General features: G+C 37.5%; 2 long non-coding RNA genes and 1 pseudogene across 2 annotated transcripts; all 3 read right to left on the bottom strand.

The window, feature by feature from the left end:
- Window positions 1-2,067: 2,067 nt before the first annotated feature.
- LOC102903884 (large ribosomal subunit protein uL10 pseudogene) lies at window positions 2,068-3,011 on the bottom strand (annotated as a pseudogene).
- A 2,203-nt stretch (window positions 3,012-5,214) lies between these two features.
- Window positions 5,215-6,105, bottom strand: LOC121827560 (uncharacterized). Its single transcript, XR_006069862.2, has 2 exons — window positions 5,988-6,105; window positions 5,215-5,370 (listed from the first exon to the last, which is right to left on the bottom strand). It is a non-coding gene; the product is annotated as an uncharacterized LOC121827560 (long non-coding RNA).
- Window positions 6,106-19,250: 13,145 nt separating this feature from the next.
- On the bottom strand, window positions 19,251-33,726 carry LOC121827559 (uncharacterized). Its single transcript, XR_006069861.2, has 5 exons — window positions 33,587-33,726; window positions 27,566-29,293; window positions 23,555-23,631; window positions 20,970-21,247; window positions 19,251-19,295 (listed from the first exon to the last, which is right to left on the bottom strand). It is a non-coding gene; the product is annotated as an uncharacterized LOC121827559 (long non-coding RNA).
- Between the last annotated feature and the right edge of the window lie 38,363 nt (window positions 33,727-72,089).

Here is a 72,089-nt window from a genome sequence, read left to right as displayed (position 1 = left end):
GAACAGCAGCTGAAAGCTCATGCCTCTCAAAAGTAGACTGGCATTTAATAGAGGGATGTGGAGAAGAAGGGGATGCTGAGATGAAGCCATATATACACAGCCAAGAAGAATGGACAGCTGAATTAAAAAACTGTCAACAATTTCCAGAATTTAAAATCCTGAATCATGACAGGACACTAGTGGAATTCAGGTGTTTCTGGTACGTGGACTGCTCTCACCCAATGTGAGGTTGAACTGTTGACCTTGTGTACATCCTACTTCACAAATGAGTCTGTCAGATACACTAAGCCTATAGGCTGAAGATGATGCCCCAACACTGCGGAGAAACCTCAGGTGACTGCCCAGGCAGCTGGCTGTTTCTGTCAACTCACAAAATTTTTTGGAAGTTGCTTGCATGCACTTCCTGTTTTTATTTTTGTTAGCTACTATTATTCCCTTCTTGGGTCTCTGAGGGAGTTGAAGATTAGTTAGTTATGGTTGAAGATTAGTTAGTTATAGTTGAACATTAATTAGGATAGAAAGTACATTAGATACATCTTGGAATTACCAAAATAGGATAGATAATGGAATTATTTTCTCTGATTCGTCAAATACCTGTTTAGGTATTTATTACTTGTATATATTGTATATAGTTATTGTACTTTTGTATATAGTTTTTCTTTTGTTAGTCATAACCTTTTGCTTTTTTTCTTTTTATTAAAATAGAAAAGGGGAAATGTGGTGGTAATCTAATTGTATTGAAATATTATTTTGATTTGTACTGAAATATTAATTTGATTGTATGTTAATAAATAAAGTTGTCTGGGGGTCAGAGCTATTAGAGCCATAGCAAGAGTGTGGCGGTGGTGGCACACGCCTTTAATCCCATAGATATCTGTGTGTTCAGGGTCAGAGCTATTAGAGCCATAGCAAGAGTGTGGCGGTGGTGGCACACGCCTTTAATCCCATAAGATCTCTGTGTGTTCAGGGATACAGCCAGCATTGGAGACATATGCCTTTAAGACCTAGGGGGCTGTACATTCAGACAGTGACGAGGCAGTCATGTGTTTGGGTTTACAACCAATGAGAAGGCAGAACAACATACTTTAAAAATACGAACCGACAGGAGGTAGCTCTCTTTTCGCGAAGCTGGGACAGCAGGAGGAAGGGTGAGATTTTAGCTCTGAGCTCTGACCTCTCGGCTTTCTCTTTTACATTGTTTCTGTGTTTCTTATTTAATAAGACGGTTGGTTACATCTACACCCGAGTGCTGGGATTAAAGGCGTGTGCCACCACCGCCCGGCAGGAAATTCTTAATTGTGTTCACATGTTTAATAATTATCTCTTCAAAAGGTGTGTACCAAAATTATTCTCCTTAAAGAATGGGTTGGAATCTATGATTTGCTTCTATTTCAGCAGCTAGAATAGGAAGTGATGTATAGTGAGATCTATGACTCATTAATAGGTTATTGTGTTGTCCTCCTAACTGTATTAGTTAACCTACTCGGGGAAAGCGAGAAGCCATGTCATTTAAGATATAAGGAAATTCAAACCTCCATACATATTGGACTATGTGATAAGAAAATAGACTTCTGGGAAATGCTTGTGAGGAACCAAGGCCCTTGATAAAGCATATGAGCTTGGAGGGAGTTTTGCTGAGTCAGTCCAGTCCTTGATTGATTGCATCCCCAGCCAATGCCTTCATTCCAACTTCATAACAGACCCTCAGACAGAGCTGTTGATCCACAGAAATGGAAATGTTCTAAGGCATTACATTTTGAAGTCATTACACAGCCATTGGTAACTAATATAGCTTTGGAGCAGATCTATTTTATTTTACTTTGAATGGATAGGAAAATATAAAAATAGTGGCATGAATGAATGATATTGGAATAACCTACCACTATATGATTAGATTTAAGACCCATACAACATAATTTAACCCATACCTAGTTCCATTATCCAGAACAAAACCCTGTAATGAGAAGGTCTTAGCCCTTTGGGAAGAAACCACTTTTTAAAACACAAGTAAGTCATTATTTCCGTGTTTCACAAATTAGTCTAGCTGAGTTGCTTGCTTTGAGGGGATTAGTCAAAGAGACCAAATCCCTTATCCTGATCTGATTCTTTTGACCCCTCCTTGGCTTCAACCTTGGCTTGCAACAGAAGAAGGAGCAGCATTGGTGGCCGCACCATACCATCAGCAGCCACAAATGCAGATGGATCAGCCAAGACGGCCTTGACTCTTTCAGCAAGTGGGAAGGTGTGCTCAGTCTCCACAAACAAAGCCAGGACCTGCTTGTATCCATTGATGATATAATGTGGCACTGAGGCAACAGTCAGGTAACCAGTCTGACACAAACACTCGCAACTTTTGGACACCCTCTAGGAAGTGAGAGTGCAGAGTCAGCTCTGTTATGTCAAGCACTTCCAGGTTGTAAATGCTGTCACTGTTAATAACCTTCTGGATGACAGCCCAAAGGAGAACTGGGAGATATTCAGCTTGTTAAGCACTGCATTCACTCCTACATTGTCTCCAGTTTTTATCAGTTGCACATCACTCATAATTTCAATGGTACCTCTGGCGATTTAGTGGTGATGCCTAAAACATGGATGAAAGAGGTCTCAGGCTCCTGACCAGTGTTTTGGACGGGCACAGTGACATTATGTAGGGATATAATCAACATGGGCACAGCTGGCACCTCATTGGCCAGCAGCATGTCCCTAATCTTGGTGAGGTCTTCCTTCATGTGGTCCTCCTTAATGAACACCAAGCCCACATTCCACCTGAAATATCAAACCAGTTTCTCCTGAGCTGGGTTGCTTTCTAGATGCATCTGGATGGTCTTGCACATCATGGTGTTCATGCCCATCAGAACCACACTCTTTCCTTGCAGGGACATGTGGATCTACTTCATCTGCTTGGAGCCTACATTATCTGCTCCCACAATGAAGCATTTAGGGTAATCATCTAAAAGTTGAATGATCTTGAAGTAGTTGGACTTCCCGGTTGCCATGTCTTCTCGGGGCATTACAGAGGAAACAACTACTATTATTCTGCTAAAGAGACATAGTATTCAACAGACTCTTTGAGATTTTATCATTATACCAATAAATCAATGCAATTGTCAACCCACATCAGAGAATCACTTCTCTTTTTTGTAGTAGATGCTGATTAACATGGAGACCAGCAGCTGATTAAAGTGCAGAGAATAAATAATTATGGGGTGCTCAGCCCTACATGGGACATATATATCATACAAGCCTCCTCCCAAAGCTCAGGGATAACTTCGGAAGAGTATATAAGAGCCAGAGGGTGTGGATGACCACAGCAAAACAGTTATTTCTAGACCCAATAGGGCTGTTGAGCATATGAACTCACAGAAGTTGTGACAGCATGCACAAGAACTGTGGGAGCTCTTTTAAGCCAGGCAAAAATCCCTGAATAGAGGGAAAAGTAGTCACCTCTAGCGGAAGAGCTACTGAGAACAATAGCTGCTGAGAGAGGGAGAATTTGTTTCTTAAGGCTGTGTTCCCTGATAGTTGAACACGATCTAGCAGATGGCCACACACCCAAGAATATATAGTCAGACAGGTTAAAAAAAATGAGAACACAAGGTTGGGTAGGTATGAAATGAGGAGTGAATTGGGTTGGGGGTGGGGCTGGAGACGAGTGAATGTGATTAAAATTAAGTGTATAAAGTTCTCAAACTGGAATAAACTGTACGTGCATATAAGCATAGATCCAGATACATAGATCCAGCTCCCAGCTGTTTCACTACTGTCAGTTAACTGAAATAAAAAAGCCTATGTCAATTTTTAAAAAAAATACGGAGCTCTGAGTTGTGGTTAGGGGGCCTTACTCTCAACACTCAGGAGGCAGAGGGTGGCAGATCTCTGTGAGTTTGAAGTCACCTTGGTCTAGACAGTAAATTCCAGGCCAGGCCTACATAGTGATTCTCTGTCTCAAAAACAAGAAATAAACAAAGAAAACACTCAAAAATGGTCAGAAATAATTAAACGTGTTTCCTCTATATATTTAGCGCACACAAATTAATAACAAATATATGAAGTTACAATGGCATCTTTGGGCTCTCAAATATAAAATGCAGTTCAAAACTCTCCACCAGCATTAGCACCCATACCAGGTCATATTAAATATAATCTATGTTTTATCAATATCCCTTTAATACTATAACAGTATATTATGGGGCCTTTATATTGCAAATGTGTTTTTTAGCATGAAGTATTCCGTGTGAAAGTGTAAAAGCTTTACCTCTTTGTTCCTTTATTGTAAAATTAGCAGTGCATTCCAAGCTTTTTATGTACAGTGAATTATAATTTTACAAATGCTATATATGTTTGTTGTACATGAACTCATATAGAAAGGCTGTGTGAGAGTCAGTTTACAAAATGTATACTTAAGCTGAAATGCCACACTTTTTCTCCCATCATGTCTTCTTAAAATTTAGCTCAGCGATTATATTTATGGTATATTATGCCAGGTAGTGACAAAATCATTTCTTGAATATGAAATGCTTTTATAATTAGAACCATAGCTTTGTAAAGAGTGAGTGGAGCTATAAAATACAATGGACTCTTTAGTCAGCATGCTGTTTTATGTGTTTATTTATAGAAATGGGTATCAGTAGAATTCCAGTATTTCAAATATTCCTTGCCAAAGTAATAAACCAAAATAACTAAGCCCCTTTAAATGAAAGAATGCAAATAAAGAGGTTTAGTGTCCTTTTCACAGCCTATTAAAGAGTGCACTGATGGTTTTCTTTTCGTTCTTAGTTTAGACAATTGCGAATGTTCACCCTTGGCTTATGGAAATGTGATTCTAACCAATAATATTCAAAAGAGAAACCCATCAGCCTTATGGAGAAAGACAGCTTGTCATTCTCTGCTTTTCCTAGCTACACTAATCTGGCTTCATTTAACGTGGTTTTCTGCCATCTCGAGAAAGGGGGCTTAGCTTTCCTTTGCTTGTGAAGGAATTGTAAATATGTCCACATGACAAATAATAAAACCACAAGTTGCATACAGCAAGATGCTCTCAAATATGGGAAATCCACCCGGTGTGCTGCAGGGTGACTATATATGTTTGTTTTATTGTTGTTTATTTGCATATCTTCTGTATGTCCTTAAATTAGATGCAGGATTTTAATAATACCAATTGAAACTCATGACCATATTTTGCTGTGTGAGGAAGTTTCTGAATAAGACATCAAGTTTCCAGCCATCAGAGGATAATTTATTGATACTTGTCAAAAGGAAGCATCAGTCTAACAGAAATCAAGACAAAAGGAATGCCTGATGAATTTTCTTTGAAGTGCCTTTTATAAAAGTCCTTGGTAATACATATTGATGAACTCCAAATTGTCTTGCCTGGAGGGAAAAGAAAGTAGACTGCTTTACACTGTCTTATAAATATTCATCAAAAGAACAAGACTTATGTTTCCAGGCGTGAGGTGAATGATTACGCCTGTATGATTGCTTCTGAATCTGGATAATTAGTAAAACAGCCGTTGACAGAGAATTTTAAACTTGGTATCTTGCCTTCACTCCATTTGGAGTCAGAGATAAAGTTTTCTGTACCCCAAAGAAGCTACGTTAGGCAGTGATGTATGGATAGCCCACATTGTAACCATCAGTTGCTGCCATTGTCTATAAGCATTGGCTGATTGAAATTAAAACAAAGTGTTTTCTTTTGTATTTTTATTTATTTACTATTTGATGCTTCAGTTTGGTGTGATGAAGAACATCCACTCTTACTAAGGACGACTGTCGGGAATCTGTGTCTTAGTGGATTCATAAAGGCTGTAAGTGACAGAGTGGCACCATCCAAATTGCCAGGTTTATGCTTTATTGTCGTCCTTTTGTTTACTCATTTGGACATGGCAGGTAGCCATATGTGTCTTTTGTTCATTGAATCCACGCATAAAGATGTAATGTGACTAAATGGTTACAGAACATTCATATTAGAACATAGACATGATTCATACCAGCAGTCAGAAGTGATATTTGTTAGATGAGCTGTAAAAGTGTTACTGATTCAGGCTTCATGGGACATCCTCAACTTCTCATGAGAAAAAAAAAAAAGAAGAAAAAAGAAAAAATCCCAATCTCAGAAAACATTTTCCTTTACCAAATTTAACACTTAAACACAATTAAGCAAATAAAATGTCCTTTTTAAAAGAAATAGTTGTTGAGCCCAAATAAATGAAATTAATTACCCCTTCTGAGTGTAAGACATATTCAGCAAGTGTTTGAAGAGTGCTTTCTTCGTGTTGGACAAACATTAGTGTTACTTCTTCTAACAAAAGAACCTGCTATTTCCCCCACTAGTAGCTGATACTCATTTTGAATCCATACATAAGAGAGAATTAACTTTGATGTATGTCTAGGAGTAAAATGCAATTGTACAAAAGAAATGTAGATCTGTTCTTTCAGAAGAACCCAGTTCTATTACCAGCACTCAGAGCTGAAAGCTGAGACTCTCCTGTATTTCCAATTTCAGGGTTTATGACACCCTCTTCTGGCCTCTTTGGACACACACACACACACACACACACACACACACACACACACACACACAATGCGGTAAGGGAGGAAAGAAGAGAGGAAGAGGGAAGGAGGGAAAGAGGGAGGGAGGGAGGGAGAGAGAGAGAGAGAGAGCATTTTTAAAAGAAAAAGAATAAGACAAGCCAGATCAAAAGGAAGAATCACTTCTTCAAAGAATGTGAGTAGAAACACACTGCATTTTGACTTATGAAGCATCATGGCAGTACCTAGCACTGTACTTTATGAGGGACAGGGATGATAAGGGGGCAATAGCTTTCTTCAAAAAGTCATTGACTAGTTTGTTAAAGGCAGCTAAATTTTATCAAACATAAAGGAATAATCTTGTTCTTTTTTTTTCACTTTTTATATTTTGTTTACTGTGCTGTATAATTCATCTCATTTAGAATATCTGGGAAATAGTTTGGAAAAAGAATCACATAAAGCATATGGTGTTAGCAGTCTGGAACATTTAAATTAATTGCACAGAACACCTAAATGAATCCAATATGGAGTAGAAAGAACCAACAACAGCCTGCAGAGTGGTGTCTGTGTCCCCAAAGAGATCTATTCTCTTATTTTACTTCTGAGAAACCCTTCATGAGAAACTGCCCAAGTATCTGTGACAACATTCTAGACCATTTTTAAAGCTTCAAGGAGAAAGACCTCTACTTAAAATACAAATGGAGGACTTTAGGATGATGAGTAGCACAAATATGGGAAATGACAGTAAACTATTTAAAACGTCCATTGTTTAATCTACCAGGAGATGGTACTCATAATGGTAGTTCAGGGAACTAATATAGATATTCATACCTGGATTTGATTTTTTTAGTAAACTATACTTATCATTGTTATAACATAATAATATATCTTTCCTGACATTTTAAAATTAAGAAATAAAAATTTTAAAATGCTACATAATGTTACCTGAAAATAACTGAAAACTGTATTTACAATTACTGATGTACTAGCAATTCTATTAAGACTAATAAAGAAGTACATTCTATCCAGCTGTCCACATGAAATACCGACCAGAAGATGCCCCTTGTATTTTTCACCCACCCTGCCATTTCTTATTTATTTGAATAAAATCAACTTTCACAGCTCAGTTTTAATCATTTCAACCACTAGCCTGAAAAATAATGCTTGAAATTTTTATCACAAAGATCATTTTTTTTTTTTTGGTCAGTTGAGGCTCTTTGCTCTAGAACTTACTGTTCCTCACAGAATGTAGCAGCATCCTAGCCATGATATAATCCTTTATAAATAATGTCTCATTAATTCATTTTAAAAATGAGAGTACATAATTACTTCCCGATATTTATTTCACTCTAGACCTCTTCTGGTTGATGTGTGTGTGTGTGTTGCACTACAAAAGTGCATAGCCAGAAAATTCCGGGTCCTTGGTATAGTAAGGTATCTACTGAAACAGAATTAGGGCTATGAAAATTTTACCTTAAAAATAAATAAACCCAGAATACACTAAGACAGGAAATTTTCTTCTAAATGTCCCAAACAGGTTTTGTCACTCTGCACTTTGATGGCTTGTGATTTTCTCGTATGCATTACATATATTGAAAAGAAAAGTTCCCTTGATTGTGATGAGGACTGCAGTTACCTGTGAGTATAAGGACAAATGTTTGTAATTAATTGGGGATCATGATGATTTAGATACCTCTACAACCGAACTCCTGCTCAGGGACCACTGCAGAAGAGGGTCAGAAAGACCCTACAAGGCAGAATACCAGAGAGGTTGCTGTGAAATTGTGTCTCCTCCTGATGTCAGAAGCTACACCCATGAAGCCTCACCAGCATGGCTGCCCAACCATGAGCTGAACAAGCATGACACTAATAAACATGTGGAAGTGGATGGGAGAAAGCTCATGAGGCTTGAATCCTACCCCCCCCCCCAAAAAAAAAACCTATGGGCAAGTAAGGAATGCTTCTCCCCAGGGAAAAGCACACCAATTGGTTATCCAATAGTAAATATTTAAGCCCCAGAATCATAGTCATAAGTAACATTATTCAGAGGGAGCAGGTTATATTTAGAAATACACATATATACATATGTAACAACTATTAAAGAGAAAAGAGGTGACAAATTTGAAAGAGAGCAAGAGTGGGGTTCATGGAGGGTTTGGAAGGTGGAAAAGGAAGGAGGAACTGGTGTAATTATGTTATAATCTGGATTAGTCAGGGTTCTTTAAAGAAACAGAACTTAGAATGAATCCAAATATATTATAAAATAAAGAAAGAATATAACACACACACATATATAAAATTCATCCATCCATCCATCCATCCATACATACATACATACACACAGAACAGACAGACAGACAGACAGACAGACACACACACACACACACACACACACACACACACACACGATTTATTATGATGGCTTACAGACTGTAGTCTAGCTATTCCAACAAGACTGTCTATCAGTAATCCCGTAGTTGTTGTTCCATGAGGATGGATGTCGCAATTGGTCGTCAGTGTACACAAGACTCCCTGAGACATAGGCTTATAGACATAGACAAAGGTGTGGCCTTGCCAGTGAGTACAAGAACAAGCAGGCAAAGAGTGAGCATGTCCTTCTTTCATCTTTTATATATAGGCTTCTACGAGCAGATATGGCCCAGACTGAAGTTGGATCTCCCCACATCAAAAGATCTGGATTAAAAGTGGGTTTTCTCACTTCAAATGATTTAATTTAGAAAAACAATCCCTTTTAGGAGTACAAAGCCAATGGTTTTTACTTAATTACGAACACAGTCAAATTAACAATCAAGAATACCTGTCACATAATCCCATAAAATAAAAAATGAATAAAAATATTTTTATAAACAGATTTGATCACTAGAGTAGAGAACACTGAATTGTCAATCATCTTGTGATCAGCAGGTCATTTATCAGTTTGGATTGCTTTGTGTATGGCATAGTTCTGATTCTGTAAAAAAAATTGAAGTAATCTCCCCTTGTCACTTCAACTTATTCTCCCAAATACCAATACACATTTAAATATTTAAAAGGGATGCAGCTTTATTTACAGAGAATGAAACTGTAAATATATTTCAGATGTTAAATATAAAATTTCAGAACATGTATCATTAAAGGCTCTATTTCCAGAACCATTTAATGGCAGGTCAAGCAAAATAGCTTTCTTGATATTCAATGGTTTGGGTTATTTTCAGGATTTTTGATAACACTATATAAACATTTAGAAACTATTGGCTTTATGCCTGGATATTATGTAATTACATTAGTTAATAGTATAGAGTATGACTTCAATTACAAAAATTGTATATACACCCACATTCAAAACTCTGTGAAAGTTCATTTTTAGAAAAATGTAATATATTTTGTCTTCTCTATACCATGAGAAGGGAATGTGTCATTTTCTCAGAGGTCAGACATTGCAATCTGATTTGTTTCTCAGGAATTCAGTCAAGTGTCTTTATCAGAAAATGATAAGCGATCAAGCTTGCTTCTGGACAAATTCAGGTAGAAGGATGTAAAAGTACAAGCTACACCACAGGCAAAGCACACATCAACTAAACCACACTCTCCCCGCAGAGTGGGAGGACCGTGCATTTGCAGAACATTCTAATCTTCCTCATGAGTCTACCTGGATGTACTTTGTCAGCCAGCTGGGACCCGCCAGCCAGCAATGGCCAGCCCCACCCCTCCCTGGGTACCAGCATTGGAAGTCTTACTTCACAATCATGTTCTTGCTTTCTTCTACTCACTCAGCTTCACATACTTTTAGCCTCACAGAAACCAAAAATTTTCATAATTCACAAAATATGTGGAGGTTTTGTCATATGTCCTAAAAGGATGTGAAAATATAATAGCTTTGAAAGAATTACAAAGCTTTGATTCCATTAGTGAGACATCAGAACACATCCTACATCATGTTTTCGAAAGAGCCAGGGTAGGAGGGGAGCTGAATGGAGTTCAGATGCAAAAGTGCTAAAGCTCATATAAAAGTTTATACAAAGCATTGATATTTAAGTTTAGTGAGAAGTGAGTGAGTTTTTATAATTTTTAAATAATGTTATCTATTTCTAAAAAACTTTCATTTTACAGTTTTACTTCACGTTTCTTTATTTTTTTCGAGGGTAGGTGTCTATGGGATGGTCAACAAAACTGATTCATATGCAAGCAACTTCTACATTTAAGGCTGAGGAAACTTGAAGGAATTGGGGGCAAATACAGGAACACTGGACCGAAATCACTCCCCTGCTCTCCATCCCTGCCTACAACTACTCCTGTGATCTATGCCCTAACTGCTTTATTGAGTTTTCTTAACTATTACTGTTACACACACACACACACACACACACACACACACACACACACACACACACACACTGAATTTTATGGGTTTTCAAGCACCCTTATTATTACTATCTGTCCTTCCTCCCTCTTTCACTGTATTGCACTTCCTCCACCCTCCCCAGTTCAATCAACCCTTCATTTTCCCCATTTTTCCCTTTGTAGCCCTTGTCTCCTCCTTTTCACACCTTGGAGCTCCATTTTTTTTTTTCGCTTTTTAAGACAGGAGCTCCATTTAAAATGACTTTTTTAAAAAAATATTTCAATTTAATCACTCTAGTTGAAGATGACAAGAATTAAAATAAAAAATTTAATTTAAAATATTTTATTCAAAATTTCAAATCTAAAAATGTATAATAATTACACACCATTAAACTTTCAAATGAGATTTTCAAATAAGTTTGCACTGTTATAGTTTTGAATTTATTAAGGTGTAAAATTACACTAAGATGGTATACTTTAGTTCTGAAAATTCTTCATTAAAATAGAGTTATATAAAAACTTAAATATATGGAGCCAGAGTGATGGCTCTGCCCTTAAGAGATCTTCCAGAAGACCTGTGTTTGGTACCTAATTCAACACACAACTGTCTGTAACTCCAGCTTCAGGGTATAGAATGCCATGCATACCCATATACTACATACAATTAAAATGTAATAATAATACTTCTTTAAAAACATTCAAAAATAAAAATTTGGATATAGTATATTTTTTAATGTTCCTCTAACCTTTAAATTTTACAAAACAGTGATGCTTATGCTAATCATACAGACACAAGATGCCTCTAATTTCCAGGGAGGAGCCCTGGTTCACTAAGGAGCTTTATGAAACAGCATTCTGTAGATGCCACTCTACTTCTGCTTTTACAATCAAAATTGGGTAAGACCAATAAGAAATATGGCCTCAGTGTTTCCATCAGATGTCGTGTGTCTTTGACCCATGTTGTCCAGTCTGTGAATACCTGCTTGGACCAAAAGCATTAGAGAAGGCAGATCCTAAGCACTAGAAGCATGGATCTAGAGACCTTCTCTGACTTTTCCCTGCTGTGTTGCTTGCTCTCACCCCAAAGAGGAGTATGGGAAGATCATTCTGGGGGAGAAGGGGCAGCTGTGTCACTAGGTTGGCACTCAACAAAGAGAAGGTGGCTGATAAGTGTTCCCTTGAAAAGGAAAACCACTCTACTTGCTGGACTCTGCATGCACAAAGAGATTTACTGTAGCTCTGATCAAAAGTTACTATTATTTTTTTTACTCTTATATTTGAATTCTTTCCTGGACTATGTATAGTGTTTACTTTGAAAATGTTAGGTACCATGTCCAGTTCCCACAGATATTTCCCATAGTTAATGACCTTTTCTCAAGTTTTAGTAAGCTTGTATTCTCCTATGCTTATTCAATTTTTCAAACCCCACACTCTGCCACCCTTTATCTGTTTTTAGAGGAAAGAAGAAAAACAACCCTTACCTTTGGAAAAGAGTAAAATAGCCTTTTCCATAATAATTAAGACCTATAGATGATTGTCAGAAATATATTGACGAATGAGTGCTATAGATGATATGGATAAAACTAAAGCACAAGTATATGGTAGGTATAAAGGGTATGCTATTCACATGAAGAACTTACCTGGAAACATGTTTTGTTAATTCCCTATGGAGCATGTAAAACTTGCAAAACTCTATATAAATAACCTATGAGAAGTCTCAGAATGTTTATTTACATTAACTAGTTTTATTTTCTCCCAACTTCTGAATTCAACTGTGCTGTTAAATATACCTTTAAATATATACATTAGACTCTCGTAATATGGAGGATGGCAATCTGCCAGAGTTCTGGAACTGAACTAGAAATGTTGCATCTATGCAAATGGTACAACCATACATTTAAATGAGTCACTCCTGAAGCCACAGAGAAGGGCAAAAGGATTGTACACACCATAGCAGCAGACTTGTTTTGAGGATGTTGGTCTCTGCAGAATGTTATGTAGAAACTAGCAAAAAGCAAGAAAAATGAAGTAGGAGGTCACTAAGTGTCTAAAGAAGGAACATTAATCTGCTTCAAAGACTATTAACACAAATCTCTGTATCTAGATTTGAAGGTTTGAAGTGACATCACTCAGTTTTACATCATTTTCTTTACAGGTTCAATCTTGTAAGCTCTGTGACATTTTATATGGAGGAAGGGTACCATGGCATACTCTTCTGTGCTATGTAAGGGCTGGAAGTCCTGGTTAGGTCTATGAATCTTTTGCTTCTTCTCATGCCCTGGGCACAGAGATGTTTCCAAGAGACATTTCATTTTCAGAAATCTATAGATGAGATAGGTTCAATTAATGTTCATTGAATGTGTGAATGAAACACTTGTATGAAACTATCTTCCTCATAAACTGGTAGAAGAATTATTTTTTATCACTCCCAAGCCCTATTCAGAATAAATCATGTACATTGCCATCTGTTTTAAAGCCACAAAGATTTGAATCTAAGCATTGGCAATCTACTTCTCTGCTGCATGATTACTGACTTTGAGAAAATTAGACTACTATTCACCCCTGAACAACTAGCAGCTATTTGTTTTTTTACCTAAAATACTTATAGAATAATGTTTGCCACTAGCTGAATATAAACTGCTGCAAGAGAACTAGGTTGAGATTTATATCAGTTCTTGGCACATAGGGGCAAGGGTGTAACAGGAAATCAAAGGAGATCCAAGAATTAATTAATAGTGGGGACTTTTTTCTTTACATATTATGAGAAAGAAAATGATACGACAATTTTGGAGGATTGAGAAATTTGTTTCCTATGAAATGTATATCCATCTAATTGTCAAAATATCATGTGTATGTCTATTAGGTTCACAGATGTCTGGTAGAGTTCTGGAACTGGACTAGAAGTGATGTATCTAATAGAATGGTTTCGAATTACATTTAGTTAAAGCAGTATTGAAATCACAGAGAAAAGTGAAGGAAAGTGCTGTGGGATGGTCTGTATGTCAAATTACTCTGATTGGTCAATAAATAAAACACTGATTGGCCAGTGGCTAGGCAGGAAGTATAGGCGGGACTAACAGAGAGGAGAAAAGAAAGAACAGGAAGGCAGAAGGAGTCACTGCTAGCCGCCACCATGACAAGCAGCATGTGAAGATGCCGGTAAGCCACTAGCCACATGGCAAGGTATAGATTTATGGAAATGGATTAATTTAAGCTATAAGAACAGTTAGCAAGAAGCTTGTCACAGCCATACAGCTTATAAGCAATATAAGTCTCTGTGTTTACTTGGTTGGGTCTGAACAGCTGTGGGACTGGCGGGTGACAGAGATTTGTCCTGACTGTGGGCAAGGCAGGAAAACTCTAGCTACAGAATTGCACTCATATGTGAAGAATTGTTTGGAGTAGGTTGGTCTGTTTCTCCACAGAGTGTTTCATAGAAATTACTACAAAGAAGACAATCATAAAGTGGAATGTCTGCAAAGGCTAAAGAAGGAAGTTAATACGTTTCAAAGACTGATAATGTAAATCCCCAAATCATTTATTTGATGAGATAGTTGACATTCTAAGATAATTTTAAGTGAAAAGTTAATATGGCAAAAAAAGATACAATTAAATGGGAACAGAGAGCTGCAAAGGAGAATAAACATATATGTCATCCACAATGATGAGATCAAAACAGTATAGGCTATTGTCATTGCCCATGATTGCCCACCAAAACTTGATTGTAAGAATCTATTGCTAAAGACATCACAAACATTCATCACAGGACATGGAGATATCAAGGTGGTACTGACCAATAAGCCCTTGCTGCTGACTAGGTCACATGTTACAAGAAGGTGCTATGCAAGCTGCTAGAGGGAAGCGTTAGTTTATCAATGATCTCACCCATCAGTGAACCTTGTGAAGTGTAGGAATGATCAGTATAACAAGATATACTCATGGATGAAATGGTGGCACAAATATTATCAGTGTAGCCACCCACATCCTTACTGAATTTCAATCCTGTTTCACAAAGGAAACACATGCCTGATATTGCAAATATGGCTAAGGACCCATGATTAGGAAACTCACAGGACTCGGGGATGCATTTAATACTATTATTTTGACAAATGGGCATAGTATCAAATGCTCTCTAAATTCCTATCTATCTGTGTTTTAGTTCAGCCTCAGCCATCATTTCACAAAGACAATCATTCTTTGTGACATGAGTGGTGGTTAACACAGAAACTCACATCTTATCAAGGTTCAGAAAATAAGTAACTGAGAAGTGCTGAGTCACAAATGGAACATCTATATCACACTCCTCCCACAGGTTAAGGACCATGGTGGAAGAGATGGCTACATGATTGTAAGAACCAGAGACTAGAAAGGATTGGAGCAAACTAATGTCTTCTGGATATGACAGGATTACTGCACTCATAAACTAACAGCTGCTGTGGTTGCATGTATAATACCAAGCCAGTCAACATTCTAGCAGAGTGGGAAGAGATATGTATGTCCCCACATATAACTGAGAAGGTAGGAACAGTTGGTAGCTTTTGGAGGAGGAAGAGCCAGTTTCCTTTAAGGGTGCAACTTTTGGTAGGTCAACTACACTCTAGTGGATAAACCCATTTTAGGAAATATATGGATGACACAAATTGGAGTTGATGAGTTATTAAATAAAAGCAATAATAATGATAGGATGAAGGGAGGAAGGAGAGGATCTGAGAGGAATTACATGGAGAATTTGGGGATCAATATTACCAAAATGGATTATATAAAATTCCCAAGAATTAATAAAATAATTTTAAAAGGAAAAAGAATGAATGGAATTGTATAAGTAATCCAAATATGTTGTAGTCCTCTGCATCTTTTCTTTGAATAACTAAACAGCAAGTGGGCAGGGTGCCTCACATCTCCCATCCCAGCAACTGAGGGATGAACCAGGAGGGACAAACATTTGAGGCCTCAGCTAGGGCTATAAACAAAAGCCTTTCTCCAAAAACAAACAAGCAAAAGACACACAAAAGCAAGAACCACCATCAGCACCACCAACAAAATACAATAACTTAATGACATAAATTAAAAAGAAAAACGATGCAAGAAATTTGAAATATAATATTGACAAAAAGAAAAATGAACGGTTCAAAATTGCAACAACTTGAAAGAAAAGTAATAAACTTCTAAAAAGAAAGTAGTTATCCCTAAGGCAAAATGAGCAATTGTAACAATATCAAAACTAAAGCATATATTTAATTATTAAAATGCATATGTGCTTTAATTTAATGAAATGATACGCTAGAGTTTTACACCCAAGTCAGTAAAAGCTAAAGTATTTCAAAATATACTCTTCATAAACTCTGAAATTGAAATTATAAAAATAGACCTGAGCTTCCACTAGTAGGGAATAATCCAACCTACATAAGAGAAGGATATTAAAGGAATATGAGAGTGAGGGAAGAAAAGAGGAAAAAAGTGAGGGAGGGAACTCAGTGTAAATGGAGGGAGGGACAGAGGGACAGGAATGAGAATTTTCTGTAACACAAAATAACCGGGGACATGGGCTCCATTTTCACAAAGGCTTCTCTTAAATCAACTCTTTTTTTCTTCTTTCAACATCTCAGATCTGCACTCTTCAGGATCCTCATTCTAAATGATTTTTCTTATTATAAAACAAACTAGCTAAGTTCCACATTTTCCCATTTGCAGGAAAACATTATCACTACGTCAACTCTTCTTTTATAGTAAAACTGTGGGGACAGTTCTGTGTGTACCCCTTATTCTATTTATATGCTTAGTTAGGTTTCTATGGCTTTGATCAAACACCGTGACCAAAAGCAACTTAGGGAAGAAAGGGTTTGTTTCTTCCTAAAACTATCAGGTCAGGAGTTTTTAGTCACTTCTCCCTCTGTCCTATAGAATATTTGGAAGGCTTATTGGCTGAAGATGATGCCCCAATGTCACAGAGGAACTTTGGATGACTGTCCAGGGAGGCAGCTGTCTCTGCCATTTCCAGAATTTTTGGAAGCTGCTTACAATTCACTTCTTGCTTATTTAGGTAATATTATATCCTTCTGGTATCTTTGATATAGTTGAAGACCAAATAGTTATAGTTACAATTTTCCTTGGTTATGATAAAAGATAAATTAGATCTAAAACTTTGGACTAGCAAATATAGAATAGCTGATAGAAAGTTTTCTTTAATTTTGCCAAATAGAAATAGACTAGATATTATATCTGTAATTCTTGCTTGATAACTGTTTTGTTATATGTAATTTTACTACCTTAAAGTTAAAACTTTCCTTTTTGATTAGACAGAAAAGGGAAAGTGCTGTGGGGTGTCATTCTGTATGCTGTGAATATGTGTTGCTCTGATTGGTTGATAAATAAAATGCTGATTGGCCAGTAGCCAGATAGGAAGTATAGGTGGGACAAGCTGATGGGAATTCTGGGAAGAGGAAGGGTTGAGTCAGGGGTCACCAGCCAGACACAGAGGAAGCAAGATGTCAAGGCAGAACTGAGAAAAGGCACAAGCCACATGGCTAAACATAGATAAGAATTATGGGTTAATTTAAGTGTAACAGCTAGTCAGTAATAAGCCTGAGCTAATGGCCAAGCAGTAATAATAATAATAATAATAATAATAATAATAACAACAACAACAACTATCAGGTCAAACTCTATTGCTGAGGGAAGTCGCGACAGAAATGTAAGGCAGGAACCTGGAGGCAGAAGCTGAAGCAGAGGCCATGGATGAACACTGCTTACCAACTTGCTTCTCCTTGCTTCTTCAGTCTACTCTCTTATGTCATCTTGAACCACTAGCCCTGGGGTGGCAACTGACACAATGAGATAGGCCCTCCCACATCAATCATCCATCAAGAAAATGCCCCCACATGCTTGCCCACAGGCCAATCTGATGGGGATATTGTCTCAGTTGAGATTCCATTATGCTAGCTTGTATCAAGTTGACATCTTAAAGCCATTACTAAAGATTTTCACCCACTTCAATAAGTCCAGGAAAATGCCCTTAACTAATGGGATGCCACATCTCTACATCTGTACTTACTTCTCAAAACTTAATTAATTGCCAGACTCCATGAGAGAAATCATCAGCCTTCTGTCCTTGAAACATCTGAATCTCATTTTCCAGAGAAAGGTTGCAGCTTCCATTTATGGCTCTATCTTCTTTGTCCCCTCTACATTTTATCCATCTTCTTAACCTCTCAGAGAGGAGGATGTCATGCTATTTTATCTACAATTGATCTGCATTCACTTCAGGTGAATTCACTTGACTGTGTCCAATGGCCCCCAAACACAGATGAGGACTCTCCCATGAACAAATGCTTCACTTCCATAGCCCACCCAACATTGTTCTGCCTAAATCTCACTTGGATCACAAATAGTGTTCTAGGACTGAGTTTCTGCAATCCTCTTGCCCTTGTATCTGGACTGTCTGAAGTCTTCCACTATTTTTCAGTTGTTCATATTAAAGTAGTTGGAGTCATTTTTGGATTACTTATCTTGTGTTTATTCCAGCTTCTAGTCTGATGTCGTTGGTCTTTGATTCCTATCTAGAGCTGGAACACTCTATTTTCCCCATAGCACTGCCATCATTTCTTAATAAGTCACAGTCTCTTATTTCCTAGAAAACAGATGTGGCACACTAACTGGTTTTCGAGGTCCCACATTTGACGGGTTGTATTAGTCCCCAAACAATAAGTGATGTAATTATGGAAAATTTAGATTTCACAGCCATTGTGAACAACCCACAACCTGTTCTCCTCACGACTTAGAATCAAAACAAAACTCTTCCATGATCTATTAAGTTCAACATTTTATTGGCTCTTATAAATAGCTAACTGCTGAAATTTGTGACTCAACTTGTTGCCTGACCTGATACTACCATTTGAGTCTTCTCAGGCACCCCAGTCATAAGATTTATATCAGAGCCTCTGCTCTCATTATTCTCATTCTCTAGAAAAATATTTCCCCAAATATCTACAAACCAGCCCTGCGCTTCCCTCATATCTAACTCCAAAGTCATCTTCTCCATGATGACATCCCTAGTCGTCCTAGATAGACTCTCATGTTTATAAACACAGGTGGATGTATAGACAGATAAACAATTATTTTCCTTAAAGACTGACCTGTGAAATGAGAGGAGATCCCCCAATGACTGACACTTAGTGGTGTGCAAGAGCTGCTGTACTCTGTTAGTATGTGTTTTTGTTGTTGTTTGTTTTCTGTTCTTTGTGAGGTTTTTTTTTTTTTTTTTTTTTTTTTGCATAGCAACAATACCTGGCAGAGAAAAAATATATGGGAGATGAGGCTGCCCACTTCACAGTAGGACAAAAGCAGAGTGCAAGGTAGAAGAGATAAAATATGCATCAAATACTTACTCCCAATGATATCTCCATCCAGGTCTCACCTTCCACTGTCTCCTAATAATATCACCAAAAGATGTCATTAAATCAATGTATTTCATTAATTCAAAGGCTTCATAATCCAAACATCTCTTAATGCTTGGATCCTCAAGATAGGGATCAAGAGTTTAGCAAATAATCATTTAAGGGCCACCTCTTATTCTAACCATAACACCCACCCCCAACTCCCCCCCAACACACACAGGCTCACAAAATCCAAACGCAAAACTTTCTCCAGTTTTTGATTCAGCAAAGCATTATTTTAAAAAATAAATATTAAAAATTTACTGCTAATTAACTTAAAATTAAAAAAATCAAGTCTGAATCAATAATATTTTATGAATCTATGGATTTATACTATTATTTGTAAGTTTCTATGTCTGTTTTATCTTTATGGTGGAGGCACTATATATTAGAATGTCATTATTCAGAGTAATAGTGTTCCACAGAGTCAGATGGAAAATGAATTAATGAATATTTGAACCTGTGCTGCTAGAGGAAATACAAAGTTAGGTTTCTTAAAGTATTTAATCAATACCTTTTCATCAAGAGATCAATATCACTTCTTTTATGTGTGTTTCAGCTTAAATACATCCATTTAATATACATTGTTGATTCATTAACATTGAACTCATCGCCAATAACACCATAACTCATGCGTAACAGAAGCTTATCTAACACTTGTATAAAACACACTATAAATTTATTGTTCTGGGAACATTAGACAGCATTTTAGAATTATGCTTCAGAATCACTTCACTCAATGAACTTCCAACAAAAACATAATAATGCGAAAAAATAAAGCATAAATACACTATTAAAATGGCATTTGTTCCAGATGTGTGAATTAAAACAGGAGATCAGTGTTGTCTTCTTGAGCCTAGTTAAGTGTAGGAATGTTGGAAATCTCAAAATTTGCTATGTAATAGATATCCCTGAATGGTCATGGAAGGGCTATGAACATTGCTGTTGAAGCACCAAATATTCTCTTTGCTGAGTGGGGTGGTTCTAAAATAAGGGATCCATGAATAATGAAGATTAAGTGTACAATGATGAGCTATCAAACAATGTAAAATGCCTCCTGACTCTCCATTCACCAGTGGAATAATGATAGCTAGAATATGGTAACAGTGGAATAAACATAGCAGGCATCTAGGCAGGTAGTATAAATGAAAGCTTTGCCTTTTGTTTTTATTAATTTTATAGACTTAAGAAAGTAATAGAAGTGATTAACAATAAGGAACACAGTGTATTGTAGTTTTTTGTCATTGTACCACGAGTAACATCCAATTAGCAAATTGGCTAATATGTCATTAAGGAGTGAGGCTCCCACATAGTGCCTTTATTTGTAAATGAGGTGAGCACTCATAATGGATATATATTATTTACCCACTGCGATGGTAGGCTAACTAGGAATTTAAAAAATCAGAGATGGATAACAGTGAAAGAAAGAATGCTGGAGAATGTTGTTGTTTTTAAGATAGAACTTGCATTCTCTTTTTATTGGTTATTTGGAGGCCATGTCCTGCCCATCCTATTTATCAGTAGGTTGAATTTTAAGTATACATGTGAATAGGCATTTGTTTTTCCCTTAGAAGGCTGAATATTATACCCTATTTATCAGCAGAGCATTCCTGACAAGTCCTGTCAGTTTAGACAGCCTGTGCACAGCAGTCTTTTGAGATGACTCACCTTGTCAAAAAGTTCTCTGGGAGTCTCTTTTTAAAAATGAACCCACTGTCTCTATCCCATGTGGTCCACGCGTAGACCATGGATGTAGCAATTCCTGTTCTGCTTTCATTGCACTCTCTCCTTGAAGAAAGTGCCCAGGCTGATAGACCAGCTGCTACCCCATTGGATTCCTCAGGCCTCAGTCAGTCATGAGTTAAGTGTGCTTAGAATACATTGTGGACTATTCCACATCATTCACACATCGCTCAGGTGGATGGCTGGCCCCTTCCTCTCCTTTCCTATGGAATGGAAAGGAGAAAATGAATTTATCTGTGTTATAAAATAGCAAATACAGATAACACTGAGTTGATATAAACACAATGCAATTCTAAACAGAAGGAATAAATTCAATAGATTTTTTTTATTTAAAATTATAAAAGTAAGACTTGTTTCAGAGGCTGCACACAGCTTTAATCAGTAAATCATGACATAACTCACCATTGAAAATGGCTTTGGGGCTACAGTGTTTTACTTTTGAACTATTTCACCTTCAAAATAATTGCTGTGTTACAAATTTATACAGAGGATAGAAAATGATAGCAAATTGGTTGATGCTTTATTATACTCACAAAAGTTTAATATTAAACTTATGAAAACTCAAAAAGTTAAATTATAGGATGATGGCCCTAATGAATACAGGTGCAAAATCTCTAAAAAATATATCATACTAATTTAATAATTTAAATAAAATATGCCATATGAAATATTAGATAATTTCTTTAATAGTCTCATCAGGAACAAGTTTATTTTAGTATGATGACAGCTAAAATTTATTAAGTATTTAAAGTGAGTCATGTGTTATTTTAAGAATTTTCATACATCAAGTTATATAGTTACTTCTACTATTTTACAGGTGAAAGGATTGAGTCCCAGAGACATAGAATAAGCTGCCCAAACAGGCACCTTTAGTCAGTCTGAATTGGGGTTTGAATACTGGTTCCTAAGCCATTCTTTCCCACTAGATGAAAAGAAGAACATATAAGACAAACTAAGCCAACTCTTTTTTTTTTCTCGTTTTTCGAGACAGGGTTTCTCTGTGTAGCTTTGTGCCTGTCCTGGAACTCACTTGGTAGCCCAGGCTGGCCTCGAACTCACAGAGATATGCCTGGTTCTGCCTCCCGAGTGCTGGAAATAAAGGCGTGTGCCACCACCACCAGGCTAAGCCAACTCTTAATAAAAGTACATTTGTAAGTATCTCAACAGTACTTGAAAAGGCTTTGTGAGTCATAAATCTTAACATTACATAAACATAAACCTGCTTAGAATGACAAAATATTGCAGCATAAAAAGAAAATATTATGTAACAGGTTAAACTCAGGAAGAAACTCAAGACAGAGATGTTATCCCATTTCTGAAGTTCTCTTATAAGAAAGTGAATTATAAATATTTGAACAAAAGAATAAAATCCTATTGTTTAAAAAATTATGATTATATAGCTAGAAAACTTGGAATAACTCCCCTCGATAGATGTGTGAATGTAATCACTCTGAATTATCCATAGTAGCAGTGATACAATACTTCAATCACATGCACTTAACCTGAGTGTTTAACAGTAACAGCTCTTAGTAAAACTACCTGTAATCTGTGTAAAGAAAGCTGTGGTAATGTTTTTAATTGGGGTTAGAAAAAAGGGAGGGGGGTTTAAAGATACTTTAGGGTTCAAAGATAACACATGAGGATAGTTTGCTCCTGGTAAAAAAGCTTTGGATGGTGAAAACAGGCAGATTTCATGGAAATTGAGGAGAACAGACAATATGATATGAAGAGATGATCTCGGGTAATCAGTCAATATTGCAAACCCAAAGACAGGAAGCTTTAAAAAATACTATAGTTTTAGCTGCATGTGCTTCTCTGTGTACATATACATGAGTGTGAGTCTTCACAGAGGCTGGAAGATGGTGTCTGGTCCACTGACTACATGATGTAGTCAGCTGCATTATGTGGATACTTGGAACTGAACATAAGACCTCAAGAAGAACAATGTATGCTCTTTAAAACTGAGGCATCTCTCCAGTCCCCTAGCAAGAAGCTTTATAATGATGTTTCCAGGGTTTATAATTAGAGGAAAATATATTTGCAAATTGATGACAGTCATAAATATAGATTAAAATTATATATACAAAAAGACTAATGTAAAATGATCCTACTCCACCATTCACAGACTCTATCAGGCAAACCTACGATACTTCAGCTAATTCATAGAGGCACCATAATATATTTTAGGTTTAAAGAAAAATATACAAAAATCAGCACCAGCACACACCACTGTGTTTAGGAACACTTTCCTCTTGTGTTGAGCTAAAATGGTTTCATTTGCATCACATATTTTTTATCTCAATAATATCTTTGACAGAAACAAAGAGTGGAAAATCAAATTTGTGATAAGAAGAAAGAGTGTGGTGTCAGATTTGATGCTAACACTTAAGGCACAGTATGCAGGTATACCTAGTTGACATGGAAGTTATATAAAGACAAAATTACAAATGTTTTCAATGTGTGATGTCATTGACTGGCAACTAAATCTTTAGTAGGATGCACATACTTACTAATGTTTCGGGCCAAAATAATAACTGTTAGTAGGAGTTATTTCTTTTTGCCTTGATGTACCATGGAACACTACAAACTGAGAAAAGTTGAAAAATAATTAAAAAATAATGCAGATCATTTAAAGTTGATCTTTTTCCCCCCTCAATCTTACCACAAGGACACAAGCTCAGCTATGTTCATATCAGCATTGTTCATAATAGCAAGAACCTAGAAACAACCTAGATGCCCCTCAGCTGAAGAATGTATAAATAAAATGTGGCACATATACTCAATGGAGTACTACTCAGTAGTAAAAAACAATGATATCATGAAATTTGCAGGTAAATGGATGGAACTAGAAAATATCATCCTGAGTGAGGTAACCCAGATTCAGAGTGACAAACATGGTATGTACTCACTCATAAGTGGATACTAGATGTAGGGCAGTGGAGGGCCAGACTGCACCCCACAGCTCCAGAGAGGCTAGCTAACAGAGAGAGACCCTGGGAGGGACACAGGGATCACCCAGTGAAGTAGAAGTGGATGGGATCTTCATGAGTGGGCTGCGGGTGGGGTGGGGGTGGCGGAGGGCAAGGAATGGGGGCGTGAGAACATAGAGAAATGGGAGGGTCTAGCTGGAGCAGGGACAGAGTGGGAGAGCAGGGAAGGAGATACTGTGATAGATGAAGACATCATGGGAGTGGGAAGAGGCAGGGTGCAGAGGAAGCTCTGGGGATGACCCCACCTTGGACTGCTGGCAGTGATCAAGGGGATGCCTGGACTGTTCTGCTCTGGTGAACAGTCTAGTGAATACCCTAACTGTCATCATAGAGCCTTTATCCAGTGATTGATGGAGGCGGACGCAGGGATCTGCAGCCGGGAACCAGGCTAAGCTCTGGCAACCCAGTTGATGGGAAAGAGGAGGGATTCTGCAGGCCGGGGAGGGGAACGTGGAGATCATGATGGGAAGATGTGCAGAAATGACCGGCCACAGTGGTGGAGGCACATGAACTGTGGACTAGTGTCTGTGAAGCCCCCATGGGACTGGACTAGGCCCCTTGGCATGGGGAGTGGGGCAGAATCAGGATACATCCCTGGTGCATGGGCAGGCTTTTGGGAGCCTGTTGCCTGCAGTGTGGCACCTTGCGCACCAAGGTGGCAATGAGGGGCTTGGATCTGCTTTGGCTCGGTGTGCCAGGCTCTGCTGACTCCCCATGGAAGACCTAGATTTGGAGGATGTGGGGGATGGGGAGGTGGCTTAGGAGGGAGGGCTGAGGGGTGGGAGGAAGGAGGAGGTGGGATCTGTGGGTGGTATATAGGGTGAGTAGAAAATTTCTTAATGAAAAAAAGTTGATCTTTATGTAAGAAAAAAATCAAAAGCAACATAAACATCAACAATGACAACACTAATGATAAAAATAACATTTCTGAATTTATCACTTACTACTTAGGATTTTTCACTTAGTATAGAATATCCTAGGCACCTAGTCACCTAGTCTTTCTGTATAATCAATCTGTATACATCCAGTTCCATAATTTAAAACATTTTCTGGATTACTTATAATAGCAAATGAATGTGAATAGGTGCCGTACAGTTTTCATGTATCACTTATTGAATGAATGGGAAATAAAACTAGTGTACATGTTCAGTACAGGGGTTGTTCAAATATTTTCCATTCATGTCTGATTGAATATGCAAATGGCAAGTCCACAATTGAAAGGCAAATTTAATTAAGTTTCCCAAGCTAATGGCTTGATTTTGGTAGTTGTTAGAATAACTCAACTAGCAAAATTTAGTATAACTCTGTAGGTAGTGAATGTGACAATTGTTATGTCTTTATTTTATTGTTAGTGTTTGAATTAACTTTATTTTTAAAGATTTATTTATCTTTTCTCTCTTGTTGAAAATAGATTTTTTTCTCACATAACATTTCCTGATTATGTATTCTCATCCCTCTACTCTTCCCAGTTACCCCCTTCCCCCTCCCATCCAGATTCACTCCCTTCCAGACTCTCATTAAAAAACAAGCAGACTTCTAAGTGATAATTAAAATACAATATAATATAATAAAAACAAGCACATCAGAATTAGACAAAACAAACAAGAATAAGGAAAAGATCCCAAGAGAAGAGACAAGAAACAGAGACCTACTCATTTGCACACTCAGGAATCCATAAAAAGAGTGCATTGGAATCCATAATAAGCAAAGTACCTGGTGCAGACCTGTGCAGTTCCTGGACTTGCTGCCTAGTCTCTATTAGTTAAAATGAGCTTTGATCATGTATTTCTAGAGAGCTTTGTTTTCTTTGTGTCCCCCATCCCCTTTGGCTCCTACATTATTTTTGTCTTTTCTTCTGCAGGGTTCTATGAGCCCTGAGTGGAGGGATTTGATGGTGACATCCCATTTAGGGCTGAATGTTGAATGATCTCTAATTCTCTGCACAATGTCTAGCTGTGGGTCGCTGTATTTGTTCCAATTTGCTGCAAGAGGAAGCTTCTCTGATGATGGCTGAACAAGTCACTGATCTATGAGTATAGCAGAATGTCATTATGAGTCGTTTTATTGCTACATTTATTTTAGACCAGTATTACTTAGTTTTACCATAGATCTATGAAATATCTAGTCTCAGATTTTTGCTCATCTGAGCAGTATTGAGTACGGGTTCCATCTATAGAGTAGACCTTAACTCAAATCTGATATTGGTTGGTTATTCCAACAAGTTTTGTGCAACCATGCCCTTGCCTATCTTGCAGGAAGCATATCATTATAGATCAAAGGGTTTGTGGGTGGGTTGGTGTTTACGTTTTTCTTTTGGTAGCATGGAGAGTTATCTCCCTGTACCAAAGATGCTAGATGTAGAGGTGAAGGGTCTATGTTGACACCAGTAAAACATCTCTGTGTTCAATGAGTTGTGAAGTTGCTGTCTTTAGTACTAGGGCCTTGCCATCAGTGTGTAAAGAGCAACCTATAGCCTTGACAACAGCCTGGGTTGTTTAGGGATTTTCATGGACTCCTTTGGCAAACAACTCAGTTAGAAGTAACCTATTACCAGGAACAGGAGTTTTGATTGGTGACAAGAAATGCTTAATGAGGCTTTGTCTCCCCCATTATTTGGTGATTTTAGATCACCTCCACACACACACAAAACACACTTTTAAAGAAGACATATATAATGTAAACTTTATATATATATAATATATATATAATTTAAACTTTATACATATATAATTATATGTATAATTTTAGGAAGTTTCCAGTATTTTAGGTACTTATACTAATCCTGAAATGGCCCTTAATATTACACACACACACACACACACATATGTGTGTGTGTGTGTGTGTATTAGTATTAGTATTTTCAGTTGAAATTGAATATTGAAAAATAGTCATTGAAAAAATGGAGAGAAATCTATTACTAGAAAATGAACAAGTGAAATAATTTAAAACTGGAATATAAAAGATAAATCTTACTAGTAATAGAAAATTTGAATTAAACCGACTTCAATATCAGAAAAGTTTACCTCTGAAACTTCAGCCACTGCACAGCACACATCTTTATTTTATATCAGTCATAAATTGGTATTTTTAAAGCAAACATTCTACTTCTTTTGCTTATATATGCTTAAGTATGTACACCTCCAAAATATATGGGGTGAATATGAGTGTCCTATTAAGTTGGCCCTTAGACACAGCACAAAAAAGCACAGATTCAGCCTGGTCTCTGATGCAAATCAATACCTATGCATGTCTGCAGTGCATCTCTACGCTGAGAAAGGCATTCCTATGTACTTTAATGGGTGGGACTGCTATAGACACAGTTTTCTAGAAACACTTTGAGGCCACATCACTAAGGCCTTTGTATTGATTCACCTTCCTATGTCGCTTTTGAGACCATTTCCTAGAAAGAGAATCAAATGACAGTAAAATAATTGCTTTCAGAGGTTTTTACTTAAACATTAATTAGAAATTTATTAGAGGAAATTGTTGAAAGCATTATAGTTGAACAAATGTTGTGGCATTTTCTTTCACCTGTCATAAGGGCTAGGCTGACACTCCTAAAACAGGAGGCAGTTTCAGAAGGAGCATAGCACTTCTGCTGAATCAAAGTTTAGCATGGCAAATTCATGTGACTCAGGAGTATTCAGAAATGATGATCCAGGTCCAGAAAGACACCTTAACAATAAGGACACCTGCTGACAAATCTGACACTGTGAGTTCAATTCTTGGGTCTGACATGGTGAAACTGGGCTTATGTCATCCTCTGATCTCCACACACGCATTAGGGCATGCATGTGCACCCCTCCACACACACACACCATAGATGCATGTAATTCAAAAATTTAAAAGAAAAGTAAAGTTCTGTATCCTATGAAATCTCTTAATTGTTAACTGTTGTCAACTCTGGGAAGAAGGAAAACTACTTCAGTTTAGAACAGCACTGAAGAAAAATTGATAGGATACTAATTCTTAAGGTGATGTTTATTGTTTATTATTTTTAAATTATATGTGAACAATGCATGGATTAATCTTTTATGTAACTCACAATAAAAATTCTTTAAAACAAGAACTCAAAATCCTAAGACTAGAGGAGAACCATTTTTTACACGTAAGTTTGATGAAGAAGGATAGCTGTGTAGAAAGGTGACTGGAAAAATGATTTTGACACGTGGTATAGACTGAGCGGGGAAACCTACCAAGGTCTGTCTATTCAAATTCTCTGTACCATTCTTTCTCTTTGATCTGGAAGGATGGTGTCATGGCCAATTTTCAGACAAGTATATTAGTTACTTTTTTTTCATTGCTCCCACAAAATGCCCAACAAGAAGAAATTTAAACAAAGAAGACTTTATTCTGGCTCAGTCTGAGGGAGTCAGTCTATCACTGTGGAAAAAGTAGGGTAGCAGGAACATAGGCAGCTGGTCACATTGCATCTATAATCAGAAAGCATGGAGTGAATGAGAAGTGGGACCAGGCTATAAATCCTCAAGGCCTAACCCCGACAACCAAATTCTAGCAATGAACTTTCACCTTCTAAAGATTCTGCAACCTTTTCAAACAGTACCACTAGCCAGAGTTGAAGTGTTGAAGCACATCGGCCTATGGGAATCATTGAGACCTCAGTGTTCTGCCTTTGCTTAGGCTCATGGCCATCCCATGATGCAAAATGATTTAATTCCCACTTTAAAATTCCCTAACTCTTCAAAGATGCAAAGTTTCTTCTGAGACTCAAATCAACTTCTAAACAAGGTCCTTTGCCTATATAAAATGAAAAATAAAATGAATGACATGCTTCCAACATATACTGGATATCCTCATTTTAAAACCAAATGGGGGTAGAGACCATGGCAGGGGAAGAGCCTAAGGAGCAAGGCTTAAAGAGCTTCAAATTTTATAAAATTTTGAAATAACTTTGTAAAGTTAAAATACAAATATTTATGTAAATTTATTATTGTAAGGCAATATGTTAACCATTAACTAAATTAATTATAAAATAATTTAATGTTTTAATAAAATTAACTAGATAAACTAGCATTGTCTTTACATATTAATCATACTTAAATAAAAACAGCTGTAAAATAAAAATGTTAGTTGGTATCGCATTAGTGAGAATATGAAAAGTAAAATATATTATTCAGAAATACTCATCTTCTCTTTTCTCCAAGGAGTCAGAGATTCTCAATTGTAGGGGCAGAAAGTTATGACTGCATTTCTCCTTGTCCCAAGATGCATGGCCACCACAGCTATAACAAAGGCAGGCTGAAAGAGAAAAAGTATATTGCAGATGTAACCAACCGTCTTATTAAATAAGAAACACAGAACCAATGCAAAGAAGAAAGCTAAGAGGTCAGAGCTAAGAGCTAAAACCTTACCCTTCCTCCTGTGGAGGTCCTACCTCTCTGAACCAGAGCTACTTCCTGTGTTAAAGTCTTTATATAGAGTTTCTGTTCTGCCTTCTCATTGGTTGTAAACCCAACCACAAGACCGCCTCATCACGGCCTGTCTGTGTAGACCTCCAGGTTTTCTATAATTGGTATTGAGATTAAAGGCATGTGTATCCAATACTGGCTGTATCCCTGAACACACAGAGACTTACCTAGCTCTACCTACCAAGTGCTGGGATTACAAGCGTACGCCACCACTGCCCTGCTTTCCTATGGCTTGCTAATAGCTCTGACCCCTGCGCAACTTTATTTATTAACGGTATATAATACCCACTAATCAGAATTTACTGGGCATGGGATCCTCTACAAATCAAGGCCGGAAGCCACAGAAAAGTGTTTGGTGCTTAGGTGTAACGGAGCATAGCAGCCCCATTGACTGTGATTGACACCGAGGGTATGACCTAAGGATAACAGATCATGAGAGAGACAGTCATGGCCCATCAGTGGGGTTCTTCATGGTTCCCTCTGTGCGAAATTCCTTCCATCCCAACATGCTGTGGACTCCTTATGAAAGGAGGATCTCATTTTCTGCCATCAAATAAGATAGACCAAAAAATTTCCTTGTGGTCAGCTCTTCCACTGAGAGTTGATGGAAGTAAATGTAGTATTTTTGACTTTGCAGGACAGGGTACTAATATATGAGAGTCATCTCGGGGCATAGCAGTTCTTAGATTCTTGGGGAAAGAGAAGAAGAAGAGGAGAAAGGCCAGAAATAGGCCAGAAAGAGGCTGGTCTCTAACATCCCTCTGTTAAAGCTCTTAGCACTCCCAAGCATCACATTTTGGAGCTTTGTTTTCTAACCCCCTCCATAACCTCATTGATAAGATAATGGGAGTGCTTTGGGGAGGAAAGGGAAATAATGTAATTATAATTTAACTAGGAAAATTATCATAAAAAAGAATAGAGTGGGCTTCCCGATTAGTTTGTTCAGAAATAACCCTGTACGAGCAAGATTAAAGGTAATAAGATGGACAGTGACAACCAGCACCCAAGACAGTGCTCCTGGGAATAACGCATCATATCACAGAGGGAATGCTCTGAAGATAAAAGATGACATAAGGAATTCTCTGTCCTGAGTTGTAGCAGAGCGACTGGCAGACACATGGCAAGAATGCTCTGAGCATGGTTTCTGTGAACCCATGATGTGGGATGTCTTTCTGTAAACTGTGAATATCTGTTGCTCCCATTGATTAATAAATAAAGCTTATTTGGCCTATGGCAAGGCAGGATGAGTCAGGTGGGAAATCCAAGCAGAGATACAGGGAGAGGAAGGGTAAAGTCAGAGGTAGACAACATCCAGCCACCCAAGGAACAAGATGCTAGCAGACTGGTAATGCCATAGCCATGTGACAATGCTTAGATTAATAGAAATGGGTTAATTTAAAAGTAAGAGCTAGCTAGTACTAAGCTTAAGCCATAGGTCAAGCATTTATAAGTAATATTAAGCCTCTGACTGATTATTTTATAAACACCTGCAGAACTGGGCAAGACACAGAAAAACCTCTAACTACAGGCTCAGAAAATAGCTATAAGATCATAAGGCAGAGCATGGACCAACATTTATAAAAAGAGGATGAGTGGAGTAGCATGTACGTTAGGCTCAACAAAAACTAGTAGTAAACTGAGGTCAAAATCACACTTTCACGAATTTTCTCTCTGCAAAATGCAGCACCCACCACCTAAGTCATTTTGTTTGATATAGAATACAGGCCACTCATTGTCATTTTAGAATTTTGAAACACAAAACTAAAAACACTTTATTCTCTTTATTAAAAATTGATTTCTATACTATCTTCTGTATGAATTGTTACTTCAATATTTTCTTTTATATGTAATTTATCTAAAACAGAACCAACCCATCATCAACCCCCATCCTTCTCTTTTCTGCACTCCATAATTTTCCTTAAATATTAATAATTTGGATGAAAAATTATGAAAACTCTGTCAATTCATAAATAACATGGTGATACACAATAGTGAAAGTTCAGAGTGTATTTGATGCAAATGTGTCTATGAATAAAAATCAAAGGGAAAGTTGATAACTTAATAGAATGTCATCTTACATGTGTATTTGTAAACTGAGCAAGGCTGTATTTTAAAGGGAAAAAAAAGTCATGAATCAGGACAAATCTAGGCATGCAGCTATAGAACCTGGATCACTGTCACACTACTCAGAGATCATGGTTCTTTGTAAGAGATGAACTTGCCTGATTAATTGTGTCTCTGCTTTTCTGCAATACTTTCACTGTCAAGTTAGATTGTAAGAACTTTCTTGCTGGGTGGTGGTGGTGCATGCCTTTAATCCCAGCACTCAGGAGGCAGAGGCAGGCAGATCTCTGCGAGATCGAGGCCAGCCTGGTCTACAGAGTGAGTTCCAGGAAAGGCACAAAACTACACAGAAAAACCCTGTCTAAGAACTTTCTTTTACTTTCAGAATCATAACCTTCTGGAAATGATTTCCTTACTAACAAGAAAACACAGCAATCTCATACAATTCCCTGAAGCTCTTCACAATGGGTTCCTTTTTTTGGAAATTCTATTTCTTTTACTTATTACTTAAAAAAGAATAACATCATTTTAAGAATTCTTTTTGTCTTTTTTCTTTTCATTTCCCCTTTGTGTCTGGTGGTCTACTAAATAACCGATCTTTAAGTTGATGGTCTGTGTCTAAAATGTTTCCAATAAATTTTCTATGACTTAAACTCCAAAGAGTATCTTAAACAAACTCTATTTGACATAAGACCTGTTTTACAACAATGAATCCTGATTAGTCTATTTCTTGGTTCATTTTGTTATAGAAAAAAGCTGATTCTACCATTTTGTTTGCTTTTGTGGTTGTAGATATTTCTATAGACTTTTACTGACAACAAAATCCTCCCTGTTAGTAACCCAGACTGAAGAGGATGTTCCAAAAATAAAATTAACAACAAAATCAAAACACAGCAACACAAAAGAACAGTGATGGCACACACTTTACATATACTGAATTGTAAGTATGAGGACCATGATCTAGAACAGAGAGAATCACAAAGTTCTTAAAAACAGTACTGGTAAAAACAATGATTTGATTCTTATGACTTCCTAATTTTTTTTCCCCTAAATCTTTGAAAAGCACTCATCAGAATAGTGTTTTCACTAGGGAAAACTTTCAGTTATGTTCCCTCAGCTCTCTTATGCTTTCTGATATGAAAAGATAGGGATAAAATTAAAAACCTTCACAGTGAATAGAAATTACATATTCTATTATCTAATTTCTGGTTTAGAAGACTAGCCTCTATTTATTTTTATGAATATTAATAATCATAGGTGAAAATTAGGTTGAAAAATGGTACAGCCCCCTGCTATTACTGAGAAATTGAGACATTCATTTGTTAGATTTTATCATAGTAATACATAAGTCATTTTCTCAAAAATTATTTTCTGCTTTGCCAATTGTGTTATTGTTTAGATGACTGACTACAAGAATTATTCCTATCTAAAATAATTATGTCCCTAGAATTTAAAAAAAATTCTCTCAGAAGCCATGTAACATCTGATTAACTTATACATATTATTGAAATAAAACTGTCTTTTATACAAGAAGATTACACAGAAAAATTACAGTGTTGTATTTGAAAGATAAAACTGATGAAATACAATGTAAATAATGAAAATGACTGTATTTTTAGAAATAATGCGGAGTTTGAGATTCTAAAAAGAAAACCCCACAAATGTTTATGATGTTGACAGCATTTTTAAATCCTTACTGAATATATTTTAAATTCATCTATTGTCTTATTTCTAACTGCCTGGTCTGATTAACCCCCCTGTTTTAACCATGCATGTCCCTCACTGGGTCACAGTGCATGCTATCCTGTGTCTAGCCACTCCCACACTGCAACTGTGGTACAAATGCAGAGCAGCAAGGGTGAGACTCAATGATCCCTGGCCTTGGGTTGGAAGAAGTCATGTAGATTTCACTTTGGACTTTTAAAACACTTAGACTTGTGTAAACTGATTCTCATGTGTGGTGGTTAATCATGATTGGGATTTGGAGTCACCTAGGTCATAAACCTCTGGGTATGTCATGGTGTTTACAGGGAGATTTAAATGATATGAGCAGACCTACCTTGACTATGAGTGGCAAAATCAAAGGAGCTGGCGTCTGAGACTGCATGGGAAGGAGGAATCAAGCTGAGCATTAGCTTTCAGCTCTCTCTGCTTCCTCAGTCTGGATTTCAAGTGACCTGCCATGCTATGACTCTGGATTCTATGTGACCTGCCATGCTATGACTCTGGATTCTATGTGACCTGCCATGCTATGACTCTGGATTCTATGTGACCTGCCATGCTATGACTCTGGATTCTATGTGACCTGCCATGCTATGACTCTGGATTCTGTGTGTCCTGTCATGCTATGACTCTGGATTCTGTGTGACCTGTCATGCTATGTTCTTTTCATACCTTCACCTATGATTAATGGTGCCTTCAGACTGGGGGCCAAATAAATCCCTCCCCCTTTTTTTTTCTATATTGTTTCTTGTCAGATTGTCACAGCCGTGGGAAAATGAACAATACACTATGTGAGAAATCCAGTTACCCTGAGGCTGACATACTAAGAGTAGGCCCCAGCTAGCCAGGTTTGACAGGTCATGTAGGAAATGAGGGAGAGATAAAAAGGAGGATAAAGTAACTGGAACCTGAGGATGGGAGGAGGTAGAGAGCTGTGCATGTTGACCAAGCCCCCATATTTGCACAGTTTCACAGAAAACCCAAACACATGAGAGCTGTGCACATGGGTCAAGCCTTGAAGTTTAAACAATCTCACCAGAAAACAAACAAACAAACGTGTTTCCACCAAGCCCACAGGTGATTCAAGGCTCTGTCATCATCTCCCTCTTGCTAATTGAGAAGAGCCAAATCAACAGCATCTGACTTAGCCCTTTGCACCCATTAATCATTAAAGGTAAGAATTAATTACCTCCGTCATTGTTTGTGGTTTTGTGGTCACATAATTACAGTAACAGCAAGGAATAGCTTCTAATCATCTGCTATTAAAAGGGCACTTTAAAAAGATAACATTTTCTTTATTTAGACTTGCCCAAGATGAAGATGTAGTTGGTCAATGTACAACTGTTTGTTTCCTTCGTCACAATTCCTGTCTAGACAGTTCTAAGGAACAATTTTAATAGAGTTAATGTTTACAAACTACTTTCCAAATTTTGAAAATTTATATATGTAATAATTTTATTTTTAGAAAATATTCATTTTGATTTGCAGATGGTATTTCTACAACAAAGGTACAATATTATTATAACCCATGCTATTCTCATATCAGTGACAGATCATAGATAACTATCCATGCATATTTGTTTATGTATGGAAATACAGACCTTAATGTACTCATTTATCAGCAAAAACATTATCCTACATCCCTGAGAGATTGTAACTCAGATCAGAAAATTGGAATCAAGAGATTCAATTAAGTGCAGCCTCTTTGTGAGGAGGGAAACCAAGGTTTTACTTTAAAACAAAAAGAATATTGCATGTTATATCAGAACACAGAATTAAATTCATTTCTCTCAGAGGACAAGTTCAGATTTAATAAAAATAAATGTGGCTGCTCATTCATTCAGAGAAACACACTCATGTTCCTATAGATGCTTTAGTAAAGAGAACACTAACCTAATTATAATATTAAAAAATAAATTTTCTTAGTGTTTGGTAGAAAATAAAACAACCCAGCTGCAGGGTCTGCAGAGCCTCACTTATTAAAGAAGAACCATTTGATGGTTAAGGGAGGCAGAAAAAAATGAATGCTCTCACAAAGGTCTCCTGGATGGAGAAGAATTTCAAAAGGCCAGAGAGCAGTCACTGGGGGAAAATGTGTAACTTTGGCTTCCTTCCATTTGTAGAAATGATAGTGGGAAGGCTCTGAACATAGAGGAGAATACATGAAGGAAGAATATTTGTTTCCTCTAGAAAGGAAACACAAACATTCCTTTTTGGCACAGAACTTATATACTTACCACCTTTTGGGTGAAAGGACTTAGTCACTGTCACAACTCTGAAGAGATGCTTCCTAAGTCTGGCTTTTCCCCAAGAAGAGGTGTCTCTTTACCTGGTTCACCATTGTGGGATTATCAGGACAGTAACAACAAGGAAATTGTCTAAGGCTTCAGTTGAATTTTTGTTGGTTTGTTTGCTTTTTGTTTTAATTGATTTATGTTTTGTTGCTATGACACTGTGGTTTGAAAAAGAATGGACTCCACAGGTTCTTGTATTTGAGTGCCATAATAAATCCTTCCAACAAATAGTTTTGAATTCTACATAGTATGTAATATGAAGTAAAGAAACTAAGAAAAATGAAAATAAACTGCTGTTCCACTACAAGGATAACTGTGTTAAATGATGCTCTCAGATACTCCTTTAAATAATTTCTAGAGGGAGCATTTGCTGTACAGGTATCTATGGAAATTCAGTAGGGAGTCCATATTGTGCCTCACAGGAACCTGGGAAGAGATGTGCAATGTGTAGGTATATCAAACAAATTCAGTGACAGGCTCCAGGCTCAGCAGTAATTAGCTCACCCAAATAAGAGTCCATGACTTTAGCTTCCTTCCTTCCTTCCTTCCTTCCTTCCTTCCTTCCTTCCTTCCTTCCTTCCTTCCTTCCTTTTTTCCTTCCTTTCTTCCTCCCTCCCTCCCTCCCTCCCTCCCTCCCTCCCTCCCTCCCTCCCTCCCTCCCTCCCTCCCTCCCTCCCTTCTTTCTTTCTTTCTTTCTTTCTTTCTTTCTTTCTTTCTTTCTTTCTTTCTTTCTTTCTTCCTTTCCACTCTGTCTTTTCTTCCTTCAACAAAGAACATGAAGTTGGGTAGGGAGAGAATCTGGGAAGAATTGGAGGGCTGGAAAGAATATAATAAAAATATACAGCATTATATTGTCAAAAATAAAATAAAAGTAAGAAAGCAGGCAGAGCAAGCCATGGAGAGTCAGACAGTGGGCTCTGTTCTGCAATGGCCTATGTTTTAGTTCATGTCTCCAGGTTCCTTTCTTGAGTTCCTTCAGACTTCCTTCCCGTCATGATGTACTTTGAGCTATAAGCTGGCATTAACCCTTTCCTTCTCAAGTTACTTTTTATTAGGTCTTTGTTGCAATAATAGAAAGAAAATTAAAACACAAACCCTCATTTTGGCAATCCTTACATGACAAGACAGCTCTTACAATTAGTCCTAATAAACAGTCTTATATGCTGAGTTTTGCATAATAAAAAAGTTCTAGTTATGAAATACTTGACATTTGCTGTCAATTATGAAAGAATTTGAACAACATTTTGATTTAAGAATGATCTTGGAGTGAGGGTACACATCCATAGTCTCAAGAGAATGGGACAGGAGGATCATTGGAGCCCATGGATCCAAGACCAGTCTGGTAGCCGTAGTAAGACCCCATAATAAATAATAACAATAAAAGAGTATGCTATCAGAGACTGAACCATGCAACTTTGTAACCCCAGATGGATTACTTGACTTTAACTCTAGTGTTAGTGATACTTACAAACTGTATTCACCACTGAGTTTTAAAATTATCCAACATAGCAAAAGTAATTTATTTCTTCGAAATTCTGTATGTATGATCTCAACATTTTAATTGCGTCAGTAAAAGATGGAGAACATGTTTTGCCAAACGTGCACTAACAGAAGTATCACTCATTTCACTTTACAATGATGAAAATGTGAGTTGTGATTCTGTGGATTGAACTACAGATCTCCATGTCAGCTTGGAGCCCTAACCATTAGCCATTTTATTTGGAAGCAGTGGTTTTAAGGGGGTAGTATAGATTTCCTTGTGGTGTTTGGGACTGAATCCCAGCAAAGAATTTCTCTACCGCTCAATTAAGTCCCCAGCCTTGGAGTAAAAAGTGAGGTCATGTGACTTGGGCCCTGATCTAACAGAACTACAATATTTATACAAAGAAGCAGAGATGAAATATGAGGTTCTGTCTTCCTACTAGCTGGAGACACAGAAAGAAGGTGACCTTCCTCAAACTAGAGTGCAAGTGTTAGCCAGAGACTCAAAGTCTGCTGGCACCTTTAGGAATTGGGACTTCAGCCTCCAGAACTGGGAAAAAAGAAGATTCTGATACTTAAACTATTCAGTGTATTTCATGACAGTAGCCAAAGCTATTGTACCTGGAGCTATGATAAAATAAATAGTGAATTAGTGAATGAGTGAATATTGTTGATAAATATAGACTTAATCATTGCAAGTGAGATGTGGTATAAAAATTCCTACAATGCTACATCATAGATGTAATCTTATATTTTACCTTTTGTTAGGACAACTAAGAAATTTCATTTACCACCCGTTCTGAATGAAATCAGACTGATCTGAAGATCAAAAATCAGTAAAACAGCAGAAGGCATTGGTTGTGAGAACAATGTACCTTATGACCATCTCTCACACATTCTGAATTCTAGACACTTGGCAAGTCTATAAAAATGTCACTTATGAACTTTCTTCAATTGTCATATTTTACTGCCAGATATATTAATTTTCAATTGCATTTCAATGAAGGTATTAGTGATAACCAGTTAAATAAATCTGAGATCCTAATAGATATATACCACTGGTGTCTTCTGTATAGTTAAAGGTAATACTAAGTTTATGCACATTGTTCGGGAACTCAGTCATTTATTTTCTTACTTTATGGGTGCTGTGATGCCTCATAAAATTTCATATTAACAGTGTCTCCTGCTAGGAAAATAACATGGCAGTTAAGTTAATTTACATTTTTCTACTGCAGATATTTAGCTTTGCATATTTGTGTCACTATGTATATTTTTATCCGTTTTATAGAACATCCTCATGGACATTAATGAATTGGAGTGGAGAAGCAGGTTGTGACCTGATATTTAAATATGATTTGCATACTGTTTCAGAAAATGAAGGAAGTTTAGGGCTGTTTTAGAAGTATTAGAGACAGAGCTGTGTAGCAAGGCATGGCAATTACATGGAGGAACTTGTACTGCTGTTTTTCTTCCTCGCCTCCTTGACCAGAGCTACCAAGAAGCCTGAGGTCAGTGCTCAGGAGAGAGAATCTCGCTGACCTGATCCTACGCTTGCTTGAATCTGTAAGATTTATGAGAGAAGAGATCTTGTTGGTTTTGCTTACCACAGAGCCTGACACATACATTAGCAATTAAAAAAATACTTGTTAACTCATTAACTTGGATAAAATGCAATGCAATCCATTTCTACTGCTTTAGAACACAAAGAGAAAGGGAATAAATTGTTTTGTTGAGAATTTTGCCTTTCCTGTTTCAGTTCTGTTTGTACTTGGGAAAATCCTTGAGAAGGGTCACATACATGGCAGCCACCGTCAATGGTTTTGATACAAAAAAGAATGTGTGCATTAGTTGTCTTTATTTGTTTCCATAGTCTACTATTAGAAAAAGGGAAGGAGTCACAAAGGAAGAAAACCTGAGCAGAGCAATTTTTGTAAGTTCATGGTGACAGAAGGCTCTTCTGTCCAGACAGTGTGGAGTAAAGAATGGAGCTGAACTCTCTCTGTGAAACTTAGAATACCATGGTATTGGGTGACAAAGTGGGTGGGGGGCTGGAGAGGAAAGTTTTCATTCATGTGAAATCTAGACATTCTTCTGAGGGACCCAGTGAGGCAGAGGAGGCATAGAACTAGAGCTCAGACTGTGTCAGCCTGATGGGCCCAGCTTCAGGGAGATGAGAAATTACAGTAAAAGGGCAAATTTTGTGGCATGGTGAAGATGCTAATTGAAATGTCTTCATGTCACACATGTCATAATGGTGATAATAAGAATTCATATGCTACTGCTAGTAATTTTATGTTGGGAAGGTTTGAGGCACATCAATCTGAACACAAGGGGCTAACTTAAAACTCTGGAAAATAATAAACTAATAATAAAAATAACAATTAGTAATTAATAACAATAATAATAATTCTGGTTGCATTTTACTATGTGTGTTTTATGCCCATTAGTGTGTGGGTATACATTGTTCAGGCTTTCCCCTGATATAAAACTTTCCATCTTGTAGTGAAGCTTGTTAAATCACAGGATATTCTAAAGGGAGGTCAAACAGCCCATCCTGCTTGAAAGATCTTAAGTTCCTAAAGTAAACAACTCCAAGTCTTCAAGATGCCTCTGAAACTGACAAGATTCAGGATGCTTCTCACTCCTGAGGTGTATATAAGCTAGAAGGATACCTTAGAGACATGCACAGACAGGACAAGCCGTTAGATCATCTGAGATACCTAAAAGACTCTTACACCAGCCAAGCCCCCTGAAAACAGCAGGTCAGCAAAGCTGCCTGGAAGAAGCTCATACCAACTGACACCCTAGAACCTACATTGATTCATTCAGGTTGTATAGTGCCCTCCAGTTTTTCAGCTTCCGTGAGCTGTCACCCATGTTGGGAGAGAATTTTGGTACCACAGTTGTCTTTTAGTCATTTCTACTCCTGTAAGTAAACCCTTGCTCATACTTTTGTTAGTGACCCCAATGAAAATCATGGGTTCAGCTAGCTGGGTTCCAGTGATATTCTTAGTTTGGTCTGATGCTGGTTGCCTAGCTAGGATAAGGAAATGTTTATTCATATCTCCCCAAGAATACTGTCACACAACAATGTATATGACCACATGTGTGCATATGGAGGCCAGAGCAGAATGGCTGATATTTTCCCATCACTCTCCATGTTCTAGCCTTATGAGAGTCTCTTACTGAAACAGCAGTTTGCCATGTAGGCTAGTCTGGTTGGCCATCAAGCTCTGAGGAATGTGCCTCTCCTTGCCCATCAATACTATGGTCATAGGAACATACAGCTATGCCCCTCTTTTTTAGTGGGTGCTGGGGATATGAACTTTGTTCACAGAGCAAATACTTTTACCCACTGGGCCATCTCCCAAGCCCATCAATTAATTATATTTTGTAGATAAATTGCAACCTAACTTTATTGGGAAAATTCAGCTTCCACCTTGTTGGGAATATTACGTTATCTCTTTGCCATGGTTTGAGAAGGAGCTGCTGCTGTTCTTATAAGTCAAAATGATGACTCCATTTACACCAGGAGATTGATGCTGATTATAGAAAGGCTTGAGACTGGGAACAAGCTTTCTTTTCCTTCTCAATATACAGTGCCTTGTGCAGTGCTATGAAGCATTGCAAAGAACCCCAGCAGGTACAACTCCATTTTTCTGGTCTCACTGTCCTCCAAAGGTGAAGTAAATGCATCTCTGTTCTTTGTAAACTGCTTTCCACACTTTATGGTATCAAACTATAGAAGCACAGGATAGACCAAGATAGTATCACAAATGCAAGGGGAGATTATAAGAAAAATTACACACTTCTTCCTCAGGAATTGTTCACTGTGTACACTAAGCTATAATGCCAAGAAAATAATTTTCCATACCAAATGATCTCTTTGGATACTTTATAAATTGCATCTTGTTGATGGCCAGTCTGTATATATTTGTGGATTGCAATCACCCTCTCTGTCCTTAAAATATCCTGATCACTTCTTTTATCAGCATGTGTTAATAAAAGAATTTTCTCTTTTTAAATCTTTGTTTCTCTTCTCTGTTGTTGGATAATCTTTTTGTACATTTGAAGATGTGTCTCTCTTTTACCTCATCTACCTAAGGTGTCTTTTGACTGGTCTAATAAAGAGCTGAACAGCCAATAGCTAGACAGGAGAGGATAGGCAGACTTCCAGTGGGGAGAGGAGCTCAGGGGAACAATCCGAGACACTAGATTCACTAGCAAGATGCTGAGGAAGTCAGATGTACTGTACTGAGGAGAGGTAATGAGCCATGTGGCACAACATAGGTTAATATAAACTGATTAATTTTAGTTATAAGAGCTACTTGGGAACAAGCCTAAGCTAAGACCAAACTTTCATAATTAGTAAGTCTCTATGTCATAATTTGGGAGTTGGTGGTACAAAGAAAGACCCACTACACTTTTCTGACTCAAAACAAATGTATTTTAGGGGCTTTAAGCAAAAATCAATGTTAATATGTTTAGTGACATTTATTTTTACCTATGTTTATCCAGGCTGATGGAGATACAAATGCAGTTTGCAATCATCATTCTTATTGTCAGTTTCCATTATTCTAAAGTACTAATGTTATTGATTACATTTATCTCAACTTAACGTTTAAAATCTGAATTCCGGATTTGTACCAACATTTCTTAATAAACATTAATGATATTACCGGACCCTGATGTTTCATAATTCTAATATGTTCTACTATCTGATGAAATCAAGGGTATATCTTCGGTGGCCTGATCCTTTGTGCAGCTACTAAAATAGCAAATGGAAACATACCACTGTGTCTCACGTTGTGTTCTATTTTGGAGTGGTGACACTTTTAGATTCAGCAAGGGCAGGCTAAGTTTAGGAGAAAGAGAATGTTGTAATCAGAAGAGATGTATACATGAGAATGCACTGAATATTTATAGTGTTGTAGAGCATGATGCTACTGGAGTACATAGGGGAGTGATGGGACATGGTGAGACGCTGGAGGTCTGCATAACACAGAGTAAAGGAACCAGGGTTTTACTCTAAGGGAAGAGTAGTCATAATAAAGGAATTCTGTGAACATGTACATTGGTGAGGTCAGTCTCTGCAAGAAGAGAACCTGCATTGGTGGAGGAAAGCAAATCCTACAAGTAATCATAAAAAATGTCTGTCTAAGCAACAAATAAACTTAAGTGATGAACAGGAGTAGAGAGAAGGGAGATTTGAACACCCTTTTCTGACAGACAAAGAAAAGTCCCCGCTTCTGTGGCTGGGGAGATTAGCAGTAACATGTCATATTTAGAAAGCTGGAAATTCAAGAATAGAGTAACTGTCTGTCCAGCGTGAGCATGGAAAATTATGAGTTCAATGCCAGGTCAAGTTTATTGTACAAGTGGAGAACTCTATTGAAGAGATTATGTGTGGTCTAGAAATACTGGGATTAAATTAAAATAAGAAAGGGAATTTTAATATGCAAAACAGAGGAGGAATGGTAAAAATGGATTAAACATAAAAGGCATTAAAATTATATTTAGTAATACTAATTCCTAGTTAACTTCATAGAAATTCATTATTTTTATTATGCTCAAGAGTTACGGCTTCTAAATGTGTGTGTGTGTGTGTGTGTGTGTGTGTGTGTGTGTGTGTGTCCTAACCTTTAAACAGAGTGTAATTACATTTTAATATGTTGTAGAATATTTTTCTCTATTGGGTGGTTTACTGTAGATTACAGGTGAATGCTTTTGTCATCAATTTTATTATTTAAAGCACTGACCATTATGTACATATCAGTATATATTCCTTAAATTAAATTGGAATATCTGTGATGTACCCATGTTATCACCCATTTCTTCAGCAAGCATTTAATGAACATATAGGTATAGTACTGATGAAGATATAAAGATAAATATATTCAAATATTCACAGTATTGGTTGTATTATATATTTCTTTGTATAAAGGCAAAGAAAGATGTATAAGATGACACTTGGGAAGAAAAAAGGTAGCATAAGATAAAATGAAACCACAAAAGAGGAATATATTATCAACATGGAGTTTAGGATTGGAGTCCCACAGATGATGACTTTGCAAATCCAAAGTTTAAGCAGAGGCTAGGCAGGCAGCGAGGAACACTGCTGTAGTGGAGCTCAGCATCACTTTACAGGAGTAAGGCAGAAGTCTTTGAATGATTGGAGCTTTGGTGAGATGATGAAAATGGGAGGAGTATGGAAGGGGAGAACAGGTGGAACAATGTGACTATGCCATGCTTTGATATGTGAAGAGAAACACAGGAGGAAAAGAGTTTCAAGCAGCCTATGAATTCAACATGAGGTACATTGAGATGGAGATTCGTAATAGGATGTGTCAACTACTGTGACAAATAACCATTAAAGTTGCTTAACCAAATGAAAGTTTGTGTTTCCATTGACATCAGAGTACAATGATGAATATGTTGTGAAGATCTGTTTTTAATGCAGTCATTCAAGAGCTATAGGTCTATCGATCACTTGTTCCTTTTCTCTGGATCACTTTCAGAATTGTTTCCTTGGGAATGGTGGATAAGCAAAGAAAGGGAGGATAGATCTAAGAAATGTATCTAGTGAGAGGATTAAGGTACAGTGTGTTTCTGGGGCAGACCTGAAAGAACTCACCGCACCTCACTTCCTACCAGACACATGGCAGGCATGCAGGCACTCCTGACTATGAAGAGACTTGGAAATTTAGACTCCTTAAATGTTCTTCAAAGGAAAGGGCAAGTACAAATACAATGCAAAGGGCTATGTTTGTAATGTGTTGTGAATGCACACGTGGTGATGATTTAAATTATTGAAATGAAGGAAATTCTTAAGACAATGAAGAGACAATTCTGAACTGCAGAATTACAAGGCTACAGAAAAATAAGGTGGAGTGGGTGGCAGACACGGGCTTGAACAATCATTTAATAAAGATAGCCAGGGAAGAGGAAGACAAGAAAAGACTGTCATAGACAAGTAGGGTTAAAAGGGGAGAAAAGAAAGAACAGTCAAAGGTAGTATAGTCCAGGGTAATGAGTAAGAAAGAAATCACTGTCTGTATTCAAAGGCTTCAGATTGTTACTTGCTCTTCTAGCTGTGGTCGAGTAACCTGTGGCAAGGGATTGTGATTGTATCCAGAACAATAAAATGCCATGATTTAAGATACAGTGTTTATTTCAACTGGGTTTAAAATTTAATAGTATAAGATCTACATAACCCAACTGCTAGATTTCAAATTAACTTTATCAGAATTCCTATAATGTATAATGGAGTTACTTTGGTCTGATAAGTTTTGGCATAATATCTTACCCCATAGATTAAAAAAAATCAATAAAATCATTCTAATTCAGCTTGACGTTTATGTTTACAGTCTCTCTGTTAAATACATTATTCAGATAGCAGATCCCTTGTGTAATCCAGAATGCACTGTATAATATATTTGTATGTGTACTTTATATATGCTTAACTACATGACTCCTTGTGGAGTTGTATAATTAACATCAAAATAGTGACAATAAACACATCTTGTAAAAATGTTTTGGGGAATACCTCAAAACCATATTTTCTATAATGAAAATCATTATGTGCCACTATTTGAAAATTCTGTTGCTTAAAAAATGGAAAAGTATAGAAGGAAGAAGGATTCATTATATAATGTTGTAATATCAAGACATACTAAAAGTTTAGGTACAAACTGCTTGACATTAAAAATACTCGAAAGAATTAGTTCACAGGCATTTGTTAGTCATTGGTCTTTCTCAGGAAAAAGTGCTTTGTGGATAAAAAGATGAGGCCAAGAAACCCAAGTGTGTAAAGCCAAAAAGACTGAGAATTAGAAATGAAGGAACTGAAGAAATCCAAGACCTCACAAACAATGCAGCTGCTGTAGGTGGGTGCTTTATGCAACAGGCAGGCCCAAGCCTTGGAGAGAGCTTGAGAGAAAACCTCTGCCATCGGCCTGGGTAGCTATGTAAGAGTAAAACCACAGCCCAAGGGAAACAAAATAGACAAATGGTAAATCCTTGCAGCACAGTTCAGTGATATCTAACAGCAGTGAATTGACAGCATAGTTAAGGAAAGGACTTGTTTGCTACTTAAATACATGCAACATGCCAGTTACTCCAGCACTTGGGAGGTAGAGTCAGAAGGATGAGGAGATTAATGCTAGCCTGGGCTATATAGACAGTTCAAAGTCATCCTGGGCTACATAAAATCCTGTCTCAAACAAGACTAACACATAGTATAATAAAATTGCTCATCTTGAATTCAATTCTACTCCCATCTATTCATTCAAAATGCATTAGTTTCTGTGAGCTGGGGTCTCTGCTAGGCACTGATAATATAAAAACAAAAACAAAACATGCAAAATGTCTTACAGCAAGAAACTTTAATCTTCAAGAAGACCTTGGAGTACATGAAAGTAATGGAGGAGTAGGGCATGCTGAATTAGTCAGGGTTACCCAGAGGAACAGAATGGATAAAATGAATATGTATAAAGGGAATTTCTTAGAGTGGCTTACAGGTTGTCATCCAGCTAGTCCAAACAATGCCTGTCTACCAGTGGGAAGTCCAAGAATCCAGTGGTTGTTTAGCCCACAAGGCTGGATTCTCAGTTGGTCTTCAGTATATGCCCAAATCCTCAAGAAGTAGGCTCTAATGCCAGTGAAGGAATGACCTTGCTAGTGAGTGAGGGTAAGCAGGCATAGAGTAAAATCTTTCTTCTTCCACGTCCTTTATCTAGGCTGCCACCAGAATTTGTGGCTCAGGTTAAGGTGTATCCTACTACTTCAAAAGATCCAGATTAAAGGTGGTTATTCCCACTTCAAATGATTTGATTAAGGAAACAATTCTCACAGGTGTACCCAGATGCTTGGGTTTCACTTAGCTTCAGATGAAGTCAAGTTGACACCAAGACTAGCTAGCATAGATGGCATTTTAATACAGGGGTTCTCAACCCTCCTGAAGCTGTAACCCTTTAATACAGTTCTTCATGTTTTAGTGACCCCAAACCATAAAATTATCTTGTTGCTACTTCATATCTGTAATTTTGCTACTGTTATGAATTGTAATTTAAATATATTTGGAGCTAGAGATTTGCCAAAGGGATCATGGCAAACAGATTGAGAACAACTACCCTAATGCAACACTGAAATGGAATTTCTAGGCTTGATGGACAGGCCAAGAGCCTATGCCTGGCTGAGAGGATACTTTAACTAGCTTAGTGATATGCCATAAATGGCTACTTAGGCAGATTAAACTTCTACAATAGTCATATCAGAAATGACATCAAATTATCAAAGTAAACAGACCCAAAATTACATACACTGATTCGTCAGTATATGCAGGACACCTGTATTACATGGCTCGTTTAGTTTGTCATTGAATATGTACAAGCAGCCCTTGAATTCTAACCTTGACACCTTAATCATACTTTATATATAGGAAGGTTATTAAATCTGTTAGGCATCTTGTCCAGTTTAAAAATTGTTTTGGTAGCAAAGCAAGGATAGGGGTCTGGGAAACTGTTGTGCAGCAATTTCCTTCAGGATAAAGTACTAAATCCAACATGAAAGTTCCTTAAGCAATGGAAGTCAACAGCTCAAAAGCCTTTAGGAACACCCTGAAACCAACCAGATGTACTAGGCTCCTCCCTTCACAAGATTACATTAGTGGTAAGAACTGTTGAGTGACACTCTCAGCCAAACTGAGCTTCCTAGAAGAGGCTCAGACCAGCTGAGCCACCTGGAAAGGGCACTCCCCTGCCTGTTGAGCTGCCTGCTGTCTGTGTAGTGTACTTCAGCTTTCCAGAAGCGACACCCCACCCTTACTGCCTCCCAGAGCTAAGGTCAAAAAATAGTGTGACGTTCATGCTTTTTCCTAAATGAGAGATAACATGCTATATTAATTTTTTTCTCCATTATTTCGCCCTATTACCTCTCTTTAAATCTATTCTCTCACAGTCTCCCTGTAATTTAATGTCTCCTAGCTTTGAAAAAGTCAATAATAATATATAGAGGCTTTAAAAATAGTTTAAAATATCACAACTACATAAAGTAATAAAATTGGTATGTATTTATGCTCATTTATTTTTTGAGAATTTAATAAACATGTAATAAATTATGATTAAATAACTTCCCATTTTCCCCTCTAACTCCTCCCACAAAGCCCCAAAACTTCCCATTTCTAACTTCATGTGTTCTTTTCATCCTCCTCTGTCTCTTCTCTTCTCTTCTCTTCTCTTCTCTTCTCTTCTCTTCTCTTCTCTTCTCTTCTCTTCTCTTCTCTTCTCTTCTCTTCTCTTTTCTTCTTTCTTTTCATTTCTTTCTTTCTTCTTCCTTTCTCCCTCCCTCTCTCCCTCCCTCCCTCCCTCTCTCTCTTTCCTTCTTTCTTCTTTCCATTTTTCTTTATTTATTTATTTTCTTATTTCCTCCCTTCTTTCCTTCTTCTTCCTCTTCTTTTTTATTCTTCTTCTTCCTTCCTCCTCCTTTCCCTCTCCTCTCCTTCATCCTCCTCCTTCATATTCCTTGATAATTTACTAAGTCAAATTAATACTGCCTATATGTACATGAATGTATGCCTATCTACCGGAACATGTAAAATCTATCAGAAGGCACATCCTCAAAGAAGAATTTTCTTCCTTCCCCAGAGGTGTCAACTTCCAATAGTTCTTCAGTAAGAGTTCCTCTTCCCACTTATGCCCTTCCCCTCATAAGTAGTCTCCATTATTTTATGTACATATGTATAAATATAAATATATACATAATTTTCACATATGAGAGATAATTTGCAATATTAATCTTTCCTCCATTATCCTCTCTTATCTTTCCTTACCTCTTCTCGTTAAATCTGTTCTTCCCTCAAAGGTCTCCCTATATTTTAATGCCTCATAGTTTTTAAGTCAAGAATAATTTATAGTCTTTCAATGATATTTTCAATATGTTTTATACAAAATATGTTACATAAAATATATTATAATATCTTTTATAACATTATGTATGTGTAAATATATTTATAATATTAAATATATATTTTTATAGTCCTGATCCCCTGGTGATCATCTTTCCCATCTATGCTGGACTTTTATCTAGATTAGTTGTATAGGTCTTATTCAGATGTAACAGCCATGGCATGTCCAGAAGACAGCAGTTCTCAGCATTTCTCTCCAACTTCTGGCTCTTGCATCCTTTCTGCCTCCTCTTGGGAGATGTTTCCTATCTTGTATGCTAGCTAAAATACTAAAAATAAAAATAATTTAATTTGAAAAAAAAAACAAAGATAAAAGGAAAGAATATACACATCCTGGAATCTTAAAAATACATAAAAACAAAATCAGAAAATATTAGCAATGGTAAAATTTAGATTCAGATTGAGATGATGTATAAATTTATACTTTAAAACAATTATCAGTATGAAAGGAATTAATGCTGTTCTAGAAAAATAGGGATGGTCACTTTGTATCTGATACAGCCTCTACTCTAGGCTACTATAACTTCATACCTGCTGGCTCTCTTCACTATCCCTGACTCCCATGACTTTGTCTCCTTTATGCATTTTGTTCGCATTGAAGGATGTGTGACATCATTGTGCAGCAGCATCTCACCTCTCTTTATTACTTCTTTTTGGATTTTGTTGAGTATCATCCCTTTGAATGCAGTACTAAGGCTAACAATTCTCTATTTTATACATTCAATCAGAGTGAGCCCTAATTGTTGTGTCTAATTGCTCCCTTCTTATCTCAAATAAAATCTCTAATAAGGGTTGCACATATGCCATGCTGTGTTTCTTGTTTCCATTTTCTCAGACTACCAGCTAGCTCACTTTTATTTCAATAAAGGCCAGTTTTCATTGTAGTGACTCCAGACCAGCTCAAAAAAAATGACAAAATTTTGGAAATGTGTCCTCAAATTTTTCTATCTCTTTCACTACTCTAATAAGTCCCTTATTAAGTTATTCAATCTAGCTCCAAACTCGATAGTCTCAATACTTCTCAGCACCTCCACAGCCACCCCTCTTCCCCAAATCACCAACTTCTCTCATCTGAACTATTTCAGTCATCTTTAATGTATCCTCCAAATATCAAAGAATAATTATGCAAAAAACATAGTCAGACCATCTCTTTCTCCACAACACAGTATTTTATATATATATATATATGTACAATATATATACACATATATACATACATACAATATATATACATATATTGTATATATATATATATATATATATATATATATATATTTCCCTCAATGTTTCCTAACTTACTGCTCAAAGCATGGTGTGGGAGCTTGTGCCTAGCCAGAATCTGTTCTTTAGCAAAAGGCAGAGGTCACCTGGATTTTCAAGAACATTGCTGGGCAAGTACTCACACAGTTCCTCTCTCCCTCCATCATTCTGAATGCACCCAACTAGTGCATACATTTCTGGCCCTATTTAGAGTCTGAAGCATAGCAGCCATCCTCTGCTTCCTAATTCTTACTTTGCTCTTTCTTCAGCCTGGCAGCCCTTTCCTGGGCACAAGTTAGGTTCCTCCTGCACCCAATGGTTACTTTCTTTCTCAGTGTTTCCTGACTCTCCTCTTACTTCTCTTTTCCACTTCTTGATAACATGACTGTCTCATCACCATGGTATTAACTACCCCTTTCCACAGTACATATTTTATTCAGGTACCTTATATATTACCTATCTTTTATCACTAGATAGTCTATGTATACCTGGCCTCTCCCCAGCTTCTATTTCTGTTTTGTCTGTTTGTTTGTATATTTGTTTTGTTTTGTTTTTTAATATATTTTTTTTCAGCAATGAGTGGTTCTTAAAAACTGTATGTTGAATAAGAGCACATTGCTTTATTATCCCAAGTATCCCTAACGGCAGGTTCTTCACCCCCTGAAGCTTTCCAATATTCTAATTGTTGGCTCTATTCATTGGTGTTAGCATAGGCACACTTTCTCTTCTGTGGGAGAAATGACTGCAAGCCTGAAGCCTTGGACAGACTGCCTCCTCCAATGTCATGATGGTCAACACAGAGAACTGCTGGTGTTGCCTAATGCTCTTCAACAGCAGGCTGCTTGCAGAGAGGATCTGCCGGCCCAGAGCCCTCATTAGGCTGTATTCTGATGTCTTCAGTTTCCGACAAGGAATTCTGTAGTCACCCTGAAAAGCAGTTATGGAACAAAATCAGAATTAGAAATTTAAGAGTTTTTTAATTTCCTAAATAATATAAAATTTTAGTTTCTCTAGTTTGTACAGCAGCAATATGATGATGAAAAATTCATGTTATGAAATAAGTCTTTAAGAGCCATATTTCTTTGAGAAAGATATATTTAAAAAACAAATTCTTAGATGTACAGGATCAACACATTTCATTATTTTAAAGAATGTAGTAAAATTAATAACTATGTATAAAGTATGATTTAAATTAACCTTATGTCATTCATAAGTTAAGCTAAGAATATATTTTTAGCTTTAAATTTGTATTTTCTCTTTCTTATTAAATTTCTATAAAACTTTTTGTTTAAATACATGGATTCTACATAATTTATTAAACGATTCATTACTTTTCTATCAATATAAATATGGTTAAATGTCACTTTTAATGATAATGGCACTTAACCTACAGAAGCACATGCAGGTGATGAAGCTGACTATTTTAGTGATACAATTACTCTGTTACTATCAATGCAACTAACCAATTTGCAAGCTGAAAGTGAGTGAAATATTTCATGACCAGGATAGTTCTCCCTCCACCACAGAAAAGCCCCTTGAACCACCTCCAGCCACGTAAACAAAGCAGTAAAATAAGTGCACAAATCTAAAGAGTTCTGACTTGGTGCTTTTTCTAACTTTTTCTGTTAACCTCTCCCACAGCAACTAAGAAAAATGCTATTGGCACTCTGTGCATCTAAATCCTTAAAGTCTAAGACTGGAGAGATGGCTCAGTGGTTGAAAACACTGGTTGCTCTTCCAGAGGTCCGAGGTTTGATTTCCAGCACCCATATGGGGGCTAACAGCTATCGGTGACTAGAGTTCCAGGAGACCTGACATCCTCTTCTGACCTCCTCAGGCACTGCACACACATGGTACACATACATGCATGCATGCAAACCTTGAAACATAAAATAATAAAATATATTTTTAATAAGTAAAAATAAGTTCCTTAATGTCTGAAACCAGAGAGGATGTAAGAGTTCCTTCACATGTTTTCAAGATGACCAGGCCCAGGAACAGAGTCTTATTCTTTCTGTTGGAGTCATACATTGACTCCATTAAAAATAGTTACCATGAAAAAAGTCTCCAAGTGAACAGAGTTTTGAATGAAGAAGAGAAGAAATTCCTCTAGAATCATGTGGTTAATATTGAAGCAAGGGAACTTCTAGAATAAATTTGTGAAAATGTAGAGCCCATTTGGTGAATTGCTGCAGAGGACAGGCACTACAACAGATGTTTAAGTAATTCATTTTAGATTTTTCTGCTACCAACTGGAGACCATTGTCCTAGGAGCTTCATTGTTCTCTATTTCCTCATCACAGCAAAAGACATACATAATTTTAAGGTGATAAATAGAATAGTTTATACCTAGAAAGTAAACTTGGTTAAGTTCTTAGAGAATCTCATTTCTTGAAGTGACTTAATAGGATTATAAATCTATCTAAAGACCAGGAGGTTTGTGATAGTACATCCTAGCATGGAAATTAACATGCACATATTGCTGTCAAGATTTTCTCATTTGTTTAAAAAGCTTAAAAAAGTATAATAGCTGAAGGAAGAATTCTGCCATACAAAGTAATGTAATTAAACAGACAAGGCTAAAATGATGTTTCCAGTGAGCTATGTACTCTTTTTTCTCGACGACGAAGATATGAGAAGTGTTTATTTTTTTGACAATATTTTGTGAACTAGGTCTACAGAGCCTTTGAATGTCCAGGTGGGATTGTCCAGAAATAATGAATCAAATAACAAAAACAACAAATATAATTAAAAAAAAAACCCAGAAGGTTCTTGTTTGCTGACATAGTTTTGAAAACTGCATTGCCCCTCACACTTTTATCATGGATCTTTCTAATTATGTCATTAAAAATTAATTTTGTTCAAGGGAAGTGTTGAGTTATACAGGTGCTGCCACTGCCCTGTACGTTGTGGGAGAGACAGTTACCATGACACAGTAAGCTTCACAGCGGGAAGACTTTGGGTCTGTTCTGGTCACAGCTTCTCCTTGACACTCAGGCCAGAGCCTTATTCACAGATAAAGAAGAGTGGATATTTTTAAGTAAATTACCTAATTATTATTAAATTGTAATTATAGAACATTTTCTTTTGATATATATATATATATATATATATGACACACGTGTGTGTGTGTGTGTGCTATAACCTGTCTTTATAAATGTGAACGAGACCAAGTCACATAGGCAAGTGATAATAAAAATGAAAACTCAGGTATCTTATGATCTTACTTCCATGTAACATTTCTGAGAAATCATGATGCAAAAAAGCCACAGTGTGATTTAAACAAATGGAGAAAAATAGCAGATGATATAGGTAAAATCTCAGTCTTAATTTTTAGATTTGAATAACTAACAGAGGGGTTATTTCTCCCTTACAGAAACATTACATTAGAGCATCACGAAAGTGTGCTGATGTATTTCCCAAACAGGATAAGCCTCCACGTAGGAGAGAATGTTGTGAAGCAAGACATCACTGCACAGTATTTACAGGTCATCACAGAAAACTACTTTTGTCAATGGTTGCTGCTTCTTCTTGCAGTCCTGACAGTAAACTTATCTTCAGAGACTGCACAGCCAAATCACATGCATTTCAAATGCAGCCTGTCAAACACCCAGTAGACCCCAAGAGAAGACAGCACTCTTTTTCTTCTTGGTGTGTGTATTGTTTGCATCTGAGGAGAATTTGTATTCTGTGAGGCCATTTTGGAGTACAAAATAGATAGCACTATCTTTAAAATGGGCAGTTGTCTTTGCCAGAGAGAACTTTCATGGAAAGACAATCTTGGAGCACCTGTGAGGCTTGGCAGCACATCTGTTTGGCTGCTTTCTTGAAAGAAAATGTCCCATGTGTCATTATGACTCATTGCTTTGATGCAGGAGTACAATGTCAGAAGACACAGTGCCAGAAATTCTGAATGGAGCTTCGTCTACCAGCACAGAACCGGAATCTACCAGAGCCAAAGATGGAAATCACTTTTCAATATTGAAACAGAATATAGTCTTCTTTAGAAAACATCACACAGACAAAATCCAAGTGCTTGATAGCTTAATCTGAAAATGGTTTTATCTTTTCCCTTTCTTTTCTTTTTTTCTTCCCTTCCCTTTCTTTCCCTTCCCTTCTCTTTTCTAGTTCTATGCTTTGGAAGAAGGCAGGTAAATAAAAATCCCACAAAAGACTACTTGACAAGTTTGTAGGCTAAGGAAATTAAGTGATATAATTAAGACAAATCTTTGAATTGCAGACACTGCTAAAAACAAAACAAGCCACACATCCCTCAAACTGCCAGCACAGTAAGCCATAAGCACCAGAGCCAAGTTACCAGCAAAGTTAAGTTTGAACATTGACACCAAGTTACCAGCACAATAAATGATGAGCATCATAACCCAGTTACCAATACTATAAACCATGAGCATCACAGTCTAGTTACCAACACAATAAACCATGAGTACCACATAGCCCAGTTATCAGCAATGTAACCATGAGCATCACAACCAAGTTACCTACTCAATAAATCATATAAGCATTACAACCAAGTTACCATCACAATAAGCTATAAGCATCAACACCCAGATAGCAACACAATAAACCTTATACATCACAATCTAGTTACTAGAACAATAAACCATGAATACCACAATCAAGTTACCAGTTTTGAACCAATAATTGAAATCTGACACCTACTAGAAATATACAATGCTTCAAGAATCTTGCCTCCAAGTCTGTATTGAATGTGATAATCTTACCGAACTCCCTGTGGGGAGCAACCTACAAACCCCTGGAAAACAAGTTTTTCTGGACCTTACTTCTGATCATTTTAAATATGAAATCTGGATTTGTGGTAATTTTTCATTGCTATCACATAAAGCATCTGTGTGGGAGACTTTGGCCTAAATGAAATCAAGACAACAGTCTTTCTCTGGGGAGATCTCAAGGCAAAGTATTTCTAGAGACTCCACTTGACAAAGCATATGTACTTGTGTTACTTGACAGTGCTTATGTACCTGTGTGGGGGTTAGTCTTAGTTATAGCCTACAGAAAAAAAAAGCTACACACCCAGGAATGTGTTGTTCCTGTGGCTCTCCCTCTACCACTCTTTCCTGGAATCGGGACATCTTTTCCCTTTTGCCCTTGGACACCAGAACTCTAAACCTCTGGCCTTTGGTTCTGACTTCCATTTACTTTAGAGCTGAAATTTGAAGGTATAGCATCTGCTTCCCTGGTGCTGATGCTGTTAGATTTGGAGTCAGGCATGCCACCAGCATCCTTCGGTTTCCACCTTTTGCAGACACATCACTGACTGAATGCCTCACCTTTCATAATTACATAAGAGCCAAACCCCAAAATTCCATTTTTATTTATAAAATATCTACTCTTTCCATCATCTAGCAATCATTTACTTATCATTTTTCTATCTCCACTGCCAGGACATACTGTGCCTAAACTGTGAACTAAAATCAATTCTTTCTCTATTAAGTTGCTTTTGTCACAGTGTTTTATCATAGAAACAGTAAAACAAAACAACAGAAAAGTTATAATATCCCTAATTGGCTGATCACTCTAGAATGACTGCCACTCCAAGCCACTGGCTTCCTTCAGAAAACTAATTTTCAGTCTCCATAGAAATAAGCCAGATTCCTCCCCACATGTGATTTATAATTCCTCTGTACCTCTGTAAATCCCATATGGCCTTGACATCTCCTTTGCAGATGGAAGTTACCTTAAGTTCTACTACAAATCCATGAAGTAACATGTCTCTGTAGATCTAATCTTTCTCCTTTTTGTCCAGTGGATGGACAGTGAAAATGACAGAAGTCTCATGGAGGCAGTCCTACAAGTTCTTCTATACTAATGATAACACAAGGGGAGGTCATAGCACTCACACACCAGTGTTCTAGGAGCCTAAGAGTAGGTATGTCATGTTAGTGTCATCACACTGGGATGGATATAGGAATGAAAACTGAACACTTCCTTTTGTTCCAGGTGTTTAATGTAAGCATTTAGCAGGTGCCCTAATTAATCCACTGACCTTCTCTCAGTCTTTCTGAATAATTTCATCTATTGTGTAGCTTCAAAATTATGTCCAATACTATCAATTCCTGAACCTATCTCCACAACCCATAGCTGGGTAACTAAATGTTACGCTGAGAACTTGGGTAGGTCTCAGAAATGAAAATTTAATGAGCCCCAAACTTTATATCCTGTTACTCAAGCTCTTTCTTCTCTTCTGGCATGAACATGAATGAATGGAAGACATCTTTGAGTACCTCTCTATATTCAAGCAGAGGGTTATGGCTCTCCTACACCTAACTAAAAATCTCACAAATCCACCAGCATTTCTCTTTGGGGTTTATACCCAAATTCTAGGGCATTATCTCTGTTATCAGTCCATTCTGTGTTCCATTCTGCAGAGCAACAGGAGTGAGCTTCCCGGAACATATTTCGGAGGACTTAAATCTTCTAGTGTTCTTCAGCAGAACTGAGCTGTTTTTACACTGCTCTGCATGATGTCCCCCATGTGCTCCTTGCCAGTGTCAGCTGTTACTCTTCACATGCCACATTCTAACCCTTCTAAGATCTAATCTTCAGTTTTAAGGCATCTCTTTTTTGTAACCACATTTATAAATGATGCTTTCTTTAAAAAAAAGGATCCCTTTGTCAATCAGCAAATGTCTCCTCCTTGAGGTCTTAACATGGGAGCCATTTCTTTCAGGAATTCTTCATTACCTTTTGCAAGTGAGGGCTGGCTGTTCCTCTTATTTGAGACTAGGTCACATGATCATGGATGGCAATGTCCCTTGACTATTCTATCTCTCATTGGACAAGGGCATATTTTTTCTGGTTTGTCCTCATATGCCTTGTAATAAACACTTCAGTTTTTGTTATCATTACTACCACAGAGTAGGGATTCAGTAATGACATATAGTATAAATAAATGGTACAAACTATTTTCTTGAATTAGTTTTAATTCATTAGGTTTGGAAGTGCTCATAACATTCATTAATTAGCATAAACATCCTTGACTCCTCAAACATAGAATGATTTCTTTTCCCACATATCTGCACAAATTTTTCATTGTATTGCTTATACAGTCCACCTCAATAATGACTGGTAGTATACTTACCTCACCCTACTATCATTTTATGGACTGGTTTTGTAGTTAGGGGTGTAGAAATTATCAAGAAAAACACAAAGGTTTTCAAGTACCTATTGTAAAAGTAATTAATAAAAAATAAAAAGGGAGGATAGAAGATATCCAGGAAAATAAAAAATGATGATAATTTATCTTAAAGATTTACTAGTTTTAAATCCTTTTATTTTTCAATGGAAGTTATGAAAATACTAGAGTTTCATTTATCTAGCACTCAGTTTAGCATTTTACAAAACTAATGCAAGAAAATGAATTGCTTTTTATTAGTTTTCCTCACAGAAATTACTCATTTCTATAAATGAGTCTTATACATTCAGTATGTGAAACTGCCTAAATTCAATGCCTAGTTGAATTCTATTATTTAAAGAGCTGTTAATATTTGTCATAGAGTTTGTTAAGTATGTTAATTTCTTCAGACTATTCATTGGAGTAAATTGTTACCAGTTTGATAGATGGTGATACTGAGGCACCATAGATAAGCTGAACATTATACTAAAGACCACATAAGAATATCAGGGGCAGGCTTATGACAGCAGATTTCAATCACACCACTCAGATACTGGAATGCCTCCAAAAACGCCTTCCATCTCTGGAAGAGTTAAGAATTGATTGACTGTCTCCCAGGAATGAGATTAAATTGCTTGCATGCTTCCTTGCATTCTTTTAAAACCTATCATCTAAAATCAACTCCCTAGAGGAAGAGAGAGAGAAGTCAAGAAAGAAAGATGATTCTGTTTAACAAGCCTGAGTGGAAGGTCAGGAATATCAGGCTGAAAGAGCAGTAGAAGCTGAGGCATTTTTCGATGGTTCCTAATGGTCCCAAGTGGAGTCAAGAATGTGGTAGTATTCCGAAGGCCTAAAAAAGACGTCCAAATATTTTGCCAGGCAGTTCTAGATCCAGGAGGGATTCCAAACTTGTCAGCATGTGTTTAAGAATCATAATGCCTTCTAATCTCAGGATCCAGCCTCAAGACATTCTGTGAGCATTTAATAATCCATTTTTTTATTTTATTTTATAGGTCAATTGTAATTCTGATTAAATGGAAAATATAAACATTCTGGAGAGTTATGCTTTGCTGCAACATACAGCCATGTCTTAGTTTTTACATAGAATGATTTCACAGGAAGACTAACCAATGCTCCATTTGTCTACCACATTGCCTAAAAGTTAGATGATTTAGATTGAGCTGATATTTTTCTAAACCTAGTAATAACAATAACAATGTTTTTTTTTTTCTGTGAAAAAAAGAAAGAAACAAAATCTTGACATACTAACAACTCTTTTTTTTTGTAGTAGGATTCAAATTGTCAGAAAGTGAGACTGCCTCAAATATCTTCTCTACGGAGCAGTTTATGGCAAAGAGAAAGGCTTTGCTCCCTTTCTAGGATGGGGTATAAAGCACACAAGTCGTTTCTCTTTTGCTGTTTCCTGGCAAATGTCTTAATGACTCTTTCACCCATATTAATGAAAGGCTCTTCTGCACCCAACTCTGTGAAACATCCTCACTAAAGTTAAGAACCTCTGAGCGTTTGCAAAGCTGGAATGGCATTTAGAGAACAAAGCAGAGATGAGCCACAGGCATCCTTAATAAAGACATTGCTTGTATCTGCTGAATGGTTTTGCTTACACAGCTTTATAGACGGTCTTTGTCTTGAGGGTACTAAACCCATTCAAACGCTCTATTTTTCTTCTAATTGGTTTTCTGCCACTGGCTTATTAGCAGGTTTTACTCCCCCCCCCAACACACAACCCCCGCCTCCCTTTTAGTATTTACCTCTATCCCAGTATGTCCATCTGCCTCAGGATGTAGGAAAGTCAGGTTCCCTAAAAAAGCAGGCAGAAATGTGCTCATCGGTACCTCCTTGAAATATTTATAAGCTCTGTCGTTTCACCTTCTCTTTTCTTTGTGTTCTGTGATATTCAGCACTTTCTAAAAAGAATGTAATGGGGGACAGGGGCAAAGAAGATCAAAGGCGGTGCTTATCTCCAGCAACATGTCCAAACAGGCACTTGCCCCTCTCTAATATGTTCATCTAATTTGCTCCAAAGCCCAAGCCTGGAAGAAACGCATCTTGAGGAAGTTTCTTTCCGTGAGCTGAGCCATCTGCTAATGCAAGCCTGTACCAGCAATTTACAAGTAATGGTTTACAGCTGTGAACCTTGGCTTCTGCACTGTTTTGGTCATTTAGTAATTACAACAGTTTCATTAACATTTAAAGGGAATAGTCTGCTCAATATCAATTAGGGGCTATCTGCAACTGTGTAGCACCAATTTCATATTTGCATGTGACATTTAATATTCTGCACATAAATTCTTGGTCCTGGAAATGCATTGCCACAGAAGGTCAAAATTAATCCAGAGCCTATTTCAACCTAACTCTTGTAAGCTTTGGGAAATATTTCTGCAGAGAACAGGATCATAAAAGGTTATGTTGGGGACATTTCTATACATCTGAACATTTAAGGACTTTTTCTTACCACTAAAGTTAAGGTTAAAGAGTTCGCCCAGTGCTCTTGTGTTCTGTTCTATCTACTGTGTTCTGGGGCAATTCCAATTTCATCTCATTCAGATCTGCATACATTAAGTAGGAAGAGGACAGACATTACTTGCTAAACGTTATACACCCACTGTCAGACTTAAATACCCAAGAGTGAGAGAGGGCTGTGGGTTTCAACACTTAATAAATAGAAATAGAATATTAAAAAAAATATAAAACCACTTTGATCTGAAAGTAAGTCTCGTTCCTCACCTAAATGTTTAGGCAAAAGTTGGTTTCCTAGATATACCCAAAGTCTTGACTGATAACTCGAACATCTCAGGATCAGAATTTTTCAAGGATTTGGTGGGAAACTTTGGTAAAGAACAGAGTAAGGAAGGCAAACTGCTTTTTGAGTCAGTTAGGCTCTCATGATGGTAGGAATTCAGGAGCTCTTGTCGGGGGAGAGGACAGGCTCAAAAGGGCAAGATGCAGAAGATTCAACAGGAATGGGCTGAGAACAATGGTGAGTATGAAAAGAATGGGATTCCTTTTCATTGCTGACCCTCAGGAGTTGGCCTTGATAGGAGGTGTGTTAGATGCCACACACCTCTATCTTAAAGGCACAAAGAGGGAAAGGATCACCAAGAAAAGAAAGAGTGAAGAGAGCATTGAAAAGGATGTCGTAGGGCCAGTGCTACTGGATTCCATGAAGATGTGAAACACTGGCTTATCTGCTGTGGCAGAGTACACACACTGAGGGGCTTTAACAGGCATTCTGGCTGAAACCAGGCACAGCGGTGTGCAGATAAAAGCAGACGGTGACTTTATGTGTACAGATAATGTAAAAATTAGGTAAAAAAAACTTCTTCATGTCCTAAGGCCTTGATGTCTGGAAAGAAGATACATACACACATACACACACACAAATGACCACACATGCCCACACACTCAAGGTGGGGGAGAAAGGGAGGGAGAGAGGGAGAGCGCTAAGGGAGTAAGTAGCGGCATGGCATGTAAAAACTCTATTATTAGCTTTGCGAGAGCAGGTGTGGTGCACACTGTACATTTTGAAAGGGTGACTGTCCACAAATTAGCCCACGGAAGATGCAATGTCCAGTCCTTGAGCTATCCTGCCCCTACCCTACCTAAGTTACTCAATAGGGACATGTTCTAAGCAGATTATTTTTACTTTATTTGATAAGGTACACATCGTCTATCAAAAATGGCTGTACTGGCTCAGACATGGTGGAGCATACCTTTAATCCCAGACCTTAGGTGCTTCACTACCTACTTCCTCTAACTGGGCATTACTTCCTAACTTTTTCAGCATTTCCCATTAGCCCACTCAGTTCTTAATCCAATAATGGGTTAATCAATTGACAAGGTTTGGGCTCTCATAATCCTGTCACTTAAAAAGACCCCAGCTCTGAATAGTGCTTTCATAGGGACAAAGCCTTTGCCACATGAGCATTTGGTGACATTCAAGATCCAAACTGTAACACCTACCAAAGAAGAAAAGGGGAAAGAAAAAAAGAAAAGAATGATGATAAAGGTTCCTTGTGTAGTTTGCTTTCTACCATACAGGGTCTCTGATGAGCTATGCTGTGGCCTAATAGCCCATTCCCGGGATACCTAATAGTAACTTACCCCAGAGAAGGTTAGTGTTTTATTCTCCTCTGGAAAGTTAAAAATGGAGTACTTTGATGGGTATGAGAAGGGATTCATTTGTTTTTGGTTGCTGTTTTCATAAGACCTCAGAACGGGCAAGTTTTAAAGAAGGAGAATTGCTTGTGCTTTGTAGTTCTGGGTGTCAAGTTTGAGGTAGCCTGTGGTGATAGCATTCTTGCAGCTGGTGCAGGGCATTATCTGGCAAGAGGCACAGGGTATGCATGAGTCTTCTCTGCTCTTTTATGAGATCTAACTCAGATGTCTCACATTATATAGAATAATTTATTCTGAGGTTAATGCCCTCAATGACCTAAGAACCACTCAGTGGATTAAAGCTCTTAAAGATACACACAACCTTAAGACACTAGGTCCCAGCACATCAAACCTTAGGAGACAAACAACATCAAAATCTTAGCAAGGTATTTGTTGCTGTTGCTTTGTAAGGAATTAAGTTATTTTAAAAATGGAAAAATAAACAGTAATATATAATATTTGTGCTCTTAAAAATTGGTCAGGATGGGTTTGATTTAGTTGTGGTGATAATTCTGCCAATTTCAGGGGAATAAAAAAATAAAGGTTGCTGTGTGTGATCATCAAAGCCCTCTGTAAGTCCTAGGCAGCCATTTTCAATAGTTACTGGGGATTCATTAACCATTTGCTCCCTACATCTCAACTTAAGGCTCTTTCCATAGTCTACAACAAAGGAGAAGAAAGAGCCAGAGTTTCAACACTGACACCTAAATACTTTAGATCCAAGTGTTGTCTTTTGTTAATATAACAACCAAACAAATCCAGTGGCCAAGCTTGAGAGGTACCATATTCCCAGATGGACTGTTAACTTTTAAACTCACCTCCAGATTTGTAGAGCTCTGGAACTATTTCCAAGTAGCTGCAATGCTGACCGAAGCTTGCTGCCCATGTCTACTGTCAGACAGGTGGTAAAGTAAGACTTCACAACAAAGATGTCTATTCAAACTCGCACGTCCTTCTCTTACTAAAGCCTCAGAGTGCTCATGGAAATGGGAAGTTTTTATCTTACTTTTTTCAGCGTTAAAGAGGTAGGTTGATATGAAATGAACACTTGATCTAGTTCTCACAATATTGATGAGGGGGCTGATGGCTTCCTCGTGACTGTAAGAGTTAGCAGTCACTATTGTCTTGATGAAGATCAATTTTGATAACACTTGGAGCCAATTTTGCATTAAATAAAGTCAATAAGGATGATATAGGTCTACATAAAACAGAAAACAAAAATTGTTGAAAATTATGCTGAGTCTCACAATACTTAAGAGCAATATTTATGAAAAAGCAGATAATCGAAATGGCTAGAAATAGAAAAACTTACAAAAACACCTCAGGGGTTAAAGCTTTTCTTACCTTAATACTTCTGCTGCTAGTTCCTTGCTGTCCTTGGTCCCTACAGCCTTTGGCGACAGTGTCTTCTGATGATTTACCTAGTTTATCCCTGGCTTGTGCCTCAATTTTTTTTCCTTTTTAAATTTTTTGTAAATTAATTTAATTTTACATATCAGCCACGGATTCCTCTGTCCTCCCTCCTCCCGCTGTCCCCCTCCCCACCAATCCACCCCCCATTCCCACCTACTCCAGAGCAAGGACTCCCCTGGGGATTCAGCTCAGCCTGGTAGATACAGTTGAGGCAGATCAAGTCCCCTCCTCCCTTCTGTTAGATGAGCAGAACTCAACCAAAATATCTCTTGAAAATATGAGCATTGAGGTGCCAGTGTGATAACTTGGGTTCAAAAAGCCTGTAATAATCACAGATGGTGGGTATGCAACCCATGTGTAATGCGAGCAAGAAGAGGACATGGGTTAGGAGTGAGGAGAAAGAAGCAAACCCTGTGATTCAAGCAAGCTGCAACCATAGGCACAGTCCAATCACCCAAAGTATCTCCCTGAGGGTGGAGAAAAATTTCCTGCTCTTTGCTGGTAGAGCTATATTCAGTACCTCCTCCTGTGAGTAATTTGTGGTTAGACATATCCTTGTAGAAAGAGACATAAAAATAATCATGCTTAGGCATGCACTGGGCATAAGTGCAGTGAAAGGAGAGTTATCAAAAAAAGAGAAGAAAATAAAAAAAATCATATTTCCCATCGCTTGAATGATGATGCATAAATATACTTAAAATTATGGGCTGTATGGTTCTTTCATGCACAGATCATTCAAAGTTATCTATCATCACACTTACCAATTAGAGTAACAATCTACCTCATACCCATCCCTGGGGAATCAACTTGTTCTCCTTCATAAACTCAGGATTCTAGGGTCACATGCTGCCTCCTGCCTGCTCACACTCAGTTGAATTTACTCTGCATTTCTTTTACTTTTAATCAGTCCATACTTTTACTTCTGTTTTTCTGTCTTGTTCAGTCAGCCACCTAGAAATCATGTCAAAGAAGAATCCTGGCACCAGCTCTGGTAATTCATAAAGAAGAGAAAATAATAGAGACTGCAGTATAGAAAAGTGTTGGAATTTACTAAGCTGTAGAAATAAGCTCCATGGTGATTTTGGAGCTTTGATACTTGTGAGAATTAAAAAAAAAAAAACCCTTTTATTTAACTTCAAATTACAGGTTTCTGTTGTGATTGTTACTTGTTTTAGTTTATTTATTTTAAAAAGAATGTTACGTTAAATTCAAATTGAAGATCAGTTAGCATACAACATTTTATAGTAAATGTGCTAAAAGTCTGCTTCTAAAAAGCAACATTATAAATCATTTTACATTTGCACAATTTTGCGCATATATAATCACTCTGGGTGTGACTGTAGGGTACCACATACCTAATCACAACCGTATTAGTGATAATAGTCAAAAGTATATTGATCGATTGCTGTAAGAGTTTGAAATGTTATTTGAACTATCTCATTTCAGCTTTCCCAAAATTTGAGAAGCAGAAACTGTTCTCAGTTTCCTCTTTTATACTAGTTTTATACTAGCGTTCTCTTTGAACAATGCAATATGAGAAGCAGAAAATTTGAGAAGTAGAAACTGTTCTCAGTTTCCTCTTTTATCCCTAGTTTTATACTAGCTTTCTCTTTGAACAATGCAATATGGGTTGACTGAATACCACATAGTTTTATGAGGACAACCCAGAATTATGCCTATTATATAAAGAAAAAACAAACTGAATTGTCTAGCAACTATTTTAAACAATCAGTTACGAAGTAATTAATTCTTTTGTATATTATTCTAATGATATTTGAACTACTTTCCTATAAATGTTTACAGTGGGGTAGATTAAAACAAAATATGGGGAGTAAACCCTGTATCTTCCACTTAACACAATTTGCTGGTGATTTTGGCATTTGATTAGAGTCCTTTTCATAAAACAAAATCAGGGCGTCCCTCATGCCTACACTATCAATTCTTCCTGTTAGAAGCTGACTGCCCTAGTATGGACTCTAATAATTTTCTTTAAACAAATGTGTGGATGTCATAACTCCTGAGAATACTGTCAACTTAGCACTTAGAGAAAAGGAACTCCTTTAGAACTAAGATCAGGGTGGGTGCCAGGCTTGCATGCTTGTCTTCTGGGATAATTAGGTGGGGAAGTTATGAAAAATGGCAGAAGGAGGAAGAGGGAAGGGGTTGTAAGGAATTTCTATGATCCTTTTTATTTCTTTGATATTTTTGTTCTCAATAATTATGCCTGTATTATTGAGAGTGTGTTTTATTGGGATTAAAGCTTGGTGATTTAAAGATTCCCATCTGTAAAGAGAAGCTCCAATTAGACTCATTCTATTTGACCAGGTAGCTGTTTGTATGAATTAACTTCCCTTTACTATCTATCATGAAATATCTGAGGTGATTCCTCTATGAAGAAACAAAGTGATTATTGGCTCATAGTTTAGGACTTTCTAGTCCAAGATCATAGTCTCATTGTTATCCTCAGCTGGGCAGAGTGGAATCTCATGGTGGGAAGGTGTAACAAAACAATTGTTTCACCTTGTGCTAGGAAGCAAAGGGAGTAAGGGGAAGAGATGAGGCTTCATGATCTATATTAAGAGAATTCTCCAGCTGACTAAGGAATTGCTGTAATAACCCAATAGTTAAAGGCCCTCAGTGTCTCCAATAGTGTCACCTTCCCTATAAACTGTAGGACATTGTCTATTTTTAAATCAAAGCACTATGCCATCAGTTTTAAAGTCCATTCACATTTCTCAATGCAGAGTGCATTCATTCATTCATGTATTCATTCATTCACAAAATGTCTCCAAAATCTTTACTGTTTCAATTTTTCTCAAATGTCTAAGTCCAAGTCTCCTCAGACACTAATATGAAACCCATTCATAAAGCCATAAAAATTGAGAAAGAAGTAACATATTTCCAAAATACAATAGTGATGAAGGCATGAGGTATTCATTCCCACTCCAAAAAGGAGAAATGAGAAAATAGGAAATAAGTTAACCCCAAAGCAAGTCCAAAACTCTGCAACAACCGTGAGATCCTAAAGTTCCATGTAACATATGGGAGACACTGTGGTAGAAAGCAGGCTCCAATTGGCGTTGGGTAGCCTTGGCCTTGTAGTTTTGTGTGGCACACCACTGCCTGGGCTGTCTTTGTCCCTGCAATGTGTGACAGACCTTTGTATCTTCTTTGGAGCTATGCCTTCTTTCCTGCAGCTCTGGTGTGTGTAATACTCTGGATGCCAACTTGTACGGACTCAAGCCTCATAACATATGTCAATCTGAGTAGGTTTTTGTTTGTTTATTTGTTTTTGAAATCACAATAAATGGTGCGATGGACCTATAGTTTTTGTATTCCATGTGTCTATCAAACAAACATCACATGGAATCCAAGCTCTACCATTGATGCGATACACCTGAACTTGGCTTGAATCCCCTCTTCAGAAGTCTCTGAATGCCCTGTTGCTGAAAAGAAGGGAACAAAGTAACACTATCCTCAATACATGACATTTTTTCATGAAGCTGTTCATTTCCTGCAGAGTTTAGAAACTAATTTGCATTTCTCTAGCTTTGATCATGGAATGGGTGTTGGGTGGCTTTGCAGATATTCAAGACGCCCATGTGATATCTTTGCTATTTTCCCAGTGCAAAGCTTTTGTCTGCTTTGCTTTGGCAACTAACAGCCACATTTTCTGGCCAAGATGCAAATTTTCCAAATCATTTACTCCACTGTCCACCCAATTCTTACACACATTTTGCTAACAGCAGCCCATGGCACTGGTACTGCATCCTACGTGTTCAATAGCCTTTAAAGTCTCCTCTGTGAGATAAGCATCTACCCACAATGAGTATCAAGGCATTCTTAGCATGATTTGAAGAAGATGACCTTTTTTCCGTTCCCAATAGAATCCTCATTTCTATGTGAAACCTCATAGCATGACCTTTGCTGTCCCCATTTCTATCAACATGCTTGTCTTCTCTTCTCCCACCAGAGTGGCGTCTTAACCTTCCTTGTCACATTTTAGGCTATCTCCAGCTTGTTTCTCTAAACTCTGCAAGTCCTTCTGTAAACCAAATCTAAAGGCCCCTCCATATCCTCAGGTACAGTTCTACATAATGACCCACAACTGGTAGCAGTTTTCCCTATTAGATTTTAGTCCCTACAAAAACTACCTGAGATAGTTAACTTTTAAACAGAAAAGATTTTTTTTAGCTCCTTGCTCTGGAAATTTCAGTCTAAGATTGAGTGGTGCTTTCTGACTCTAAAGCACACATTCCCAGTGATGTAAGGATTTCCCAGAAGGCTCCATTCACCTCCTAAGGTCTACAGCCCTTATTAATAATACTAGTCTTGTTAGGAAACCTTTAATGCAAGGTTTTTGTGGGTTGCATGTCCACATTTAAACAACAGCACTGTGACGAATGAAGCTACTCTAATCATTTCCCCACTTGGATAAAAGGAGAACTGTAAAACTGGGTTGGAACAAATTAACTTCTGGACATGTTATTTGCTCTGAAAACCACAGGAGTTTCTGTGCAGTTTGAGAAACTGGAGAACACCTGGTCCTTTGTCCTTCCACCTTCCACAAATCATTATTGAATCAACCTCAGAAGTAAAATACTTTAGAGTCATCTGACCTGAGCACCAGATGAACACAAAGCCGTGGTTCTAGATTTAGAAGGATTCCATGGACTGTGGTGAGTTAGGAAACGATGCTAGTCTTGAATGTGTTAAGGATGGAGGAAGAATATTGACCCCCACTTACATAGAGGTGCCTGTACCATGTGTGGCTTCAGGATGTCCAAGGATGTTTCCTTGGAGTCAGACAATAAGAAGTGAGGGTGATCTGAAGACTCTGGAGACAACTGTTGTGTTACTGACTGAGGGTTAAGGACAATTAGATTGTAGGCAATAAGAAAAGAAACCCATTTAGGGGCAGCAGGGAATTTCTAAGCGTTGAAACAGAGCCTCTGAATCTATATCATGTGACCCAGAATTAGAGATCCAGTAACTCTCATCTTCAACATAGGTTATGCTGGGTGCTACCCATTCTCCAGGGCTCTTGCGAGGGTGAGAAATGACATTTGAACAGTATTTGTGCTCAATAGATTTTACATTCACATAGCTGACATGCTGCAAAATACCCGGTTGCTTTCATATGTCCATAGTACTCTCATTATAACTAACCTCCACTCCTCTGTGTTCTCAGTTGTCTTTTCATAACCGACTATCATTCCTTTTGTGTGGCAAAAAATGATTTTTTAAGGATACAGCCCAGTGTGAAGCACTAGATCTCTCTCATGAATAGTTCAGTTCTGCTAATTTCCTTTGTAAGACTGAACACTTATACTACTTTGTCTTCAGTATATTAATGCAGTGTGGCCATGTGGCAGATACTTTAGCCAAGAATAATACCTGGATTCCAAAATTTGAGCAGCAATTATCAGGAGGTTCGAAGCACTGATTTATCAGAGTCCCTGCTCTCCCTCAAGCTGTACACAGGGCTCTAATGATGAGCAATTGAGCAGCAGCGTCTTTCTTGTGTTCATTACTCTCCAACAAGATCTTAACTTGATAAGGCCACCCTGAAAAGGCTAGATCAGCTTTAGACAGGGTAGCAGGTGCATTTATCAACTGCTTGTGTTTGCTGAGTCAGGGATTCCTGTGCTTTTTAACTTCTTTTTCCTCTAGTAAAGAAGTTACTTTTTGTTTTTTATATTTAGGGGGTTGCTCTCTGTTCCTGACAGTATTTTCCATTATGGTTCCTGAAGAAAGGGTTTAACCTTTTCTCCCTTTCTAGTATCATGTGTTTTCCAATAAATTGTATCTATTATACAACAAAATGCTGGAGACTTGTCTTATCATTTCTCCCTTTGAAATACTAGCATATGCCTAATTAATACAGGGATATTCCATAAATCTTAGGTACCAAGGAAACACCATGCATCTGGGGAAAACTATAGAAAATATCAGTCAGATGCTGGTACCTGTCATTTAAGTAGAACACAATTCTCTCAAGAATTTCGAGCTTCTCTCAGCATCAGCTGCAACCTTCAGAAACATTAACTCCTTGTGCCTCCAATCCTAGGATAAATGAATTCCGGTTCACCATCATTGTTGTTGTTCCTGGCACGAGGGGCTGTGGTTTTGTTTTTATGATGTCTTGCAAGTCAGCTGATTAACTTAAAGGAAAGGAACTACTAGGAGGGAAAATTAATGCAAGGTCCTGATTTGGCAGCACTCATTCTGGCTAATTATAGGGTATAGGTAGGAAACATGGCTAATGGGGCTTAGCAACAGATGTGGAGCCAGCACAGAGCTGGAGATTCTTCCTCTGCTGCAGCTGTGACTTCCTGCAGTGCCGAACAAGTCATTCAACCTGTTTTTGATTCACTTCCTTTCACTAAATTATGGATACTAATGCCTACTAGCTATGTCATACATTGTTGAGAAGAATAGCTCATAGGAAGATCACAATGCACTTTCAAAGCGTTGCGCTGTTCTCTAGGCACAGGCTCGGCTGAATCAAACTGAACAGGAGGAGATGCCCTTTCAGTCAGGTCCTCTGTTCTCCATTTAAAACCAAAATGAATGCAAATCTGAAAGTGACTTTGCACTTGCCACGCATCTCCTCTGCCTCTCAGGCATTCTTTCACTAGCTGATTGTAACTATGCAAATGATAGCGTTATCTGTGGCACACACTGCCATTTGTACTGCAGCACTAGCACTTTAAAAAGCCTAATGAATCCAAGGCTGATTGGCAGTTCCAAACTTATCTGTGACCTAATTTGTGGTCAAGAAGCACATGAAGATTTGGATAAGGGCAAATCCAGTGATAGTGGCTGGCTTTCCTTCAGGTTTTAAAAGACGTGAATTTTGGTTGCTAGGGATTGCAATAATAAAAACAACAACAACAACAACAACAACAATAATAATAAAAGTAGTAAAGATCTGCACATGGGATCTGGATTGGAAGCAGTAAACACCAAGATTTTTGAAGCTCCAGAGAGCTTCACAGAGCAAAAGTAATCCCAGATAAAGAATGAAGACAATTTCTGCAGTGAAGTATGGGAACCATTTCTGGATAGACTGAAATGATTACATCAGGATGGTGTGTGTGTGTGTGTGTGTGTGTGTGTGTGTGTGTGTGTGTGTGTGTGTTGCTTTACTGTTGTTATGGAGAGAGGAAATTGGTTCCTGTGGCAAAAACAAAAACAAAAACAAAAACAAAAAACAAAAAACAACAAACAACAACAGATTTCCCTGAGTATTTCCCAGGGCATATACATGAACCAAATGTTGGGTGAGCGAGGAATGGGAAACGGTTCAAACACCAAAACTAACATGAGATACTTGGTCAGTTAGTAACCCAGTGTTTAGAAAACGTGCTTGTGAGCTACAGAGGTCAAGTGACTTGCCCAAGTTCACCGACCTGGTAGGTGGTAGAACCTTGTGAATCAACACACAGCCTCTGCTTTTTTTCACATGCTTCCCAGTTGCCTTTAGGACATGTCTGAATCTATATACCAACCGCAGAGAGAGAGGACTGCCGGACTTATGCTGTACCCCAGGCCACAGTACAAGGGGAAATCCTTCAGTTGACTTGCCCAGCTTCCTGCTGTTCGGAGCTCAGTCAATTTGCCTCACGGAATGCTCTGTTGTCTCCCTGTCTCTGAGCCGCTCTTCTCTGACTGGCTCCGGCGGCCCTGCCTGTTTGCTGCTCCTACTTCCCAGTGATCAACAGCTGTTTTATGCTTTTCCCATTGTGCCTCACTGCACCTTTGTAGCCCTTCTGCCCACCTACACGCAGCTCACCTTCATGTATTGAAGGGCAGTTGTGTTTGTGGCCTGTTATTATGTTCCTGAACGGCCCTATGAAGTGGGACTTAAAGGGGCCGAGTTGGAGAGGAACTTCCATTAACCACCACTTCCCTTCATTTCTCACTCTCACTAGGGCCTTTATGACTGCCGCATATTGCGAAGCTCAAACCTGAACCTGACTTTTCCGTGTTCTAATTTTTTCTGGGTAGTAGTAATCAAACACTTACTATAAGCAAAGCGCTGCAGTAAACAAGTTATAAGAGAATTACGTGGTTTAGATTATAAAAGAATTAGCCGGTTTAAGTCTCTCATTGGTTCAGGGAGGTAAGCTTTGGGTTTTATTTATATGTTGTTAAGACATTTTTATAAGTGTAGAGACTTGTCTGCACAGTTCATCAGGCTAGTAACCTGCAGAGCCAGCAGTGAGCCTCTGGCTTACAGCTAACATCCAGCCCACCTGGATTCTTAGCCCTGATGATTCTTAGCTCCATACATTTAGGGTATGTCTTTATGTTAATATGATTCTTAGCACCCCAGTCAGTTTCTTCTCTGTACATGTTCTGTAGTGCAATCTCCACTATGAACTTGGGTTCAATTAGCGTATTCAAATTATGATAAAATGAAGATCAAGACTTTGTACTCTCACTATCTCAAATCTGATACTCCTTTTTTACATAGATCCATAGAATATAGATTAAATTCTATTTATTTATTTTCTAATGAATTATTGCTAAGTAATTTCCTGTAATCAGATGGAACTAAGTTCTATTACCTCACAAACTCAAATCCTTGCCTCACAGACATAATTCAGACCCATAGGATGGTACCTTGAGTCTACTACAATGGAACATTTGCAGTGAAACGAACACGGGTGAGGCAGAACGTGTTTAGTAGTGCTCAGCTGTCAGATTACAAATAATGCATCCAGATGCATGATTCGGACAACTTTCATGATGCTCCCATGGGTGGTCTAGTGCTTTGCTAAAGCCCCTCACAAAGGCACTTACAGCAGCTGGAAAAACATTTTGAATGTTTTATGCAGCAGGATTTGTGAGTCTCTGTTAAGGAGTACAGAATGTGTTCAAGACAAAACCTCCTCATCTAATTACTCAGCCTTGACTATTAAATGTTAATATATACAGAAAAGCTAAACATTCAAAAATATTAGATTGTGCTATTATCTTCAAATGATCTCTTTCTCGACGATTTCTTAAATATAGTAAGCAGTTCTGCACTGACTTTTATGATTTTAATAAATAAAGACAGATCTTCTTATTGAAACCTCTAAGCACAAGCAATGATCTATCTGTTACTAAGAACGTTGCTGAATAATGTTCTGCATCTTCTAAACGCATCTTATTGTTTTGAGCCACTAAGTGCTGATATAGTAGTTGCCTGCAGCATGCTTAAGCAATAAGCCATGACAAGGGACTCTACCATTCTGTAATGCCCGGGGAACATTGTTTGAAAGAGTTTTCTATTTATTCAAAAAGGAGATATCCCCTAAATATATTGCACAAACTTGCTATTCTGTTTCTACACTACAATAATCACATATGTTATTTATTATATATCTGTTTTAAAATGTGCTATGTATCTTAAGGCAAGCAAAACAACATCAAATATTTGCAGCCCTGAACAATTAATAGAAAGAACAAGGATGATGTATATGTTCTGATTGGAGTATTTCAAGCTTGCTTTTTCTTCTTCTTTTTTTCATTATTTCATACTGTGAGTTCCAGCCCTCCAGGGATGTTGCCCCTCCTGTATGAAGATTTCTTTCTCCTCTGCAATAGCACTTTCTTCTTTTATTTTAGATTTTTAAAAAGCTATCTCAGGAATTTTGGTGTAGCTCCTGATTCAGCGGTATTGATGGTAATTGAGAGGGGAATACAGACCGAGCCCAAGTGCAGCTCCACTTAAATTTACTTCCCCTGAGAGATTTTCCCACACAGACAGTCCAAGGGATTCTAAAATTTGTGTTTGTAGGAGCAGCCCTTCATTATATTTTATTCTTTTTGAAATGATCTAGAGCATCATGAAAATTATCATAGCTTCCAAAGGGGGTAGGAGAAGTTTGCCCGTGTTTAAAAGAAAACCCATGGGTCTAGAGAACTTTCCCTTTTGTTTAAAAATAAATCCAGATATGTCTGAACAAAATATTGTGACTGTACTGGCAATAGACTTCTCCACAGGGACAGTTTTCTGCACTGCGATCTCTGCGAAGGTCATTGCTTTTGAATTTCAAGATGAGGGGCAGTCCCTGCTATTTTTATACCCATATCTGCAGATCCA

This window comes from Peromyscus maniculatus, chromosome 2 (assembly GCF_049852395.1).
Source record: "Peromyscus maniculatus bairdii isolate BWxNUB_F1_BW_parent chromosome 2, HU_Pman_BW_mat_3.1, whole genome shotgun sequence".
Classification (NCBI taxonomy): domain Eukaryota; kingdom Metazoa; phylum Chordata; class Mammalia; order Rodentia; family Cricetidae; genus Peromyscus; species Peromyscus maniculatus.
Note: the sequence above shows the minus strand (reverse complement) of the source record. Positions and strands in the feature narration are given on the sequence as shown.